The 72,089-nt window shown below is 39.2% G+C and overlaps 1 protein-coding gene across 1 annotated transcript; it reads right to left on the bottom strand.

Moving 5' to 3' along the window:
• Positions 1–16,009: 16,009 nt before the first annotated feature.
• DLX4 (distal-less homeobox 4) lies at positions 16,010–39,190 on the bottom strand. Its single transcript, XM_032234587.1, has 3 exons — positions 38,797–39,190; positions 23,006–23,199; positions 16,010–16,261 (listed from the first exon to the last, which is right to left on the bottom strand). The coding sequence occupies exons 1-3, from the start codon at positions 39,188–39,190 to the stop codon at positions 16,010–16,012; spliced, it is 840 nt and encodes a 279-aa protein (XP_032090478.1).
• Positions 39,191–72,089: the final 32,899 nt, after the last annotated feature.

The following is a 72,089-nucleotide window of genomic DNA, read 5'->3' as shown; positions in this document are numbered from 1 at the left end:
TTCTCAGCATAACTCAAAAGTGTCCGTTATGAACTGGACAAGGAGAAACCACAACTTTAACCTTGTGCGTGAAGAATGTGAATATTCAATTCAGAGATTTGGCCTGGAACAAATTGGGGCCCTGCCAGTGATGGGTTGCAGGAAGTACGTTCCGGTACGGGCGTACTGGAGCCTGCCCAGAGCACCGGGTACCGTTCCGGTATGGTGCTCTGGAGGACCACCTGCCCGCCCAAGCTCCTTACCTGTCCTTTAAACCTTTGGCACTTCCGCACATGCGCATGGCATGTATTGCACCTGCATGACACTCCGCCGAGCAGCTGGAGCATCATGGAGGCTTGCGGACGCATCACAGGCAGGTTTGACGCATGCATGCACCACACACATGTGTGCGTGCACTGCATGTGTCCTTGTGGTGACACCAGGCCCGTTCCAACCGTACCAGTTGGAATGGGATCCAGAACCCACCACTGGGCCCTGCTTACAGGTTAATTCAAAAAGTTAAATTGAATTAGATGCTTCTGGATTGATCTGAATATTCTGAATGACTTCTGTGCATATATAGAAAATGTGCATCATTTTTTCCTGAATTATTGTAGAAGTAGAAATCAAATCTACCAAGCAAAAGCTGAATTTACTAGAATATCTGTACATCTATATCTTTCTATATATGGATATATATATACAGACACACATAAATAACCCCTAAACCTCATATATCTGTATCTAGATGAAGTTCAATTCAATAATTCAGTTTTCTTATAAATGAGCATCATAATTAAATTATAGTATTTATACTATGGTAGTAATATGTACAGTACATTTAAGTATACATTATCCATAAGCTAATTGTTTTTGACACAAGCTAAATCTGAAAAGGATCAAACATCTATCAACAGTTATTAAAATTGCAGCTATAATAATATATTACTGTTAAGTGTGCAAGTATACATATGCAATACCGGATTATGTTGATGTCTTGCAAGAATATTACTACTTAATTCAGAAAATATTCTATTTACCCAAAAATGTTTATATAGCATTTAATATTGTGCATATCAGATATGATACTTAAGATGCAGGTAGGATTTTTTTATTATTACATTATTTCCTCCCATCTACCCCAAGATCATTTGCAAAGATCACTGATTTGCAAATCAAGCTTGAAAAACAGTTTATGAGACAAAATCAAGTATGAAAATTTTTAAGCAACATTTTATGGCTTATGGTGTCTTTCCACCAGTAGGCACCATTTTAAAAATGGGTGAGCAAGTTAAGCAACAGAACAGGAAACCTTCATTGTAATTGCAAAGGCCCTTTGAATGCAATAACTTCATCTTTGGAAGAATGGTCCTCTAGTTAGAGAGAGGGGAGCGATCATGGAAGAGAGCACAGGAGGGGGTCTGCAAAGTACGTCAAAAAATTCAAAATGACGCACACCATAGCATGCTAAAGCTCTATCCCAGGGCTGTCAAACTCATAACCCACCAGATGCATCACACCTTGGCCATGCCCACTTTAGCAAAGGGGGAAAAAAACCTTGGTATGCCACGCGACGACATGACACTCCTGTTCTAGAAACTCTAAGAAGAGAAGAGACAAAGTCAGAAGAAGTGAGACCAGAAAGCCATTGCTTATTGTTAATGTTCTTATATCAATGTTTACACTGACGGTTACATCTGTACACCCTGCCCAGCAGGGGTGGGTTGCTAATCCCGTTCCAACCGGTTTGGTTGGAACGGGGCCGGCGGCGTCCTCATGCATGCGCGCAGTTCATGCATGCGTCTTAGAGCCTGCGTGATGCTCCAGCTGCTCGCGGAGACTCGCGCAGGCGCTGTATGTGCCATCCAGCTGCTCGCGGAGAATTGCGCAGGCGCTGTATGTGCCATGCACCTGCGTGGAAGTGCAGAAGCCTTCAAAGACTGGTAAGGAGCGCAAGCGGGCGGGTGGGCCCTTCGCCATTCCCGGAAGTTACTTACTTCAGGGTTCGCCGACCAACCGGTTCGCGGGGACCGCCGTGAACTGGTTGAAACCCACCCCTGCTGCCCAGCCAAACAATAATAATAAATCACATCAAACAACAAGAACTGCCTATCCAAGATCCTGGGGAAGGATTCAATAGGTTGATAAAATCGCCAGATCCAGTCTAGACATTTGACTGTAAGAAGCCAAAATAATAATAATAGTAGTAATAATAATAATAATACATCATCACCTCAATCTTGAACAAAACAATAGTTGAACCAAAAGGAGGAATTAGATGTTTTCAGTTGCATTGCACTTCCTTGGCAGAAACAGGTCTGTATTAATCTCTGTGGCAGAGGCACAACTGTTTAACATCTACAGCTGCTGGCTAATTATTTTCAAGTTCACCACCTGATATAATTATAATTTGCATTCAATTCTATATTTGGTTACTCAATCGGATAATTTTCTTTTTTAAATAATCCAGTCAGAGATAGGATACATCAGAACGTAACAGCTAAATACTGATCTCTATCTCAGGTAATATTCCCTCCAACAAAAAGACAAATTGATATTACAATAAACTACTGACGGCTGGGTTTTTTTAAATGTTGCAAGTATATTTTGATAGCTTGTCATACAAAGGAAACAAAAGGCTGTTCCTTTAATCACACAGAAGGATTGCTGAAACATGTAATGTTTAACACAGAGAGATGGCATGTCTCTATTTTGGTTATCCTCATGTGATTTCAAAGCATACAAAAAACACTGATGATTGAGTTCCTCCATGGGGTGCTCAGGAGCCCCTATTGTGTTTCCAGGAACTTCTGTCATAATTCAAACCAGAAATTATGTTTTACAAACCATGTTGTGCTAATTCAAAACTGATTAGTGAGCCCATGTTTCATGACAGCCAGTTCTTGGAATCCTGTCAATAAAGTCCCCTATGGTTTGAGCAAAACTGACCAATTAGTATACAAAATGAAAATAAAATGAGAGAAGAATTGTCCTACCTGTCAATGATTACTTCAGCTTCAATTGCAAGGGCAAACAATAGATACAAACTCAAGGTAAATCGCTCCAAAATCGATTGAAGAAAATATGAGTGGCCAACAAAGTGGTCAATGCCTCGAATGCACTACCTGACTGTTGTTACATCCCCAAACCCACAGAATTTTAACCTTCTACCATGGACCTCACTCCATTCCTAAGATGTCTGTAAAGGGATGTGCATAAGTGCACCAGCATGCCTACCGTCCCTGTCCTATTGTCCTCATTTATTTGTACCCTTTTCCTGTGTTCATGTCCAGGTTTATACTTATACCTGTTATCTTGTACATGTTTGACAAATTAAATAAAGCAATAAAGAAATATGTATTTGTGACAGCAGCAAAGGCCACATTTACTAGAATGTGCAAAGCCGCTACTTCTTTCCAGGCAATTTTCAGACATTTATAATCAGTGTAAGATGTTATTCTGAACTTTGAAAGCACACTACCAGAAGTAAGCCGATTCCCCTATACCTGTCTTTAAGAGAGGGGAGAAGTTGAAGAATTAACCATTAGGAATCATTAAAAATGTGGAGGAAATTAACAGCAAAGAAAATTGGCAAAGATTTCATATGCAGTGTAGTTATCAAGCTATTTAGGAGTGTTTCTTGCTGGTTAGCAGCACTTCAAAAAAAGTGGTATCTTTCAGAGATGGAGGAAAAATAACTTCCTAACACTATTTCCCATACACTAGTATATGGGAAGGACCACATTTATTTAGGCCAATGTTCCATTTCAGGACAGAGACTTACTTCAGACTGTAGTAGGGTAACTTGGAATCATTATAACTATCTTGAGGCAGGACAGATGTTTCTCAACCTGCTTTGTCCTCAATTCTGAAGCCTCTGCAAAGCTCAAACTCTGGGTGGTAGTTTTGCCATTCTACTGTAGGTAAAGAGCAGGGTGACATCACAACCTAAGGAGTGGAGGAGGGAAATAAGTAGAACTAACTTATAAGGCAATGGTAGGAAAGGGAGGGAGGGAGTGGGACTATTGCAGAGGTGGGTTGCTCTCGGTTTGGCCCGGTTCAGCCGAACCAATAGTAGTATTTTGGCCTGGGTTGCAGAACTGGAAGCGACCCAGGCTGGCCACACTCCCAAACTAGTTCCCTAGTTGCCGCTGCCATTGCCGGCATGTTGTTTAGTAGTGCGCACATGTGTGCAGTTCATTGTAAATTGTTCTGCGCATGCACGAAGAACGATTTACATTGTTCTGCAAAGCACACAATAAGCGAACCAGTAGTAAAACCAGGAGCAACCCACCTCTGGATTGCTGATTTGGTAATTCTTGGATCTGTCCTTAAATTAAAGTGGATCTTGAAGTGATTCTACCATTGGTTTTGTGGATGGGTAGGGAGAATTGTGGAAAGTTAGAGGGACAGATGGATATTTATTTCAATCAACAGTCTTGCTTCAATGTTGCCCATATTCTCTTTTTGATTTTTTTTGTGTGTGTGTGGGGGGGGGAGAGGTTGGACAAATTTCAATTTCAGCCAAGCCAACTGTCATTGTCTTCAGTCTCATGATCTGACTCTCTCTTTCACTTAGTGTTTTCTAACCAATTTTCCATCTCATTCTCCTCTTTCCCAGCTTTGTTGCTATGAGCTTTGTGAATGCTGCAGAAATGATTTGAACATTTTTGTCAACGCAATGATGCTCAATTTTTTTTCTCTGTTTATACTCTTGAGCCAAGAAGAGATTGGAATAATGGATGGCACAATTTCTCTAGATTCACTGACTTTAGTGCAGATGATGTCAAAATTTCCTTACAAAAGGAAAAAAAAATCCCAACAATATTTATAATCTTCAAAATACTAACTTCAATCTACCTGTGAATTATAGAAGAATCTGGATAATATTTTGCATAATTTCTTGGAGCAAAACAAAATTAGGAGAAATGATCCTTTGGAATAGCCTAGTAAATTACATAAATATGTGCTTCTGCAAAGCAATGGGGGCATCCAGAATTTGAATGGACACTTTTTTTTTTTATAACTGCAGCAATTGGTAGTTAATTTTTACAATAGTGGAGTTATTTTTTAATCCACAATTCCTCTAGTTAATCCAGATCCTAATCCTTTCTTGCTTTTTTAATGACCGATAAGAATAAATCAACCAGAATAAACCCTGGCAGAAGGTTGCAGGAGGCCGTTGCAGCAAAAAATGGAGTTCGGGCACCCGTCTTTGTTGGCAGAGTGCTTGAACCACCACAGGCGCCCCAAACATGAGTGATGCTGAGGTAGCCACACCCATCCTGGCCATGTCCACCCCATCCCCCCCCGAGGTGAAACACAACCTTGATGTGGCCCTTAATGAAATTGAGTTTGACACCCCTGTCCTAGTGCAACCACATAGTAAATACAGTCACATAGTAGATCGCAGTTGTTCATAAATAATTTCAATGATTCTTTATTTTCCTCTGAAGTTTATTTTAAACTTGGATTAGGATTGGGGATGATCCATATTCTGGGCTATCTTTACTCTTGGAATAATTCCCAATTTAGAGTTCAAAAGTCTGAGCTCACAAAAAAAACATTTGAGCAAATCAGAAAAAAAAATTGTAAATGCTTCATTCACTAAGCTTCAGCCTTAGTTTGCTTATGGCATAGTATACTGTATAAACAGTGGCGAATTAAGGCTCACTGGTGCTCTAATCACTGACAAATCTTGGTGCCCCCTCCTTTGAACATACTGCACAAATATTCATTGGGTTCTTTTCTTTCTCAACTTTGTGGTGCCCCCTTGGGCCTGGTGCTCTAAATCCGTGCTTAGTCTGGTTAATGGTTAATATACCACCCTGTATAAAAAACCAGCTGTGATCTATAATTCCAGGAGTTGTAAAAACCCAGTACCTAGGTTAAGTCACATTTACAAGAAAAAAGTAATTACAACTGTTAATTGTAAATTTACTATTTTTCCAGTCTACCTTAAATTATCATTGTCATGGGGGAATTCAAATGAATATCTTTAAACTTTGCAGACTTTTTCCTGAATGAAGACCTAAAAAAACTCACTAAAGACCTGAATAACATAATTCATGTGAAATAAATTAAGAGTTAATTGTTGTTTTAGATCTATGTGGGGAAAGGCCAAGGTACTCCATGTATAATTGGTGCTAAAGATAGAGATCCATCCCTTCTTACCCAAATCCTAATTTAACAGCTCACCATTTTCCATAATGCTTGAATTACAATGGTTGCTTTAAATCTGAATGTATTTTTCTATGACTTTGAAGTTGAATTGGAGAGAAAGGAGGGCATAGGTTGACTCTTTCTTTGGTTCTCAATTATTATTGTTATTATTTTGGTCTGAATGTCTGCTTGCCTTCAACTCCAGTCTTGAAGTAATTAACTTTTCAATGTTGAACTATCAAAGAAAGAGAAGAAAAGAGCTCACATGAAATAAAAAGCCAGATTAAAATAAGTGTCTCCCTTCTTTCTAACCAGCTTTAAATCCCTGCATATAATATATATTCTCATTTGGGTAATTATAGAGGCCAAGGTGGAGGTGAAGAGAAAGAACCTAAATGCATGTGGAAAGATAAAGATTTTACTTATTCCAGAAGGATAGTTAGAAAGAAAGAGAAAAAATAGCTCCAGTGACCTGGTGGAGTTCAATGGGGGTTAATTACATGGCAGACATAATTTAGTTGACTCTGACCTGTGAATTATGAAAAAGCCAACAGAGTTCCTTGCAAAGGCAGCCAATGCATGAAAGCTTGTCCATTTCATCAGCACCTTTTCTGATCTGATGTCTCCAAATTGGACTATGACTCCCATCATCCCCAGACAGTACATTGAGTAGAGGTGGTGGGAGATGCAGACTATCATATCTGGAGAATGCCAAATTAGGGAAATCTGTCCTCTTTGATTCATTCTCTTTTATAATCCCTGTGTTTTTACAATACACATTATTTTGTTTAATTAGGCCACATTTCTAAGTTTGCAGGACACATTAATACGATCAAAAAGAAATTAATCTTGTAGATGGATTTAGATTGGCTAATTTATACTTCAGGGTGTTACATGAACACAACTGGTATTTAGTTCTGGAGAAAGCAAGATGATAAGGCAATCGGTAGAAAGACGTAAGTGATCACATGAGATTCCGGAAGTTTGTAACAAAGATGCCTTAGTGAGTCAATCTTCCCATCTTTCACCATCACTCCCGCCTTTAAGAGTGAGGCAAGGAAGCTCTGCTTGCACCCTGGGATATTTTCAGATTATATTGGACAGCTTTTTTAATGATCAGACTTATCCTTCCCAGCTCAGTTTAATCTTTCTCAATGCAGTTTGAAATGTAACACACATTTATTGGAGAGGGAAGGAAGAGTCCTATTTGCAAACTATTTGGGCATCAAGCCTCATGAGCAAAAAGGGTGATGTGCTGGTAGGTCTAAAAATGAAAAATCAACTTCCAATTAATACTTTATTTGGTCTATAGTTAGCACAAACAATAGTCGATTATTTTTTTCCTTGTTATCCTTTTAAGGAGGCCAATAATTGGGCCTTACTGAGGAAGCTTGCTGAGGAAAATGTAGTAATATATTGGCAATAGCAATAGCACTTAGACTTATACACCCACCGCTCCACAGTGTTTTAAAGCCCTCTCTAAGCCAGGGCTCACCAACCTTTCAGATCTCAGGGACCACGAAATTCATAATTTTAAATCCTGTGGGCCACTAATATGAATCCAGCACACACTCGCTGAAGCACCTGGACACCCAGTAACAGGATGGGATCCTTCAGGCACTTAAATTGGCTGCCCGTTTCTGCAACCTTAAACATTCAAAGTGCCATTTGGACCCTTTTCCCACAGAAAACAAAATACCAGAATCTCCTCTCTCTCTCTATCTGTCTCTGTCTCTCTCTCTCTCTCTCTTCTCTCTCCTTTTCATCTCTCTCTCTCTCTCTCTCTCTCTCTCTCTCTCTCTCTCTCTCTCTCTCTCTTTCTCTCTCTCTCTCTTTCTCTTTTATTTCATGGCCAGCCAGTGTCTTGGGGTGGAGAGGAAGTCATGCGTCTCCCAGTCACACAGCACCAACAAGGGCCGGAAGAATCACCCGCGAGATCCAGCAAGAGATGAAGCTTTACTCCCGCTCTGGAATATGGAGTGATTCTCTATCCCCCAATCTTCCTTTCGCAGGCCAGGAATGAGTGGGAGGGGAGGATGAGGAGCAGGGCTCAGCTGACAGGAAGCCACAGCAGTGGAACAAAAGATACCCATTGCTTTGGCCTGTCTGTGCCACCTGCCTGCAACCCCCCAAACTGCAACAGCAACATTACCTCATTACAGCAAGCGAGAGCTGCACTACTCCTTACACGTTGCACCTCCTGCAAAGTTGCAAGTTGCACATACCTCTTTCTATGGTGGAGATTTCCAGGCCCACCACGAATTGTCTGGCCGGTCCAATATTTCAGAGAGAGAAAATGAGAGTCATCCCGGAGCAGCTTCTCCACCCAGGTGCGCCGTGGACCATCAAAAATTTTCATCAACCAACAGTGCTCCACAGGCCACCAATTGGTGACCTCTGCTCTAAGCAGTTTACAGAGTCAGCATATTGTCCCCAACAATTTTACCCATCTCAGAAGGATGGGAGGCTTAGTCAATCTTGAGCCTAATGAGATTTGAACTGCCAAATTTCAGACAGCAAGCAATCAGCAGAAGTAGCCTGCAGTACTGGACTCTAACTACTGTGCCACTGTGGTTCATTCTTAAATAAATGAGAATATAACTAAATAGAAAGAATATAACTAAATAGAGAGAAACTCAAAAAGTTTCCTTAGTGGGTCAGTCAATTTTATTCAATTTTTTTCATTAGAATGGTTATTACCATTATTTTTCATATAGATCGATCATAACTTGGTTCTCAGGCAAAGTTCATTGGCTGAGACTACAAGCTATCATTTTAATTTCTCACTCTGCCTCTCCTGTTCCAGGATTATCTTTTATAAGAAACTTAAAGAGCTGCCCTCAACTCTTGGTATCGGGTAAATAGGTCTCTGAGATCTGGGCTGCAAAGAACTGGATAACTATAAGAGATGTAGTTACCATTTTGTGTTTTTGCTATCTAGTAGTCACCCAGATTAGAGGGTCAGGTTTCAATGTTCTAGGAAATGATCATGATGACTAGGAATTTTAGGAGTTCAAAGCTATTTTGGGTGCTACAAGATTCCCTGTTATTTTGGAGGCTTTGCGTTACCAAACTGGGAATTGTTTTATCAGGCTACTATAAACATGGATGAAAGAGTGGATTGTATTGAGGAATATAAGATTATTAACTTTGGAAGGACATGATTTAAAATTGGAGTGGCATGCCTTTTTGTGGTATGGGAAAAACAAGATACATGGATATTTTCAGAGACACTATATAAGGAATGCACTAATGTTAGCATGGGAGAAAATTAAAGAACAACACTATTTGAGGATACCAATCTGGTGTTCAACAATGGAAGCACTAATTCACCCAAATGTTATTAACATGGGAAATATTGTTAAATACAAAGATATTTTGAATGAAAAGAGGGAACTTAAAGAAGAAATGAGGGAACAAGGCAGAGGTGGGTTGCTCCCAGTTTGGCCCAGATTGGGCAAACCGGTAGTGATGGTGGTGGGAGGCATGTGCAGAAGAGTCAAGCACGAGCACAAGTGAACTGATAGCGCCAGGATTTGGAACCCACCTCTGGAACAAGGGATAGATGTAGCATGGTACTCACAAGTGCAGATACATTATATATATGAGAAAGATGCTAAATTACAGGGTTTTTATAAAGAACCAATAGAATTAGATAAAATCCTAATAGGAACAGAAGAAAGATTAATAAATAAATTGTAGTTACAATATTTACTTGTTGGGTATAAAGTTGGAAGAGGAACAATTAAAGGAAACAATGATAACATGAGCAAAAAACTTCGGTTTTTTAGAATTAGATAAATGGCAGAAATTGTGGGACAGGAATTATAAATTAACGATGTCAACTGAATACAAAGATAATTTGTACAAGACATTTTATAGATGGCACCTTCTGCCAGCGAGGTTGGCAAAGATGTTTAAAAATAAATCAGCTAAATGTTGGAAGTGCCACCAAATACCGAGATCTTATTATCATATATTGTGGACATGTGGAGAAGCAAAGAAGTATTGGATAAAAATAAAGACATGGTTGGGGGAAAAAAAGGTTAAAATAACGTATTGGGTTTAAACTAGTAATATTTCTGTTCGGAATATTACCTGAAACTTCAAATAAAGAAAATACATGTTTAATTACTCATGTATTAACTGCAGCTAGAGTTACATTTGCACAACATTGGAAAAGCGAAGAAATTCCTATGGATGAGAAAGTGATTAGGAAAATATTAGAATTTGCAGAAATGAATAGATTAGCATTAGCAATTAAGGAAAAAGAACAAACTGATTATTACTTGATATAGGAAGTATTTTACCAAAAGAGAATAAAAAAGAAAATTGGAAATAAAAGGAAAGGTAAAAAAAAAATTAAAAGAAGAACAGAAAATACATTAAGATAAAAAGGAGAATAAAATGACAATTGTTAGTATTACTATGATGAGAATAATTATGTTTAATGTTACTATGGTATTTTTATTGGAAAATATGTTAATGAAGGAAAGGAAAAGCATTATAATGTTTAATTGTTCAATGTGTTATAATTTGTGGAAGGATGTTGTACAGAAATATTTGTACTCAGACAACACACTGCTTAAGGAAAGATGGAATGTTTATATTTAAAATTTGAAAAAGTAAATAAAAAAACTTTTATAAAAACAGATTCTCTGTTATCTTTACCAAAACATTCATATCTGTTTTTTGAATACAGGTAGTCCTTGACTTACAAGTTTGTTTAGTGACTGTTCAAGGCTACATCATCATTGAAAAAAGTGATTTATGACCGGTTTTCACACTTATGATCATTGCAGCATCCTCATGGTCACACGATCAAAACTCAGAGGCTCGGTAACTGATTCATATTTATGACACTTGCAGTGTCCTGGGATCATGTGATTCCCTTTTGTGACTTCCCAATAAGCAAAGTCAATGGGGAAGCTAGATTCACAACTATATTACTAACAACTGCAGTGGTTCACTTCACAGTTATGGCAAGAAAGATTCTAAAATGGGCCCAACTGACTTATCAAATTTGTCACTTAGCAATAGAAATTTTGAGCTTAAATGTTGTCTTAAGGTGAGGTCTACCTGTATGGGAAAAGACTTACCAATTTATGAGGCTCTGGAGGAAGACCTCTTTCCTTCCTTCCTTCCTTCCTTTCTTCCTTTCTTCCTTCCTTCCTTCCTCCCTCCCTCCTTCCCTCCCTTCCTATCTCTGTCCCTCCCCCTTTCTCCCTTCCTTCCTTCCTTCTCCCTCCCTCCCTCCCTCCCTCCCTCCCTTCTTTCCTTCTCCTTCCCTTCCTCAACTGCAGTTGTGGGCTGTCAACATAATTGATAACAACTACAAGAAATTGCCTTTGAAGAAGAGGAGGAAGGAGGACAATAATATTGACAAAAGATGTGCAGACATTTCTGAAAATAAATGTATTGTCAAGGTAGAGCAGCTCCTCCACTTTGTGGCAGTAAGTATTTCCAGAGTTTTCTTTCTGGCCAGGTCTCTCATCCCACACTTACCCAGCACCTGACCTGAGGTATATGTCCAGGTAAAAGAACCCCTTGTGCAACACTGACTTCTGCTGAGCCAGGAACAACCACTACAGGCTGGGGTGGGTCCACTGTTTTTGTTTGTAATCTAGTTCTCTTGTTTTTCATCTGGTTGTCCCATTTTGTAGCTTGTATGTCTGAATTCGATATGTTAGAATGCTGTTTCCCATGAACTTCATTTCCTGATCATAATGTGCATGTGCAAGATTTGACATGTAGATGTCTGGAGCCCGCTTGTATTTCTGGAGGCAAATCACAGATTTTCCCTCCTCAGCAGCAGAGTCAAAAACAGCCCTTGCTTGAAAGTCTTCTTCCCCCTATTGTTGAGTTCATATATACTAATCCGTATATCTTTGAATCAGCATGAAAGAGAAGTCCCTATTGTAAATCCCTACTCTTATGCCATTCAGTGATTAAAATAAATATTTGAAGTGATTTGATGCCTATCCTGCCTCAGTTGCCTCTATTCCTAGTCACTAGAGTTAATTAACTTTCCTTCAAAGGAGAGAATGGCATCATAGGACACTTCTAAATAAAAGGATACTTAAAAAATGTTGCAAGGACAGTTTGAATTCTATTTATTTATTTACCACCTCACCATCCAATAGTTTCTGCTAGGTACAAGTGTAGAATGGCCATTAGTTTCAGAAGCTTCCATCTGTAAAATGGGTGGATGTGTGCTAGATGTGTTAATTCCTTGACATTATACTATTGGATCACTATAAATTGTTATTTTCAAGAGGGAATATTTGTCAGTGTCTGGTTATGATACTGATGATCTCAGTTTGAATTGTGAGCTCCAAATAATATCTTCCTCTGAATAATGTCAAAAACTGACAATGTACATGGAGCTATATATTTTTGACTATGGTTCTCCAATCTCTTGAAGCTTACAGAAGAATCTAGAAATCTGGGGAAAAATATCATCAGCAATGAAAAATAACTGCCACTTAACATCATCAGTAGGCAAATTTTGATAAGCAGGAGAGAATTGATGATGTAAAATGGCATGGACAAATTGTTTTCTTTTTCTTGGGGAGGAACAGGGAAATCAAAGAACGCAAAAAAAACCCCCACTTTTTTTTAACACAGATCATATATATAATATGTAAAGGAGGTGGAGCTTTAAATTCACAGGTGCCATCTTGATTTTTTTTTTTATTTGAAACACCACCACCACCCCCAATTCTACCCCATGGACACCCCAAATTTTCAAAATTTTCCACCTCAGGCAGGGTTGGCAGTTTCCAAATGGGGAGATGTTTTATTGTTGATTGACTGTTGCCCGTATTGTTTCCAATATTCCAGTAAAAACATTTCCCCCTCATAACAAATATTTCAGTCTCTTTGAATGTACCAGTGAAACATCATAAAATAGGCTAGATTTATTTCTCATATCAGATAACCTAGCCAAAATATATGTGCAGACTATGAATACTGCAAAGATAGGCTCAGCAGAATCATACTCATTTGCATAGGAAACTTTCTGGTTCCTAATTTTCTAGAAACCTGGATCTCTGATTTTAAGGTTTCTTAAAATAGTGAGAAATTGTGTGGCTTGTTTTCAGTAACTATGGGTGAAAGTCTAGAGACCTAAAACAAAGGAGTTAAGAGTAGCCATCCTATAATGAGATCCAGAAAAGTCTATCAAAAGGCAATTATATAAAAGAAACAGCTTCCTATTTTGACCCCTTTTCAATAGGAACACTTGCTTCCTTAAAGCACCTTGTTTGTGAGAAGTGATAGGAAGATCCACCAAACCCAGGCAAATAAACACTCAAGTATCCTAAGACAGAAGTGATCTTAGTGCTAATGAGATGGAATGGGAGTGATGGGGTAATTTTGTGGATTGTGTTGCTTGTCCTGCAAATTTCTAGGCTAAAAGAAAATGCAACTTACAAATTTGGCTAACTTTTCAACATGAAGAATGGAGTGGAGATGTGGTATCTTATTCATATCCTACAGTAGAAGATTTGGAAATGGCAGTTTATTGCTCTTCCATCAGCCTTGTTATTCATTTGGAGAAAGGTGGATCAGTAGGCAGAAAAATTAAAAGGAAAAAGAAACCGTGCTGCAGGAATTAATGTTAAACTCTGAACTGAATTTTTTGGCATCTGCCCAATTATGATAAGCCTGGATACCTACCCTGGAGAGTAGTGGTCAACTGCCATACAGGGAGAGAGCAAGACAGTTAATAGATATTTACTTTTTAACTTTCCCATTAGAGATGAAAAGATGAGCTTGTGAGATTCTCTTCTCCACGTTCCCAAATAATTTGGTTGACTTTGGATATTCATGCTCTTTGGCTTAGATGTGTATGTGGGGGGGAATAACTCTCCTTAAGGAACAGTAAATATTGGGCATTTGTTGCCTGCAACAATGATACCTCTCCTAAGACAAAACACAAAGTGAAGTAATCCAATTCATTTTTGATTCCCAACAGAAAATATCAGAAGCTGTCTCTGTGTCCTTTGAAGGCAACAAAAATAGCACAAATTACATTACTAATGTTTTGCTTCCCTTTCATGATTAATTAAATCATTCTGCCTCAGAAGAGGGATGATCCTGGAATGGGAAGGAATGGATTTCATTGTCTCAGACAACTCATCCCATTCAATCCCAGAGTGAATCTTGAATTGTTAAGGAAGGGATGTAGAGCTACAGGAAAGCCAACGGATTCTGAATAGTTGAATCCTAGTCTAAATCAGTTTGTTCTCTTGTAATGTTTTAGGCATTCACTCTAGTCCAGCAAAAATTCTGGATCAAGCAAGCAAACAAGAATGGTTGCATATGTGTGAACGAACTTCCACAGAGTTTTTTGTTACCAAATTCTTGTATGTTCTGCTAGAGACCAATGCTTCTCAAGGTGTTATTTGCACCCATGAATTAAGTTTGCAGGAATTAGAATGAAGATCCTTTATCACTATCTCTGGTTTAACCTAAGCTTCACACTTTGCAAGCCAAATAAAGAAAAGGCATAACAAATTTATGTGTACAAAAAAAAAGGAAAATATTTATAGTTTTACATTCTGTTTATAAAGAGAAACCAATACAATATACCAAAGGTTTTGTTTCAATAAATAAAACATTTGTCATTCTGCTTGGCAAAGCATTGGGGAGGATACCTAAAATTAAAATTATTCAGGTAAAGTTATTCAAATGGGGAGGACTTCATACAGTGGTTGAAACAAATATGTTTTCCCCCCCAAAAAACTTCATTAGGCAACTATGGGGATTACATTCCATAAACCTTTTGTCAATTGTAAACACAATTCTTGGTTTCTTAAAACATAATCTTTAAGAAATTGGCTTTATGATGTTTTGAGTATTTTCAAAACCTACTTACTGATGTTTGTAAGTTGGGGAATATTTATAGTCATTCACTACCTACAACTGTAATTTATTTTGTAGGTGGGAAAATATTGAACACAATTTGATGGGTTATACTATATTTCTTGCCAATTTAATCCCATGAGAAGAAATCTCCAGAATAACCAGCATTTTACTTCCCAAATCATGTGCCACTGTTCAAAAGGGTATGGAGCTGTACCATAAGCTGTTGGACTTCAAAACCCATCCTCTTTTATCATCAGACATGCTGATAGGAGATGGAGTCCAGTGGGGACAGAAAAACTCAGATTCCTTGCCCCTTGCATAGACTTTCATTTGTGAATTTTTACCCAATTCAGTAGTCCATTTTTCTAATACCTTTCTGAAATAGAATTCTGTTCTTCTATACTAAGATTGCCATAAAAATAGAATAAATGCTTCTATGCCTTTATCTAGCTGCATAATGGACAGAGATACAAAAGATGAAATCTTTTCACCCCTGCCTGAAGCTCTACATTAGGGAAAAAAGCTTACACCAATTTCATTTATATCTGTTATCAAAACTGTTTTAAGGCACAGAAATCTTGACAGAAGTAAACAAAACTCATGGCAAAAAAAATATTCCTAATACAACTATACAATATGCTATGTAGGGCCACATTACTCATGAGCTTATCTTTGGAACCATAACACAGGCACTGTTTTCATAAATTTCCACTGAAGAGGTTCTTCTCAGCGGCTCCTGACTTGCAATCAAGGGGATCTGGGGCACTTTCCCAATCTCTACATCACATATTCTGTCTCCATTGTTAGATATGGCCCTGGATCAGAGAAGGGAAGTCTATATTGGCAGTCATCTCCAGCTAGAGGGCTTCTTGTCAAGGGAAAAGGTCTGGAAATTCCTTCAAAGAAGCCATTAACTCCACCCTATACCAGGAAAGCTGGTCAGAGGTTTACAGAAAAGGGCACATGAGATGGTCTGACATTCCAATTTTTGTCTTTGTCATATGACTGGAGGCCTTCCCATGGCATCTTGGTGTTGTGGCTGTTGGTACCAAGGTCCAAAGCTGTTGATGTAGGTGTTAGAAGGCAGAGGAGGTCCTTTGCATGCCATGGGGATGTCCCAAAGAGGAGGTATGTTGGGTGAACATGGGGACAAAGATGAAGAGCTATGTAAATTATCTTCTTGGATGCTGGAGCCCTGCTTCATAATCTTTTTGAATTTGGAACGTTTGTTCTGGAACCAAATCTTGACCTGGGTTAAGAGAAAATGGGTGCAAGCAGAGAATGTATGAACAGCTACAGTAAAATTTGGAGGAGTTTAATCCAGAACTTCTTGCATCTACATTTTTCTACTTTTAATGGCTTTTATTTTCTCCCTACCTAATGTTTCTACTCATAGTTATTTGAGCAGAATAACAATCTAAATAACAATCTAAATTTGTTATTTAGATTGAAGAATTCTATATTTTTTCCTCATTGGTTCTTGTAAGATGATCCTTGTTCCAAGATCCTTAAAATTCATGAATACTGAGGCATTTGAAAATAACAAATGAATGCTGTTGGATAATTTGGAAATACTAAAAGGAAGAAAATTTCATGTTCTTAGATTAAAGAGATACTTTTTAAAAAGTTTCTGAAGAGTGATTTTAATTCTGTTAGTTCTGTTTCTAATAAAAGTTTGAAGTCATTGAACTTTCATCTTTTCAAGATTTTGTTCATCTAAATTTCAGGCAACCTTGGAACTAGGCCTACATAGATGTCTTTATAAAGTGATGGTCACTGTTAAATCTGACATGAATTTGTCAAGTGTTGCCAAAATGCAAAGTACAGAGGAAATCAGCTCACGCAGTGGAGCTGCATTACATACTGTATAATACAGGCCTTTGGATATACAGTTCCAGCCTTTTCCCGAAGTAATAGCTTTTATATATAAAATAATACAAAATATTGGTATCACATAGTGCCTATATTGGAAAAGGCACTAAATTGCTTAAATTCAGATTGTCTGAATGCCCATTGCTTTTGCTACAAACCTGTTTGGGCATTACAAAGAGTAGACATGCCCCCTTTGACAATGTCTACACTGGAAGATGAAATCCCTATGGCACAAAGTAGAAACACCTTCGCCTGCATCATTCCCAAAGTATGTAATACAGTCCCATAGGAGTTGCATTTATCACCCACTGCTCTTTCCTTTGGAAATGTGGCCAAAACACGTATTTTTGCCTGACTTGTAATTAATAATTAAGGCTCGCACTGATTTTCATTACTGCCTCTGAATTATTTTTGTACTCTGCATTTTATTGTTTGCTACCATCCTTGAATGCTGGAATTAAAAGATGGCATGTCTGTATACACATACATACAAATATAAATCACCCTTATGGCAAAAAGTTGACTGTTGAGTAGCTCCTGCTACTTTCAAGTAGTGGTCTTATCTCTTTCCTTCTTCCTTAATTCCCCTCATCTGTAAAATGGAAAACAAGCAAACACCCCCACCCCCGTTTCCCAGGGATCTTGCCAAGAGCAGCACGATTTTAAACGTTTCTCAGGCAGCCTGCTCTCACATGTCTTTCTCGGGCTCCCTGTTGAAGCCTAACCCTGGGCCTAGCTGGTTGCTTCAAGCAGGGCTCCTCCCCTCCCCATCTTCCCTCCACCTCCAAAGCCGATTGCACAAAGGCACTTGTGGAAAGCTTGAAGGAGGGCAAAGTGTAAAGTCTGGTCTTCAGGGCATGTTGAGGAAAAGGAAAACTACAGGCGTCTGAAGCAAGAGATCCCACCCACTCACCGCAGCCCTCGTTGGTACGGGGACGCTACCTTTTTTGATTAGTTTGCAGATTTGGCTCGAGTGCCATGCATTGCATCAGATAAGAACTTAAAATGCAGAAAGAAAATACAGAAGAAGACTTTAGAATCAAGATAGCAAGTCTACAACTTTCTGAAAAAAGAGAGCAAGAAAAATATCTTTTGGGCTGGACCCTGCTGAAAATTAAGCATTCTGGAGAAGGGGTCAAAAGCAAGGACTGAGTTTTTAGGGAAAGGGATACAATGTCAATTTTTTATCATTTTTTATGTGCTTTCTTCCTTCAGCTTACCCTGCATTTTCCTCTCTGGGATTTTGCCTATTTCTTTCTTTAACGTGTCTGTTCCCTGTATGATCATGCTTCCTTCACCTATGAACCAGCAAAAGGGAAAGGCTGCCTCCTAAACAAAATTATCACTGAAGGTTGGAGTGGGGGAGAGAAGCTAGAGTTACAAGGAAGGGAATATTCTTAAAATGTATTAAATTGTGATCTGATAGATCAGCTTTAATCTAAAAAAAAAAAAAAAGCTCTGCTTGATATTCAGCCAGAGACTAGTGATAAAGAGCATGTGCTTTGCCAACAGAAGATCCTAGGTTCAAGTCTCAGCATTTCTAGCTAAAGCTACCTGAGCAATTCCCAATAATTTGAAAGACTGGTATTAAAAAGGCCAGGAGTTGTTTCCGCCATCACAGCAAATCATTATTCAATAAGTGGTGTGTAGCTAAACCAAGGTCCAGCCTATTATTAGCATAAGAATCCTTGGTATGTTCAATCTTACAATGCTGTTTTCAAAATTGGCCAGATTAAGATGTGTGAACTTCAACTCCCAGAATTCCCCAACCAGGATTCTGACTGTGGAATTCTGGCAATTGAAGTCCATAAAACATACAATGGCCAAGTTTGAAAAAACACTGACCCACACTAATAGTGTTATAGAATGTTTAGATATGCTTTTAGTTAGAACCAATGGGGCTAAAGCATAATGTTGCAGATCCTAGTGCAACCAATCAGAATTTTGATAATTCAATCTCCCTCATAGTTTTCTGTCCCCCATCCCCCCAAGAAAGATCAAACTAGGCTATGGCTATTGAGCATGCTCAAACAGCATTCATTGGCCTCTTAGATTCCCTCCTGTTTGTTTGTTTGTTTGTTTGTTTGTTTATTACATTTACTGCCTATCTTGCTGTTAGGCCACTCTAGATGGCTTGCAATAATAGGAAGAAAAATGAAAAGACATGCAAACAAAAGTAAAATAGAATAAAATGAACAATGACAAAGAAACACAATGAGAATAAACACATCAATATATATATGTGAGCAAATCCCGTTTGAACTACCCAAGCAACAACCCTGCACACTTCAGCAATAGAAGAAAGTCTAACATCATCAAAAATATGTTCGCTGTGATACAGATTTCCTTCATTCACACTCCAAAAAAGGTAGTCTAAACAAGGATTTGCTGCTTACAGTGTAAACACATCCCATTTTTGTCCCCAGAAAACAGGTTTTGAAAGCTTTTGTACTGCTTCAGAAACCAGCAAAGCCTGTGTGCCCAGAAGGAAATTTTCCGGACAAAGAAGATATGCATTCAGCCCAGGAGAAGAGAAACCTCCCTGAAACCACCTCCAGCTCTCATTTTTTTAAAAAAGTTTATCCCGGACTTTTATTGAACAAGTGCACTGAGCTGACAAGTCACAATTTCTAAAAAAAAACCAAGTGTGTTAGTGTGATCAAGTAATCATTACTCACATAGCTCCTTAAAAGCAGAAAAGAGAAACTTATTTGCCTTAAACTGCATTTAACCTACATCTTAACCAAAATATTGGGAATCCTTTTAAGAATAGGCAAATATACTATATGGGCCAGAATACACATTTTAAAAATAAGCTTGTGTCTCAATCTTAGCTTCAATTCTCAAAATTCTCCAGCCAGCTTCAGGGAAACAGTTGAGAAACACTGCATCCAGGAGCTGGATTCCCCATAAACTCTAATCAAATTGAGAGTTTGATTTCAGTGAAGATTCGGAGAGGAGTAGAAGGTTGCTTAACAGTGGTGCACCTAGAAACGATAGTTAATCTACTAAAAACATTACTTTAAGCCTTTCACGTAGAAAAATATCCTCAAAATAATTAGCAAAGTTTAAAAAGCAATTTTATATATAATTATACATAATTAAACAATTAAACTGGAATTAATCCCAGAATATTAAGACGTGCTGACTTTAACTCCCAGCGTGTTGTTTGAGGAATTCTGGGAGTTGAAGTCCACACATCTTAAAAGTTGTCAACTTCTGAACTAACTAAATAAAAACTAGATTAGAAATAGGCATTACCCATAATGTATTAATGAGATATGGCAAGGCTTGCTTATTTAGAGAAAACAAGTACCTATCGTTTGTGGCTCAAAAAGAGAAATTTCATGCAAGTGCAAGTTTTAAACTGCTGATATATACACACATCTTTTGTTGGCCCTAAACTATAGGGAAGTAAAATTTGCTATCCCCTCTGTTGATCTCTAGCTAGTTTTGTTTCAAGTTCAACTTATAAACAAAGTCTAACAAATTTTAATTTACCTGACATTGATCTTGGCAGTGTTGTGGTTTGAAGGGGGGGTATTGTGGTTTGGAGGGAGGGTATTTCTTTAGTGTGAGAGTGTAACTAACTGTAGTTTAAGCCTCATTCACATATGTTCTGGCAGTGAGAAGAAAGCATTGGAATATGACAAAAAAAATGATTATGATCCCATGCTGGTACTCCATTTAGGAACAAATCAAGAATGGTCTTAATGTCCATGCAACTATTTGATGGATTTAAAAAATGTAAATGTACAGCAGAATAATCTATTTCTGTAGGTGCACAACATTGTTTCACATGAAAGTGAGACAGAGCCTTGCTTTGTGTGGCACCATTTCTAAAAACTAGTACTGCATTGTGAAATATCTATCACACACCCATCCAGAAGCTAAGATGATCTCTTCGAGAACACTCATAACCCGAGGAGTCTCTTGGGAAAAGATGATTGGCTGTTCGGTTTCTTTCTGCATTCCAAGGGACAAATAAGTAGAAGAAGACCAAGCAAGTTCCACTTTTTGATATATCAATAGTAGATTTGTAAATGCTCTATCTGGAAAAAGAACATTTATTTATAACAATTCACAGCTTTAGCTTTGTGCCATCCTGCCTTCCAAAAGCACATAGATTCTACCATTTTCCTTGAATGGTATGCTTTAAAAAGTTTTTAAGTTCCTCTGGCTAGGATCTCATCTGTGCCATTCATCTGTCTCAAATTATCTCTTTAAGTGGCTTAGCCATCTGTCAAAGAGGCAGTTGTGTGTGAGGGACTTTTGACAGGACTGAATCTTGGAAGATTTTCAGGTCTTTCCAAGCCATGTCTTCAGTGACAACCTCCCCTATTCTCATAACTCATATGTCCATCCTTACATATCACCTATCTTATTAAGACAGAATGCAGCATCCTCTGGGAATTGATTCTAACACATTAAATGCTGCAATTATTATCAACTTATTACTTTGTATCCATAGAATCTGCTATGAAATGTTGATGTCTATATGAAATATTGTAATGACTCCATTTCCATCTATCTCTGGTACCTAACATCTCCTATAATGCCATATTTCTTTATTTTATCAATCAGTCCATATTTTATATCCACCATGCCCAGATGATTGGAAGTTTCCTTCCCCCACATTTAAACTTATTTCCTAAGGTGTTTTTTTTAGGGGGTGTACATCTGAGTTTCCCAAAATTTGCTGATTGCAACTTATCCACTATCCAAGCAATGTTATCAGCAGAAATGATAAGTTATTGCAGTGTTTCAATTTGATGCAAACACACTGTTCTATGTATTACTTATTGTGATACTTATTTCATTACTTATTTTGTCTTTGTAGTGTCCCAAGAAAGTAGACTTTCTTTCCTCAAAGATCATACTTTAAAAGCCATGGTGCAACAATTAAGTCACCAGGGAAGGGATCAGAGATTTAAAATCTTGCTCAGTTGACAAGGTTACTGGTTGATTTGGGGCCATCTTAATCTATCTCCCAGGTCAGTTGTGAAGACATAAAATAGTTGGGAAGAACAAAAGAAGTCTGGAGAAAGTATACAATACCCTTGGAAAGCCAGAATTTCTGAAATTGATATACAAGAGTCCTTCTGCAACATCAGGTTAATTAATGATGTTAATATGGTACAGCTCAGTAAGAAATAGGGGGGCTGTAAGGTACTCAACACAATAATAGCATTAGTACTTGGCTTTAAAGTGGGGAAAGAAAGATTGCAACCACAATTATAATAATACATTGTTCTGAATGTGAAAAACATTAGCCATAATCCCTTTATAGGTCAATTACTCATGAGGGTTAACATGCAAGCAGATTGAGAAAAGTACAATTCTCAGAAGGCCTAGTAGAGTGTTTCATTCGCTGGCTGGGGAATTCTGGGAGTTGAAGTCCAGACATCTTCAAGTTGCCAAGGTTGAGAAACACTGGCCGAGTAGCATGGCCAACAGGGACATGGGCCATTGGGAGCTGAAGTTCAGTTAGAACACTACAAATCAGGTTCTTCAGCCTTATTTTATAATTCTTTTTTTGCCCTACTCCAGTGGTTGTTTTATTTTTAATATCTAGAACAGATATCCAGACTGCACCTTTCAGAAGACAATACAGGATAAAAATCTCTTTCCTATCCACCAGTTTTTCAATATTAAATATACCTCCCAGTGGCTTCTAGATTGATGTTTCTCAACCTTGAGAACTTTAAAATATGTGGACTTTAATTCCCAGAATTCCCCAGCCAGCATAAAATTTTCCAGTATATCTGGGCTGGGGAATTCTAAGAGTTGAAGTCTACACATCTTAAAAAATGCCAAGGTTGAAAACCACTTGGCAACTTAGTTTCATCTGCTGGATCAGGGGTGTCAAACTCATTATGACATGTCATTATATGATGTATTGCAACTTTCCCCACCCCCTTGCTAAAAGGGGTGTGTGTGACGCATCCAGCCTGCAGGTCATGAGTTTGATACCCTTGTACAAGATGGAAAGAGCTAGATTTAAGCAATTCATCATCTTTATTCTAATCAATTTTACAGGGCTGTTGTGGAGATTATCGCTCTCAGAAAGCAGGGATTGATGGGTAAGAAGTGGAAGGTATAAATCAATAGAGAATCTCACCTGTGTTTGGGTCAGGCCCAGCTGTGCTGCTAATTCTGCCCGTTCAGGTAATGCCAGATATTGGGTTTGTTGGAATCGCTGGTTGAGGGCCTGGAGCTGAAGGCTAGAATAAATGGTGCGTGGTTTCCGTATTTTCTTCCCTTTTCCATTGATACGGATTTCTCCATTCTCTATGATGGTTGATTTCTCCAGTTCTTTTGGGGAAAAAAACAGAATTAAAGAGAAAAAGTAAGATTCAATGTGTAGCTGAAGCCAACATCAGTGGCTGCTGAACTGCTTGGTTTTAAGCAGACTTGAGATTCATATTTGTGTCAATACTTATTTGCAATTTTTAAATTAGTGTTTCAACATGGGGCTACTGAAAAAATGCTGGACAAGAAAACCCCTAGTTTCACCTCCGCTCCACTATGAAGGTCAATAAGCACCTTTGTGCCTTGTTTATCCCTCAGTGTAATCCTCCTCATAAGGTTGTTGTGAGGATAACGTTGGAGAGGAAAGCACCATGTATACTGCTTTGCCTCCCAGGTTATAAAGATAATAGTGAATTCCTTGGATTTCTAACTTTGCAACTGCTTTGGCACTTTTCAGCAACAACAAAGCAATAAATTTCAATGAAACATGATGCAATTGCCCATGTCAGATTTCTGAGGTAATAACCACAAATGCTGTTGGCAACTTACTGTTATGATATAATTGTGTATCCAGAAAGCATAATATGTCCATCTGTTAATTTTGTAGATGTAAAACAAATTCTAAGTTGAAAGGTATCAAGAATATCATGATATCTGACCCGAATACTCACCACTCATAATGGATATGATAAATGGTGGAAATTTACTCTATGTATGCTCAAAGGCTCCTTGTTCCAAATTTACCAGTCTGAAAATTAAATCTATGTAAAGGAAAAATATAAGCCTAAACCTCATGGTATATGTACTTCTAGAGTAATGAATTCCAGAAACTTGACAGCTCTCAGTAATTGATAATTCCAATGAAAAAACTAAACTTATAGACAATTTAGATATGGATGAAGTTACAATGGAAGTGTTTCCTTTATCAAGAATGGGTATTATTTATCTTTATGGGCTCCTTCAATAAGTCACTGTTTGATCTTGGCACAATTAAATAATGGGAATTATAGATCCCAACAAGAATACATTGACAGGAACCCAAGATACAGTCAACCAGAAAACAAGTCTGCTCCTAAATTCTGAATGGTGATAATTACTTTTTGCCATTAAAGAACTCAGGAAAAACCATTGAATCATATGAAGAGCTGGAAAGATGGGCTTAGTCCACGGATATAGCATTGTCTCCCTATGTATTTAAGCCCTCATTGGTAGCCTTTTGCATCAGCTGGAATTTACAAGCCTTCTTTAAGGGCAGCTGCATCTAAACTGTAATACAATAGAGATCGCTCTGACTCCCAGGGTCCCCAAGGTATTTTCACCCATTTAGGGGTGCGGATGGGGAGGACACTGGAGATAAGTGCCAAATGTGGATCCAATATCCCACAAATGTGCATGTATTGTCTTGGAGAAAATATTATTTCCAGAATGAGCCACCACAAACTATTGTCATGTCAATCAAGGATGTTTCTTGAATCATTATCTAAACTAAATTCATTAGAAAGGGACTGTTAATTAGTGGATTTGGATTTAAATTAGGTAAGGATGTACCCTGAATAAATGGTGAAGATAGGAATTTGGGGGAGAAATTTGAGCTCCAGTAGATTTCCAGCACAAATAAAGAGTATCGTCAGGAAGATTATTTAACAGAAAAAACAAACAAATGACTTTGAAATACTTGTGATCTGAATAAAGAAATTTGGCAATTAAGCTGTCGTGCACTCTTTGTTCACTGACATTCTGCTCAAACAAAACGTTTTTCAGAAAAGTGTTTGACAGACTGAAAACACTTTAATACAGGAATCCCCAACCCACAATCCATGGACTGGCACCAGTCAGCAGCATGCCAGAAACTGGGCTGCCCAAATAAGTGAAGCCACATCTGTGGGATGCAGGCAGCACACAAAACCATGCCTCCTCCAGTCCGCAGAAAAACCTCTCTCCACAGAACCAGTACCCAAAAGGTTGGGCCCCACTGCTTAGTTGATTGGCCTACCTAAATACGCCAGATGAAAAGCATAGCCATTAAGAATGAAGAGAAGCAGGAGTGCCATCATCCTGAACTGGCTTTGTGATATTATAACTTGATCTGATTGGTTAATTAACAATATTCTTTCAGTATGGAATTATCAAATTGCCCAAGTCATTTTTGATTGATTGAGATAACATGGGCAAGAAGGAGTTTAAATAACAAGAACAGGCTACTGAAGCAGCTGTCGATCAGGCTGCAAACGATATGGATGAACCCATAGAAAGTGTTTATTCAGGTCATATGATGCAGCACGATTAAATTCAATCTATTACAAAAAGCTTATCTTCTCTCCAAAGGAGCAAAGTTTGGGGCGGGGATTAACCTGACATCTGTTTATATTTCAAGCTCAAAGATTCATTTTTTTTCCCTGGATTAAAAAGGGAGGAAAGAGCTGCAGAGAGAGGGGCATGGAATGAGAGATACAACGTCAAATTGCAAGATATGTTTGATCAATGGCATTTTTTCTGTGCATTTTGATATAGTTTGCTAAAAACAACAAAGACAACAACAATGTACAAAGAATCTAGCTTGTGTACCCAGTTCTTCCCGGCCTATTAGACTTGATGAGCATTCCAAGCTTACTGCATTGTGGCAAGAATTCCTCATTATCCTCTGTGTTTTTAAAAACCTGCCCTCTCCCCGGGAGAAAATAATTGAGCAGAAGAAAGCAACCCTGCAAAATGCAAACAGTTTCAGAGAGCAGTTGTGGCCCAATCAGAGGCCTTGTTTTCCCTCATCTCTGTTTGAAACTGTGTCAGGGGAAGAAGAAGAGATCCCTCTACAGGGCTGCCTTTAATTCTCACCAGTGCAGATTTAATTAAGAAGCTTAGTTCATGTGCAAAGAGCAAGCCAAACTCTTCAGCTTAAGGAAGAATACTCCCTAGACGCCTCAGTAAACCACATCCATGTGCTACTGGAGAACCCACAATAGAAGAGATAACCCAAGACACAAAGTTTTGACAAGCTGAAAAATAAAATACAGAGACAGTGGGAGGGAATTATAAGATGCTGCTCCCTTACAGATAATAACATCTTTTTTTAAAAAAGAATTGTTTTCTAAAGTTTGCTACTCTGTTTTTTTTAAAGACTTCCTACATTGCCTTAGCTTAGAAAGAAAAAAATCCTGTTCCTTAAAGTGTACCTTTTTTCCTTTATTTTTTTTTCTTTGCTACATTTTAGTTCAACATGGACTTTTAAGGAGGAAAGCAACACACAAAGAAAATGCACGCGAAAGAAACCAAAACAAGAATTTAATCCATGCATAATCATTATTTCAACCCTGACCACCACGTATCCTTTGCAAACCTGATCAAATATAGACTTCAATAGCAAAACGTAGCTCAGTCCTGGGATTGGTGCTGCCGCATTGCTGGAATATTGGTGAGATCACAGCCCTACAAATGAATATCAATCCTGGTAAATTCTTCTATTGGTGGCGTAATCAAACAGATCTGAATAAGTGGCTATATGCACACAGAGACACAAAGTCTCACCTGGAATATAATTCATTCTTTAACATGGCTTTCCACATTTGGGGGGACAGCAGTAGATTTGAATTATCATGATCCCCTAAGTACCACCAGTTGGGGATGTCTGGGAGTTGAAGTCCGTGTATCTTAAAGTTGCCAAGATTGAGAAACTCTGCCCTAAAGAAATCCAATAAATTTGGAGAACTCCAGATTGAACAGGCTGGTCTATAATCGTGGATGTTCTTGACAGGTTTATTACCTACCATGGAGACCAACTGAATAGTTCTAAAAAACAGATATGATTGCAGAGGAATGGAAGGCAGCATTTTAAGATACCTCTTCTCAAGCTTCTGTCCTGAAAGAAAGGTGCAATGCAGAACTAAAGAAACTCACTCAGGCTGCCAGAGGATTTGCTGTACTGCAGCACTTAAGGAAGAAAATAAACTACCAGTACATTTATAATTACCCTTCTAATTTAATATAAGTATTATTTTCCTTTAAAATTTCATCCCATGTATTAAACTAGTAGATTGGTTTTCTCCCTTCTCTTTCTCAGCAACTCTTTGATTGAAAACCTTGATGATTCAGTTTTTCAGAGCATTCTGCATTTCCAGGCATCCTTCCTCAAAATTAAAAGACCTCAATGCACTTCACATCCATATAAGCATAAATCTAACTCTGCAAAATGCATAGAACAAATCAGATTCAATGCATTTTTAAATAACCATGCATAAGATGAAAATCAACAAAGAGTACAATTCCTGATAAAACAATGGTTGCAAACCCACAGGAGAGCTACACATTTACTGTATTTCAATACCATGGAAACAAAACTAGTTTTGCTTACTAAGCTGAGGTTAATTGAACCACAGTTTATGAAACTGACTTTTTTTGGTATTGTCCAACTCACTGAACCATGGATGAACCAAAACACTGGCTGGATTCTTGTAGCATCATTTACTGAATTAACACTCTTGCCTAAATTTGTCCAGCACATTGAATTGCAAGCTAAACTCACAGAAGAGCCATTGCCACAAATAAAATGGTGCATTAAAGTTCAAGGGAGGAATGAATCCTGACATCCCATTTATATGACTGCATATGACTGTCCTTCCTCGCTGGGATGTTGGAGAGCCTGTGGCCCACATATTGCTGAACTATAGTTCATAGCAGCCTACCTAGTATGATCAACAATAAGAATGTTGGAAATAGTAATTCAGCAATGCCTTATGGGAAGTAGGCTGTTCTTCCCTAGGGTAATTGGATAAAACTATCACTAACATAAAATTATAAGATGTATTATGCTAAGTACTCTAAACATGATTCTTATCTCACTCAATAGAAAGGTAGCAAATACAGCCAATAGTATTAATAATGCAGCTTATTCAAATTTAGTAATCATATTGACTCAGACAGCTTGCATTGGACCAGATTCATACAATCTACGCCAGCTAACATTCCTACAGAGTGTGCCTAATTTCCTAATCTTGTTTGGATTTTTATCTGAATCATTTTAATTGGCTCATCTTCTGATCTTTCCCCAACCTGATGACCTCCAAATGAGGATTTGACAAAAAAAGGACCCCTTGTCCTCAATCATTATGACTATGGTGGTTTTCCTTGGAGCTTGATATTATGACTTAATATACTAGAGTTTTCTGTAAACCAGAAGTGCCCAACTTTCCTGGGCCAAGGATGGACATGGTGTTGCATGTACAACTGTTAGCAACTGCGGCTGTGTTCTCAAAAATCATGGAAGGAGCAATCAAAATTGACATTGACATTATAATAAAAAGATATGCATATAATCTCTACTTTCATATTTAGTTGTTTTTTTTTTAATTCAGTCAGATAATAAAGGAATGCCTTTGGAGGCATATGGGTGCCCCATGTGGCCCTGGGACTTAGGTTGTAAACCTCTGCTTCTCATATAGGTCAAGCAGAAAGCACCCTCAAGTTTAAGTAATGGAGTGTAGATTTCAGCAACTGAAGGTTTAGTTGATTGAAAGGACAACTTCTACAACTATGAAGGTCAGAACCACTGCCGAGAGGATAAAAGCTGTGCAAACTACAGAATGACATACTGATTATTTGCTAAATCCCAATAAGGACCCAGCACAGTGGAGTTTAGGACCAGAATTCATAATTATCCTAAGATGACTGTTCTGCAAGCTTTACCCAAAAGTAAGTTTGTACACTGATATCAAGTTCCAGAAGGGTGTAGAATTGGGGACTTAGTGGGTGTCATAAGAATATGCTCGGCACTACAAAGTTGATTCATGTTCCAGCCAAAGCGAATGATTCAGGTTTAAAGCAAGAGGCATTACTGGAAAGGATTAGGACGCAGCCACAAACAAAATCAACTTTTCACTTAAGAAAAAGAAGGTGCAGATAAAGATATTGGGGGAGGGGGAGAAAGTCCATGTCACTTTTATGATGTGTTTCAATATTAAGGAGAGGGAAAGGAGGGAGAAATAGCTACAGACCTCTGGTGATCTTACTTCTGAGTAAGCACTTCGATTAAGGTGACAACTGCTATGTGCACATTTACTTCCCCAAACAAATCAATTGAGTAAAGTTGTTTAGATTGCATTAAGTGCTACAATCCTGGGCAAAAATGAAGTACGCCATAGAAAACAGCAAGGCAGAAACCAGAAATCCATCTACAGCCTTTCTTCCTGCCTCCCAACACGGACAAGAATACAAAGAAAATATTGTTTTTGTAAGTTTGTTTAAAGTGTAATTACACGCTTTTGAACGTTATTGTCTACCTCTTTGGAAGAGGTTACTTTCAAAGGCAGATTATGTCGTATTTAAATAAAATCCCGTTTACTACACTCTGAACACAGAAGAGAAAGTCAATATGGACCAGATTATAACTGAGATGAAAGCCGACAGGTGAATCTCCTGGGGAATATTATGTACAGGAGTGCTTATTTGCAGCCAATAAGTATCAACCTATATATCTTTATAGCATCTCAACGATGGTTGGGTGATGTTATTAATCTGCCTTGTAGAAGAGATGGAGTGGAAATATTGGAAGTCGACTGAGCTATGAAGAAAGTAAAAACCCTTCCCTCGTTTTCAGACAGCTATCTTGAATCGACTCAAATCCAATAACTGGATTTGAGTTTGGTCAGTTTAATGGGTTAAACTCTTTGTCTTTGCCTTTTTTTTAACTGTATCTTTCTGCCTAATCATCATCATCATCATCATCATCATCATCATCATCATCATATTCAAAACGAATATGGCGGCACACGTATCAAGTGATCAAGTGATGATTTCAGCCGGTTTGATCTTCCCAAAAGATCTACTCCTTTAAAAAATCGGTTTATTAAGTGAGGAATTAAATGATTCGATTCTGATGAGCAGCGAATCGATTTAAACCAACTAAAGAATTTTCCGAGATGATTAAAACTGGATTTCAGTAGTTCTGGCTGCTGGAGAAAATAGTGGGAGGGAAAATGAGTTTTCTGGCATTGATCTAAACTATAAAGAAGCGGAAGAAGTTTCAATTTGTTCCCCAAATCACTTTCCCCTGAAGTTCGGCCTTATTTTCGCCCCTACCACCACTTTAATCGCTAAAGCAAGCTGTCTTTACTCAAAAACACTCTCGCCCCTATTTAAGCAGGGCTGCCATCTGAAATCCAGCTGTAGCTTTGCAACTTCGCTCGCATTTGCCTCAATCGGACGGTCTTCTTATTGTTGAACAAAACCGACGACGCACGAGACCGCCGTACAAAATCCCTACAACTCAAGAGCAGCGTCGAGAGGTCTGGGATTCCATGAAAAAGCAAAAAATAAAAATAAAAAAAAGCTTCGGGTTGTGTTGATTTGGCAAATCAACTTGAGGTGTGTGTGTGTGAGAGAGAGAGAGAGTGAGCTGAACAGGCGTCAACCGCTTCCACGCAGCCCGCGGAGAACAGAGTTTAAAAAGACACATCCGAAACCCTAAAGGAATAATTTAATTTAAAAATCAACCCAAGACCAAACTCCAAGACGCCTGGCCCATGTCTGCCCTAATTAAAAAGATAAAATGTAATAGCAGAAAGAGAAAAAAGAAAAAAAGAAAAGAAAAGGGAGAGCCACACCTCAAACTTGTTCTCTCTCGAAGAAAAGAGGGAGAGAGGGAAGGGGGGGGGGAGAGATGCTTCGAATATCCGCCGGCCTGGAGCCGGACCTGCAAACCCCAGAGATTGAATTGCAAGCAGGACGAGACACGCCCTACCAAGTTCAACGGGACTCCCCTTTAGCTAGACCCAAATTTCTCCTTCCAAAATTTAAGTATTTATTAACCAGCGTGTTTGTATCCGTCTGCTACGCCACTACATTTAGGGGTGGCTGGTGAGCTTGTGTTTCGGAATGGAGTGTGCTTTTCTCCAAACTGAAGCAGCTTGAGAGGCCCCCAGAAAGGTGAGAAGCGAAAAGGACGAGGAGGGGCAGAGTGAAGGGGAAATCCATCGAATCGTGCATTTATTCCCTTTTCTCCTTTCAAGTACACCCCGTCTTTGTAATTAGGCATACGGTGCGGTACTTTCTTGTTTGCATAGAACAGGGTTGTGTGTATAAAGGCAAATTGTGAAAAATTGTGTCTGAGATGGTGCACCAGCATCATACAATCTCCAAAAAGGGGTTTCCTTCTGCAGTTATTCCGCCCCTCCCCACTTCGATTGGGGAACTCGGATTGGAACGCAGATCCAATCCGAAATCTCCAATGCCTGGAGATACCAATGCAAATTGGTTGTTTTTGTCTGTGTTGCCCATCCATGGATTGGGAGGAAATCATATTGGCCAAAACCCTTCTTAATAAACCACGCAATGGTTAGATACTAGGTTTTCCTAAGGCAACCTGATTAGAAAATCAGAGGGAGGACGGTAAAGGTTTAAACGCCACCCCTCCCCCTTTCGTCTAGAAATAATCTATGTAATAAAGAATTCTTGGAAACTTGAATGGTTTCTCTCTATTTTGTAAACCGTCCGTTAAGTTAATAACTGTATTTTCTTAATGTGGATTTTTTTTCTCACACAAAATACCTCTGGTATTTTTTCATTGTATTATATAAACTATTTCTTAAACTCTGGGGTTTCCCCTAGTTATTGTTTTTTTAAGGAACTCTATTGTGTGTTAGCAGGCTTCTTGGAATAATAAGAACAAGAATATGCCCGAGACAGATAATAGGAACCTTGTGAATGCGTGGGAAGGAGAAATTTACAAGAACACTAAGTGAAACTGGCACGTTTGCCCCTATTATCTAATAACTGTTAATTACTCTAAAACTAGGGTCAGATACAGTAAACTAATATGCATTTAAATAAATTACCAGTCACTTAGCTTCTACCAGCTCCACTATCTTAAATTATACATCCCTTTACAAATAAGTAAAGTAAAATTTGTTTGACAGAGACAAGGCGAATCTAATGGTTTGTACCTTTAATTGCTAAATAAAACTGATTTTGGTTTCCTTTAAAAGATGAATCAAAGAGCCCTTAAGTTTTTGGCTGATCTACTTGAAAAGTTGGTTTGTAATTCAGCTTTTGATTAGAGAAGATGGAAGATTTAGCACTAACCTGGTAAGAATTAATGGGGAATTAAGGTTTTCCACTACATCAGGCAGGAGAATGACAGGATAGAAACGAGGCAGATTGCAACAGAGAAACTAGTATTTTACTCAGGGCGGTGGGACATGGGAAATCCGCTTGAATATTGGCTTCGCGTAAAAAGAAAGGTCAGTCCAGGTTCCAAAACACATGAACTGTTAAGACTGTTTTAAGCTTACCAAAGTGAGCTTTTTCTTTGTCTTTGACTCACACAACGCGTCCATTTCATGACCCAGGCACTGTTACTTCTTTGAGGAGGGGGGAGATTTTAAACAACTATTTTGAACACCTCCCGACCGGCATCACTTTTGAGTTGTATGAGTCACCTCAAACGACCCTCAAGCGCTCATGGGCCGTGAGTGAGTTTCAAGGAAGAGTCCAAAAGCTCGCAGTCCACCTGTTGCGCGAAGGGTGTGGTTGGGGGAAAGAGTAGGGCGCAGGCTCCCCTGTTTCCTCCAGCAGCTCGGTATTCAGCCTCATATTCTTTTCCCCATCTCGGAGCAATGCCTGAATGAAGGAAGTCCCCCACCCCCTATATAAAGTAAAAAAAATCGAAAAATCCGCACAAGACCGCATCTTCACACAGCGCAATCCCCGGATAGGTTTGTTGAGTTCCCCGATGAAATTCAATTTCGCGGTGCAATTCTACACAAGCCGGTTCACTACCAAAAATTTAAAATATATGTATTAAAAATCGGTAAGGATTGCAACGATAGGTTTGCACGCACTGAGAAAGGCCTGTGAAATGAATGTGGGCTTGTTTCTGAGTAAACAGGAATTGGACATCGCCATTCATTCGCCTCGAAGATGCACCTATTTATAGAATAATATGCTGGTTTGCATTTATGAACCCTTCTAGCCCGAACAAACAACTCCCATGAAGACTCAGTCTATTGTATGAACGAGGTCATCGTTTCAATCGCTCAAGTTATTGCTAGATTCCCAGCCAGCCAGCCTCAAATCCTGCCGACCTCCTTGACTTAAGATCGGCAACGGTAGTGTCCTTGGCCTGTCCAACCTATGTTTGTAAACCGCCCTTTGGAAGATATTTGAAAGGAGGGTAGGAAAATGCTTATGAAGACTCTCACGAAGGAAGAAATGATATACGACTCCAAAGAAAAAGCCACAGAAATAGGCAATCACCTGGTACCTTCCCGTTGTGTTTGATTTAAACCCCCATCATGTCCAACCAGAATGATCAATGGCAAAAGATGATGGGAAATGTAGCCCCAGCCATTTCGAGTGTACCAGGTAGGTTACCCATGTCTGGTGGAAAAACCACCTCCTCGGACAATAGAAGGGGATCGTCACTTCCTTCTGATCTTCCCATAAACTTCAAGCAAAAAACTGCGCTGAGATGCAGTTCAGGCGAAGCCCATTTAACTGGAAGGGAGCGACTTTTTATTCAGCAGAATAAACTAACTTGCTGGGAAATACTCTTAGGAGCGCAAGCTAGGGCTGGGCTCCTACTCGAATTAAACCATAATAGATTTGTTAGGCATTGTGCGAACCCAGCCAGGCGTGTTTTGTTCTATAAAACACGGTCGCTCTGAGCGAATGAATCTGGCCTAAAAATAATAACTTCTGTGGATTTTGGCACGTTTTGTTATATTGCTGGGCCGATGTAACTCAGTCGTGAAGATCGGCTTTCCACCGCAGTGGTGGTTGACGCTAGAATAAACCACGTCGGAGAAAGTTCCCGTGGCTGATACATTGTCCCCAGCAACAACAGCTGGATGATACAGCGAACCGCGATGGGGAACAGACCCTCCGCGGCGACCTGCTTCTGAACAAACCTGGAAAACGTTGCAACTAAAAACGAAGCGCTTTGCGTAGTCCACAAATCGGAGTGAAAATTAACACAATTCCGAAACGGAGATCGCTCAATCCTTCAGTGGGGGGGGGGGGGGGGCGCACTACAGCCGCGGTTCCTTGCTGCCCGATTTGGAATATTTGCTGTGGCTCCCCCTTCCCCACTCTTCGGGTTCATAACAATTAGTAACTGCTAATTAATTAGCTGCCGGTGGGATCCACTGTCTCGCCTTAAGATCGCATAGAGCGGGCCTCCTCCGTATTCCATCCGCCAGTCAGTGCCGACTGGCGACTACCCGGAGGAGAGCCTTCTCAGTTGCTGCTCCGACGCTATGGAACAATCTCCCCGTGGAGATTCGTACCCTGACCACAGTCCAGGCCTTCCGTACAGCCCTCAAGATCTGGCTAGCCCGTCAGGCCTGGGGATAAACTCTTCCGCCCCTCCCGAATGCTGAGAGAATGTTGTGTTTTTAGTATTTTTCAGTTATTGCACATTTCTTTTTATGTTCTGTCTTCACTCCCCTTCCTTGTTATTGTAAGCCGCCCTGAGTCCCCTCAGGGAAAAGGGCGGCCTATAAATGCTATTAAAATCTAAATCTAAATCTAAAATCTAAATAGTTTTAGTTCTTCAGCCAAAGGGCCAGCGAGGGACCCCTTTCGCTGGCTGCTGCATTTAGTTTCAAACGGTAGCAAGACGCTTTCTCTTTCACGTATTCATTTGACAGGTACCAATTAAAATTAAAAAAATATATATAGTACAAGTAAATAAGGGACATTTAATAAACACCTAACTTCAGTAGGGAGCACGCACTAGCATTACTAACCCAGGGATTCTTTTCTTTGCAGAAACAGGCAAGGGGCGAGGCGAGGCTATTTCTCCAAAAAATGAAGAGCGTCTCTTTGCTTTTCACCAACTGTAGAAGCATTTTGCTTCCAGTATTGCCATCACTGCAAGTAATTCGCTACTAATATGCTTAAATTAAAACCTCCTGTTTTATTTTGGCAGGGAAAGATATCTCTCTCTGAATCTCTAATGTCCATGTTTCCTTTATCTTTCTGACAGCTGTTGATCACCAAACAATTCTGGAAATTGTCCACTTTCAACTTGTGTACCTGTGTAATCAAGGCATTGTTTAAAGCAAACTAATGTGAGCTTCCCTTAAATTTAGCAAACTGGTCTCATGGAATTCTGGGAAAGGTTTCTATGAAGTTTGGACAGATGGGGGTTGAGGGGTGTGTGTGAGACACATAGCCTAGGGGTTATGGATTAACCTTAAAGTCAGAATACCTTTACAATTAGAAAGGAACACTGCTCCAAGTTTTAAAAATAGTATTAGATACTATAGTTGAATAAGGTAACCTTTTAAAAACTTCACTAGTGCATTCTAAAACATAAATAATGTTATAGTCCTTATTTTCTCTTCTCCAAAGCATTTCATTGCTAGATAAGAAAAAAAAATCACACAATAAAAGCATAAATTAATACTTAAATTACAACCTTTGATTTTTACATTTAAAAACCATGGATGATTTTTTAAAGTGCTGTTGCTTCTTTTAAATTATATATATATTAAAAAACCTCAGCGGGCTCCAAAAGAAATAACTCAGTTTATGTAAATTCACAGTTCAGAAGATAATTTCATTTTTAAACAATATGTTTCTTGTGATCTTAGTTTGAAGCCAAGTTGTATGACTTCAAGGGACATTTTCCTGGGTTGTAAATTAACAAGAATGTTATTCATATTTTTATATGCAATATACATTTTTAAAAGTCAATCAGTATTATATTAAAGGATTCTACTAACATCAAGTTTCTTAAATATTTAGAAATCCCATGAACATGGACTAAAATGGCATCCTTTAGTGGAAGAAGGGATTGGAAAGAAAGAATTCCTATATTGTTAGACTAAGTGTCCTTGAACATAGGCCTGGAAGAAAGTTCTTAATAAAGATGGTAGAAAATCAAAAGCAAAACAGTACATTTTCTGTGCCAAAAGATAATGAGTAGTAATCTCCAATTCAAAGTGATAGATAATTAGATAAATGTTTCTAGGAACATCCTGGAAATGGAAAGTTTATTTTTCTTTGAAGAGGAATTTGGACTAGAAAGCTAGTGAAAAAGCACACATATGTGGAGGGAGTAAAACAATATAAATTGTCAGGTGAGGAGCAACATGGCATATCTGACTCAATTTATTGAATGCAGGAACTTTTAGAGGATGAAGTCTAAAACCTGAAGATGAGACCAGATTTAGGGGTAAAACTTAATCCAGGGGAAAAAAAACAGGTCTTAATTCCTGTTCCTTCTAGAAGCACTATATCAAGAGGGTGGAAAATATCCAAGCAGTAGGGGTAAAAAGAGTCACTCTGCACATCAACAAAAGCTTCATTCTATATCATCTACCTTTGAGCTGCTATTGGATTTTTCCAGGTGGCTTCCTGAACAATTTCTACCTCCTGTAGTAAGTTATTTATAGAGCACTTCAGTGTACCTGGTTGTTTGACATAGCAATGAAAACCAGCAAAACAACAGAGCTGTGCCCAGAGGCATGTTCAATCTAGATGGGCTGGGGAGGAAAGGGACGTTTCCAGGAAAGATATAAACAAATGCAGTTAGCAAAAAGAAAGTTTCATTCCAGCAGGGTGAAATGACTTTGGTCAGAAATAAGTGAGATGTCACATTTAAATTGCTTGCATCATCATTTGTCTGGATTGCTCTTAGCAAAACAAAATATATTAAAGATGTCCATGGTCTCTTATGCAACCTTGAAAGAGTACCACAGGCATGCAAGTCAACTGAACACTAAGTCTCAAAGCAGAATAGCATCCAGGAACCAAAAGTTACTAGAGCAAAGTTTTTTCAACCTTGGCAACTTTAAGATGTGTGATTTCCAGTTCCTAGAACTCTCCAGCCTGCTTGCTGACTGGTGGCAGCAAGGGGAATTCTGGGAGTTGCAAAAAACACTGACCTGCAGGCATTCCCCCTTCTCATTTGGTATTGTTCAGACAAGTTTGCAATGCCTATTATCTCCAGCCGGCTAGGTCAATTTGGCCCGTTCCTCAATCTGATCCTTTCCATCAAGATTGGAGTAGTTATTTTTACTTTCAACATTATTAATTTTACTGTTTTTCTTGCATCTTTGCACCAATTCTTCTATTAAGAGTCTTGAAAGCTTGCACATCATTTCATCACTGCTCAACTATTCATTAAAATACAAACCCTAACTAGTAACCTTTTCCAACCTAGTATTCTCTGGTTTAATTTGACCTCAGCACTCATTGTGATCACACAATCTGAAAAGCAATATCCCAGTTTCTAAAGGTCTTGAGGAGAGAAACTAATGAGATTTCCTCCTCTGGCTGCTTGGGCATCAGAGGTGCATTACTCAAGAGCTGCCTGTTTGCCCCCAAGAGGACTGCCTTCCTCCTCCTTAGATCCATGTGCCAGAGCTTCAGTCGTGGCCCTGTGAAGTTTTGATGCTTATCAAATGGACTCCAGGAACAAGAGGTTCAGGAGAAGCAGACCCTTTCCACCTGGTAATGGGGATGAGGGGGGAGAAAAGCAGAGAAGAGAAACTGGTGCCGTTTCTTTGGGAAAAAAACTGGTGGGGGACGAGGAAGAAAAGAAATAAATGTTCACCAAAATACTTTTTTTAATCATGTGCAAGCTATTCCATCTGATACTTCATTCAAGTTAAGATCTGTCTCTCTAATTGTACGATCTAAGGGTGGCATAACACAATGGGTTGTAATTTATTTCATCGCAAAAGCATTTTTTTTTTCATTTTCTAAAAGGTAGCCTTTCTGAATAAAGTGTTGGGCTCTATTTCTTTTGTCATTTTTATCTTAGTTTAGATTTCCAGAGATTGCCAGTAAGGATGCAGGGACGAGAAATCTCATATAAGTAGACCGCCGTCCCATAGACTCCTTACTTGTAAATAATTGTGCAGTAATTGAAATGCTTGCCTCAACTCAGATCTAAGAGTGTGCTGCAAACGAAACGGCAGGCAATGCAGATTTTATACTGGGCAAATGCAAAAAAAAAAAAAAAACCCACCAAAAACATTTCACTGACACTTGTTGGAGTGGCCTCAAATTTTCGATCCATTTTTGATTCACATTCTCCAGGAGGAATTGAGGACTCTTTCATCCCACGGAGGAGAGGCCAATGTGGCTCAACCCTCTTTGCGTGCAATGGAACAGGGAAGTCTCGTCTAAATTTGCGACCTCAGCTTTATTTTTGAACGAACAAATTCAGGATAACTTTTAATTTAGAAAAGGGCAATTCATATCTCTCTCTCATTAATTCTTAATCTGCGTGTCAACCCATCCCCCCACCCCCAATAAAGGAAAGGGTAACATTCTTCGTTAGTGACGGATACTAATACTGATTTGTTCCATTCCTATACCTCCCATTTCTCCCCAATTCCCTCGTAAGGCTTCGAAAACAGCACATTTCTGTCCACATTCCTTCAGCCCCCTTCCTTCCAGATGTGCTGCACTATAACTCTCATTATTCCGGAGGCCGTGGACCTGTTCTCTCGGACAGCGGGAGCTGTAGCCCAATCTTTTGGTGGCTCCAAGAAGGGGCTGTTCTCGACTGGTGTTCAAGGGTGACCGTGTCGAAATCCTATCATCCGGATAAAATAACGGAGATTGCACCCCCCCCCCGAATTAGGTGGGAGGGGGTTCCAGCCGCCCCGGGCTTGCCTCCCGCCCCTTCGCCCAAACTAACCAGCCTCCCCTTACCCGTCTCCTCCAGCCTCGTCCCGTGGCCCAGGGTGCTCGAGGTCTGCTGGTATGTCGAGAAGGAGGTGCCGTGGTGGTGGTGGTGGTAGAAGGCGTGAGGACTGCCACCGGCCGCCCCGGGGTAAGGGGGATAGGCCAGGGGTCTGCTGCCGTAGGAGGCGGCAGGAGAAGGAAAGACGCCGCCGTCGTGCGGGGTCTGCTGCGGAGGCGGCGGCAGCGGGTGCAAGGCTTGGAGCGAGTAAGGGGCCGCCAAGGTGGTCGGATGCTGCTGCGGCTGCGAGGTCTGAGGCTGCTGGTGAGGAGAAGTCGGGGCGCCCAGCCCGAAGTCCAGAAAAGCCGCTTTAGACGGGTCCGGCGGTCCCAGCAGGCTCTCGGCCAGAGAATTCATCGTCATCATCAAAAGATCTGCGGGACTTTCCGCGGCAGGACGAGGAGAAAGGCCAGGCGCCTCCGCCGCAGCATCCACGGCTCCAGCCACTACCGCGATTCGAGAGACCGGCGGCGGCGACCACTATCTATGTTGCCGCTGTCAGACAGCTTCATGCTCAAGCAGCGCCGCCTCCTTAGCCCGTGTCAAGCCAAAGGGAAGCTCCGACGTCTCTACTGCCACCTGCAGCGTCTGCAGTTGTTCTGCCGCCTCCTCGGGCCCTTCAGTCGCTCGCGTCCAAGCAACGGCGCCCGCTCCTCGCCTTCTCCCCCAAGCTCCCCCCGAGCGCCCTCTTTTCTCCACGCCTGGTCCCACAAGAGAGGAGGAAAACCACCGAGGGGACGTTTCTCCCCCCACCCTCTTTCCCCCCCGCCTCGCCCCTTCTCCTTTCATCCCCGAGCCCGCCCCTTGCCGCCTCCAATTGGCCCGCCCGCGGCATGATGTCACGGAGCCCCTGGGGACCTCCCTTCCAAAGCTTCAGCGTCGCCAGCCGGGCGAAAAAGCCGCTGCTTTCCCTCTAAAGTTCCGCCCACCAAGCCGGCTAAGCAACTCCCTCGGCTGCTCCCCCACCCCAGGGGGGAAGACAGAGGGAGAATAAGAGGATAGATTGGATGGAGCACAACAGGTCCGGGCACGTCTATTTTTCTCACCTATATTAGAGGGAAAGGAGAGGAGGAAGTCCAACTTCAAATGTTTGTCAACCCTTGGACTAGGCGGAGGACTAGCTAAAATTCAGGGGAAAACGATACAGTTGTTAATTAATACCGATGGGGGAGGCGGAGGAAGCGAGTGTCTAAATATGAAACGACTTCATCAACAGGTCTAGACAAGTTCTCCCCTCTCCCCTGGCCAATTCCCTCTACAAATTTGAAAAGGAATCTAGATGGAATGTTTGTCAACACATTTAAGATAGGATAGGGTTTCCCCCCCCCCTCGTTAAGAGTCGGTTATGATGGAATAAATTTAAGAAAAAAGGGAAGGGGATTGAAATAATCAAGTTCTTTTATCAACTACTTACCCAATTGGAACCTGGTCATGGCCATTTAAAAAAAAAAGATTTAATCTGAATATCTATAGTACTGTTCATGGTCACTATGTGGTCTCTCTTCCTCTTACTCCTCCTTCTCCCTCTCAAGGAGTGGTGTTGACTCTTCTGTTGGATTGCTGGAAGAGGATAGAGGGCCATCAAATTAAGGGTTGCACCAAAGCAAAATTCTTCATGATCAACTGAAAAATCTGGATAGGGTTTCCACGACTAAACAAACTTTGACCCAGGTAGTAAGAGAGTATGCACGTGTGATATTAAAACATCTACCATATTTTTACAGAATCCTTGGAGAACAGGTGAAGTACTGGATGATAAATCCATTTTCAAAAAGAGAAAAAGTTTAGACTGCTAATGAACCATCAGCTTGAAAGTTCTAATACAGATCAGTATAGTCTATGAGCATCAGAGGAAAAATGCTGTTGCTACAGAGAATTTTTAGTGAGAATAGTGACATGACAACTGGGTTAAAGAATTAAATAAAAAACAGTACATCAGAGGAATGCTATGGATGTGGTATATCTTATTTTCAACAAGTTCACCAATAAGATTCCCATTAGCAAGCTGTAAAACAATACCCCTGCCCGCATGAATTTGTAACTGCCCAGAGAAAAGTTGCCACAAAGTTGGGTATGGAGCAGCGTGAGGAAGAGAAGAATGAAAAAAAATGGGAGGAAACAATGTCATCCTCAAGGAAAAGATTTTCCTAATGGTGAATGTTGATTGTCAAGTATACAAGTTTCCACGTGGAGAGGTGGACTATTCTTCATTGTACATGTTTATGCAGTATCTGGATAACCACCTGTCAAGGTTATTGCAATAATTAATCTTTCATATGAATTGAACCACATGAATTTTGAAATGTGGTTCTCTATACCAACACCATCAGAGGTGGGTTCCTACCAGTTCGCACCTATTCGGTAGAACCGGTTCGTCAAATCTACTGAACCAGTTAGAAGAGGTTCCACCAGTGGACCCCGAAAGCAGGCCACACCTACAGAAGAGGTTCCAAATTTTTTTGAAACCCACCACTGCTACGCGCGCACGCACCCACATGCACACACACACACACACACACACACACAGACTGACACACACACAGAGAGACAGACAGAGAGAGAAAGGAAGAAATAAAGAAATAAAGAAAAAAGAAAGGAAAAGAGTGAGAGAGGTGAAAGAAAAAAAGAAAAAAGGGACAGAGAGACAAAAGGAAGGAAGGAAAGAGAGAGAGAGAGAGAGAGAGAGAGAGAGAGAGAGAGAGAGCACATGGCCAGCAAGCCACTCCCACCAGGTCACATGGCTGTCAAGCCACTCCCACAAAGGAGGCCACACCCACAGAGTAGGTTCCAAAAAAATTTGAAACCCACTACTGATATTATTCCAATTGTTTTAAATATCTTTCCCAAACCAAATCAAAACATAATCCAGAATTTGTAGCCTTACTTTTGAATCTCTAACATTAGCCTGGCATACAGCAAAATATTCTTGGTAATGAAACACTTAGTGGAGACTTCTTCGGAAAGTGCTGGTTCTTCGGCTTTGAAATGGAGTTGAGCACCGTTCCCTAGAGTTGGGAACAACTAGTACATATGTGCGAGGAGGAACTTTTTCCTTTACCTTATTATGTGCAATGCAGACTATAGCTGTAATATGTTTTCTGTCCCACAGATAGAAGAATTCGAATGAAATAAAATTGTTGCAAACTGGTATATTTTGAAAGTATCAGACTGTCCATCTCCAACATTCATTTTAAGCACAATTATCTCTCTGCAATAGCAAAGGAATCCTCCAAAATATGGGCTTGGTTCCCAGCCACTGTGCTGTCAGACACATTATTTTAAATAAAAATGCAATCATTCTAATCTGAAACAGGTACAGTAGCTGTCTGACACTCTTGGCTGCTGAGCTTTAGATGAATCCTGCATGTAAAGGGAAGATAGTGAGATCATACAAAGACAGCTTCTCAAAGCATACCTGTTATTATTCATATCACTGACTCAAAGCCAAAATCAACAATGGGATAGGAAGAGATTATAATTGTCTTAGTTGTTTAAATGAACTCCAAGGGAAGTTTGTTTAGTCCTGAATGAACTTTATCCTCTCAGTCTTATTCCTATTTCTTTTCATTGATCAAACTTTTAATCTTTGGGTTGGTTATCTTGCAAGCTTAAATAATATAATAAACATATGTTTGGATTCAAGATTACTTATACATCTTTCTTCTGAATCCCAGACATGAAGAGAATTCCAGGTAGGTCTGTGCTTAAAGGTGCTGAAATTGCTTTTACGCTGCTGCTGCTGTTTTTACTGTTTGTTCAAATGACAGCCTGTGCATTGGGTTTTGAAACAAGTCCTGAGATTTAGTACTGGTTTTAATGAAATCTTGATTAATCCACCTACACCTCGAGTGATGGAATGATGCTACTTGGCTTCTTTTGGTATCATCTCAATTTACGAGATTTCTTCGAAAACGCTTGACACAAATAGTTTACTAAGGTGTACTATAAACACATTAAAATATTGTTCCCTGGGAGTAAACTATAATTTCATGTGTTTGTATCCATTTGAATTATATGATCTGTATCTGGGAGTTTCTTGGAAATTCAAATTGACCCAGCCCCATGAAAAGCACTCAGGATAAATGAGGATCCAGGTCTAGATTAGCACCCACAATCCATAGTACAGTGTTAGAAAGGACAGCCAAGAATACTAAACTGCTGATATAGAGACAATATAAGTTTGTTATCTCATGATCCTGAAATAGTGAAGGAGGGTCTACTGGGTAAACTGATAAAATTGCTAAACTGATAAAAAAAAAATACCTGGTTATATTCCAGTTTGGACTTTGAACTAAGAGACAAGATCTGGAATAGTTATTGAGAAGCTGGTTGTTCAATATTAATAGTTGTATATAATTTAGTTCATCCACAATGTATGTAAAAGCTGCTTGGAAGAAGACAAACGACTGGGCTTCTGGATTCTTGTCCATCTATGAAAACTGGTCAAGGGAAGTGAGCCAATAGGCATTTGTTTGTCAGTGGGAAGTGCTTCAAAGGGGGAAAAATTGTGCCCGGGAGTGTTTGCAGGGATGTTTGCACAAGTCAAGATGGTGCCCACTTTTAAGCATATGATAGATATAAAAAGATGTGGGGCTGCAGATATGTAGGTACTTTCTGATCTATGGAAACTCTGGATTGTTCCTTGATTTTTTTAAAAACTGGAGTGTATAATCCAAGGGTTTAGGACCCCTAAAATCATTGAGTTTTATCTCTATAGAAGGAGAAAATGATTAAATATGACTTAGAATAATCATATGAACTACATTTAATTAATGGAATGCTTATAGAATTCAGATTTAGATTTTGTCTTGGCTCTTGGCTTGCTTATATTTTAAAGTGTGCTTATCACTGAAAGCTGAGTGCATCCATTTGTCTGCAAAAAAAAATGCATTATAGTCTGAGCACTCTGGAATATAACCAGCCCCAAACTCAAACTTCTCTTTAAAAAACAAACAAACAAAAAGCTCTAGAATGAATGGGAACTCACTGCATGACTTTCTCAGGTAGAATTGAATTTTCGGATGTTTTCCAATCAAGTCAAAATCAAGTTTGTGGGCAGAATCAACACTGGTTGCCTTGGAGAACAAATGGCCATTAGATAATTGAGTGAGTCTTCACCAGGATAATTTAATGAGCATTTCTATGAAAACTTCAATGGTTAATTACTCCACATTTAGCTGCTTCCCTATGTGACATCAGCCTCCATTTTTAAAATTAGTTAGTGTAATTTAGAACCGAGATATTGTCTTGCAAATATTATTCTCTCTTTCTCAGTTATACAGCATTCAGTGACTCTTTAGGCTACATAAATAGCTATTTATAATTCCATTTGCCTACTTTATTCTAATTTGAATCCTCCAAAATATGGGCTTAGTTCCCAGCCACTGTGCTGTCAGAAACATTATTTTAAATAAAAATACAATCATTCTAATCTGAAACAGGTACAGTAGCTGTCTGTCACTCTTGGCTGCTGAGCATTAGATGAATCCTGCATGTAAAGGGAAGATAGTAAGGAGATCATACATTTAGCTACTTCCCTGTGTGACATCAGCCTCCATTTTTAAAATTAGTTGGTGTAATTTAGAACCTAGATATTGTCTTGCAAATATTATTCTCTCTTTCTCAGTTATACAGCATTCAGTGACTCTTTAGGCTACATAAATAGCTACTTATAATTCAATTTGCCTACTTTATTCTAATTTGTTCAATTGTCTGTTTTAAAGTTTGGTTTTTGATGGGAGGACAGAAAATTTATGGTAATGCATAAAACACATTAACTCTCCCAAATTAAACCATTGAAGCTTTTCTGTTGTGAAACCTAAGAAGTGAAATAGACTTACAAATTGGTTTCCTGTGTCGGAGAAATGAGAACAATTCTGTTGTAGTGTTCTGTTAATGCTCAATTGATTAAGAATACAATTATATCATCTCTACTGATTAGTGAAGTAATGATAAAGATATTTCATTGTGGCAGATAAGAATGACATACCCTCCCTTAGGTAGTTCTGCTTTTTCCAAATATTCTTTAATTTCTCTTCTGAAACTTTCTATTACTCATACAACTTCTCATAATAATTTTGAATTATTATTTTTTTATCATCATTTTGGTAGTGTAAAGTTCCTTTCTCGTCTACCAACCTATGTAACAATTTATTCTCTTTCTCTGTTTTTAGTTTGTATGCCAACCATCTTCCTGGTTTATTTGCATTTTTAAAAAATGCAAATGCTGTTTAGCATTTTTTATTTTTTTGTGCCAATTCTTCTTTCTCTAGTAAATTTATTTTATGTTTTACTAGTTCTATTTGATTTTTAAAAATCTTTTTGATTGGTTCTTTCTGTCATTCTAGTTCCAGTCTCTTATGTTCTTCTGCTAATTTCTTTGAGTTTTGTTTTGTTTTCTTGTTTTTGTCCCCTGTGTATGTTATAGGTAGTATAACATACTAGCCTTAGCAGTGTCCCATACATTTTGTAATGAAGTTTCTTATTTCTTATTTTCTTCTTTTTAAAGTCAATTTCTTTTTCCATACTTTGTATAAATTCCTTGTCTTTTAGTATTGATTGAACTCCAGCTGGATTATGATCTGCCCAGGTTTTTGCTTCTATTTCTATTTTTTGCATATTTGACTTTAACTCAAGTGACATCCATGTTGTATCTATTCTTGACCAGGTCATATGTCTGTTTGAATAAAATAAGTATTTATTTCTTTTAGGATTTATTTCTCTCCATACATCTTGAATACCTATTTCTTCTGCCATTAAAAAAAACATTTTTGAAAGTGTTTTTCTGGTTTTTTTACTTACTTTACCGCTTTGATAGTCCAATTCTGCATCTTTAATAGTGTTGAAATCTCCAGCACACAAATATTTTCTTATTCCAATTCAGTAATTTTCTTATGTAATTTTTTATTAAAAAATTCTTGTTTGTAATTTGGTGTATATATTGCTACTAAAAGTATTTGTTTATAATACATTGTTACCTCCACCATCAATATTCTTCCCTCTTCATCTGCAAACTTTTGTCTTGCTTTTATTGTTTGTTCAATATATAAAACTACACCTCTTTTCTTTTGTTGTGCTAATGAGTATAGTTTCCCAATTTTAGAATATTCCAATAACGTATTGTGTTGTTTTTTGATGTGGACCTCTTGGAGACAAATAACATCTAATTTTAACTTTCCTAGTTTATTGTAAGTCCTTTTCCTTTTCGTAGGAGAAATCAGTCCATTTGTATTAATCTGCAAAAGTTTAATTTCCTCTTCCATAATTTTACTTGTAGATAGGTCTTGTTGTTCTAGTCACTTTTATTTCTCTCTGTTCTTTTCTCCTTGCACATTCCCATTCTGCTCTCTCCTTTAATTCTGTTTCATCTTCTTTTTGTTGTACATTTCCTCCTCCTGATGCTTCTTCTTATTTTTTATCCTCTATCTCCTCTCTCTTTTTCTTTTCCTCATATGATTCAAATTGCTCATCATAAAAATGCTCTACTTTCTCTATAGAATCTTCTAATATTTCCTCAATCCCCCACCTCTTTCCACTTGAACTACTTAAGTACCACAAAAAGTAAACGCTATGTTAAATGAATGAGTATCAATGATTTAATTGTCAGAAGCGATTAAGAGACAAAAGAGCAATAAAGCACCAGGACCAGATGGGCTGCTGGCAGAATTCTATAGATGCCTACAAGATACTCTAGGCACATCAATGTTGGAAGTTTATAATGAAGTATTGATTGATGAGAAGGTCCCAAATTCATGGATGGAAGCAAATGTTACTTTAATTTTGAAAGAAGACTTAGATTTAATGCAGATAAAAAAAACTACAGGCCCATATCTTTACTGACTGCTGACTACAAAATATATGCTTCTATAATGGCAAAGAGACTGAAAAGGTTTCTAAATGAATTTATACATCCAGACCAAAATGGCTTCTTGCCTAAGAGACAGATTAAAAACAATATGAGAATGATTTTAAATACATTGGAATATTATGAAGCACATCTTGGAAAACAAATGGCATTGATCTTCCTAGATGTGCAGAAAGTATTTGATAATGTAAATTGGCAATTTATGTTGTTACAACTAAAATTTATCAACTTTATTGACTTTGGTGAGAGATTTATTAATATGATAAAAGTAATATACCATAAACAAACTGCAAAGGTGATGATAAATGGAGATACGAAAGAGAATTTTAATATTAAAAAGGCACAAGACAAGGATGTCCACTTTCTCCTTTACTATTTATATTTACATTGGAAGTTTTAAATAGAAATATTAGACAAGATATAGAAATTAAAGGTATGTAAATAAAAAGGAACAATATAAATTATAGGCACTTGCAGACAATTTGGTCTTTATCTTGGAAGACCTGCAAGAAAATGGACTTAAACTAATTAGAAAAATAGAAGAATATGGTGAAGTTCCAGGACTGGGGGGAAAAAACCAAAATAATAGTTTAAAATGTCACCGACATATAAGAAAAAGAACTAACAAGGAAAATAGGTATAAAGAGAGTCAAGAAAGTTAAATATTTAGGAATTCAACTAATGATAAGGTGTGTAATGATTGAAGATAATTATTATAAACTGGTGCAATCAATTAAAACGGATTTAGAGAAGTGGAAAAATCTACAACTATCATTGATGGGAAGAGTAGCCACTATAAAATAAATATTTTTCCAATATTATTATACTTATTTCAAACAATACCAATAAAACTAAGGAAATATTTTGAAGAATTAAATAAAAGAATATTAAAATATATTTTACAAGGGAAAAAAAGCAAGTATAAGTTTGGAAATGTTGTAAGATTCTAAAAATAGAGGTTGTTTTGGGCTACCAGATTGGGAATTATCAGGCTTCGATACTTACTTGGATGAAATAATGGATTGGTATGAGGAACAAAAAATTATTGACATTGGAGGAACATGATTTTGAACTAGTCAGTTCAAAGAACATTATTATTTGAAAATAGTGGTGTGGCTTTCAATAATTGAGGAACTGATTTATCCAAATGTTATTGAATGTTACCAGATATAAAGATATTTTAAATGAAAAAGGAGAACTGAAAACTAAACAAGAATTGAGTGATCAAGTGATTAAGATAACATGGTGTTCCTATGTGCAGATACAATGCAGATACGAGAAGGGTGTTAAAATGTATGATTTTAAAAAAGAGTTAACAGAATTAGATCAGACATTAACAGGGAAAGATGAAAAATTAATAAAGAAAATATATACCCTGTTTCCCTGAAAATAAGACCTCCCTTGATAATAAGCCCACTCAGGCTTTTGAGCGCATGTACTAAACTAAGCCCTTCCCTGAAAATAAGCCTTCCCTGAAAATATTGCGACACAGCAGCGGCAATGTGGTGACTACGCTCACCGCCTCCTGCATCTCAAAAATAATACCTCCCTGAAAATAAGTGCTTATTTCAGGGGTCAAAAGAAAATTAGACCCTGTCTTATTTTTGGGGAAACACGATAGCTATGTGTTAAATATTAAGATTGAAGATGAACGAGTAAAAGAGACAATGATAGTATGGGCTAAAATTTTTGACCATTTGATTGAGTTAGATCAATGGCAGAAATTATGGGATAGAAATGATAAACTAACAATGTCTACTGCATACAAAGAAAATCTTTTTAAAATGTTTTATAGGTGGCATTATCCGCACACAAGTTTAGCAAAGATGTTTAAGGATAATTCTGCAAAATGTTGGAAATGCCACCAGACACCTGGTTCATACTATCATATGTGGTAGACATGTCAAAAAGTAAAAAAAATATTGGACAAAAATACATACATGGCTGTAAAAAATGATAAAAAAACATATAGATTTGAAACCAGAGACATTTTTGTTGGGTATTTTACCAGATAATTATAACAAAGGGAATGTATATGTGATTTTAGATATATTAACAGCAGTGAGAATAGTATTTACACAATGGAAAAGTGAAGAGATCCAACAGAGGAAGATTTTGATTAGGAAAATATTAGAACGCACAGAAATGGACAAGCTAACACTTACAATTAAGGAAAAGAAAGAAACTAAATATTTTTTGGCTTGGGCCTTATTTTATCAATGGCCAGCTGACAAAAACAGGAGCTAGAAATAGGGAAATATATGAAAGGATCAGTGATACAAGGAAGACATGTTAAATTGGTTAAACAAATAGTATGAGTATTACTCTTATTAATATGAGTATAATTGATATTAATGAAATGAATATTGTTGTAAACACTTTGATTATTACTTCCTAAAATGATTTGTACCCAGACAATACACTGTTCAATTTAAGTTGGAATTTTTATATGCTATAAAATAAAATAAAAACTTAGTACAAAAAGTACTAAGTACCCTCCCACCAACATACTAATTAAAGATCCACTCATCCAAAATCAGGTGTAAAGGTGCCCATGTTTTACATGCTTGATATTTTGTGTATTAGTATATCTAGGGCCCATCTGCCCTAGTGCGCCTAAAAGCAGCAATTTGGTATTTGTTTTTTTATTAAAGGTATATTCTTCCCCTTTCACTATCAAGCAACTCTGAGCGGCTTACAACAAGATAACATTAAAATGATAAATATTAACAAAAAATCAGCTAAGGAAGAACCAATATACAACAGGGAAGAAATGGCATCTTTAATCCACAAACCAGCTCTAGTATATGAGGCCTTTCCTATAATGCCCACGTTGTCCCTGATGCTTTACAGTTCTGGAAGTTGAAATAATTCTTTTTTTAAAGGATGGCAGATAGAAGAATGTGAGTTGTTTGATTTGATTCGCAATGTTTTTACACTGTATTTCATTCAAAAGGTGTCATTGTGCTCAGTAACTTAGGACATTATAGGTAGTCCTTGACTTACAACCATTCATTTAGTGACTGTTAAAAATTATAACAACACTGGGAAAAAATGACATATGACTGTGAGAGGTCCTTGATGCTCTCTGCGCTTGCTTGGTTCTTGCAGACATTTCATTACCCAAACTAGATAACATTACCCTCTGATGATGTTACCTAATTTGAGTAATGAAACATCTGTAAGAAAACAAGCACACTCAGAGAGCATCAAGGACCCCTCATGTTAGCGCTGAGCCACAAATAGTCTCTTTTTATTAGTATTTATGACTGTTTTTCATGCTTATGACCATTGCAGCATACCCATGGTCACATGATCAATATTCAGTTGCTTGGCAACTGATTCATATTTATGACGTCATTGTCCCTGGGTCACCTACTGCAGCCTTCTGACAAGCAAAGTCAGTGGGGACTCCAGATTTACTTAACAATCATGTTGCCAACTTGATAATTGTAATACAACAATTGCGGCAAGAAAAGTTGTAAAGTGACGCAAAAAAATCACTTAAGAATTGTCTCGCTTAGCAGCAGAAATTTTGAGCTCAACTGTGTTCAAAAGTCAAGGACTATCTGTATAGTGATCAAGCCACACATATTTGCATCTGCACTCCAGAATATAGCAGAAAAACTGTTGTCTACTCATGGTAAGTCCACAGTTTGCAATCCATGATCCAGAATGCATTTGAAAAACAGTCTTGCTATCCGAAGTGGGGAATTGTGTTAATAAGATATCCTTTCTATGAAAATGAAAGAACAACCCAGCTTTGCCTCAGTCTGCTGTTGCCAGAGCAATTAAATCTTTTACGGTGTTGAATTTCTTTGTGGACTGCAGGCACCACATTCAACAAGGGAAGGCAGGGCCATGGCTCCAAGATTTGATGTGATAATTGCCCAGAAAAGCAACCTAGAAATAGAAATCCAAAACTCCAACCTCGTTTTGTAGGAGAAGAAACCAGCTGCCACCTGGATTTATTGCAGCCTGTCTAGGAGAAGACCTTGGGTTGCCAAGTTTTTTTTTTTTTTTTGCCCTGGGCAATGTGAATTTATGAGTTTGGAAGCTGAGCAGCCAGAAGCTACTAGCACAGAGTGTAGGCAAGAGAAAATTTAGTTTAGTTCACTTTTGAAGGCAGACTGATCTTCCCCAAATTTTGCAATGCCATCTTTCACCGATACACATATATAGAGTTGAGATTCCTCCTGGACTTTTAACTGAAAGAGAAAGTGGCAGCAATGGCCAGCAGGACCTTTGCACAGGTTCCTTTGTGCACCAGTTGCATTCTTTCTTTGACAAGGAGATCTTTCAGACAGTCAGTCTTACTCTAGTCACTTCACAATTGGACAATTGCAATGTACTCTATTAGGGCCATCCTGGTTAGGAATTGAGCAAAAAGGATTAAAATTAGGCATCCTCTGGAAATGATCAGTTGCATGGATTTTGGCTCAAATATCTGACTAGCTTACATCCAATTATGAAGCTTAATGAAGCATAAAGAAGACATCAGCAACTGTTAAGAATTGGTTCAAAAAGACCTAGCAAAAGGGACAATACCAGGGAACTCATAGGCCTCATAACATGTTTGCCTACACAGTTTACTGACTAAATTATTAATTACTCATAGGATAATAGTGGACAACATACAAGATTATTTCTAAGAAAATAACATCCTTCCCGGTAAGCACAATAAAATAAAGGAAAAGCAGAGGTAGAAAGATAAACTTCTGATTGGTAAAATAGTTTTGGAGAATTGCAAAGCTGGAAAGCCAATTTGCACAAAGGCTGGTTGGTTATGAAAGGCATTTGATTCAATATCACATACTTGTATCATCGAATATCTGAAAACAACATATGTAAAAAAAAACATTAGAATGTTTATAGAAAAAAAAAACACCAAAGTAGCAGAACATGGAATTAATGGTTGGAAATGAAAAATGTGGGCTTAGGAGAGGTATCTTCCAGGATGACTCATTATCATCTTATCATTTGTCATTGCTATAATTTTCCTTTCAGTTATCTTGAATAAAACAAGTCTTTAACAACAAAAATTCACAGTTGATTTATAAGGATGATCTGAAGTTTTATAGAAAGTCAGAAACTGAAATCCAGTCATTGACAAATACTGGAAGAATTTTTAGCACAAATATAGCAGTAGAATTCGACCTAGAGATATCGAGGCAAAATCACAATCAGTAATAAGATTGAAATAACAAATGGCCACACCAATAGGAAAATGAGAACAAAACTACAAGGACCTGGGCATTTTACAATTGGATAACATTAAACACGGACAATTTAAAAATGTGATTAATAAAGGGCACATCCAAAGGGTAAGAAAACTGCTAAAGACAAAATTGAATGGCAGACGCACCATCAAACTCCCCAATATCCAGGCCATACCTGTGGTACAAGGAACTGGTGGAATGATTAACTGGACATTAAGCTGAACTGGAAAGTTTGTATTGAAAAACAAGAAAGTTAATGACTATTCACTATTTGTTACATCTTGTGTTGATATTGCTAGTTAGGAGGTTACTTCAAGTCAAGCAAACCATTGAAGAAGGAAAGTAAGCATTGGCTGATTACTTAAAAGAACAAGCAATGATTAAAGTTAAAAATTGGAACTTTCTGAATGTGCAGGAAACAGAAACATGAATATTGAAATAAAATAATAAAAACAGGAACAGAGTGCCAGCAAGGAAAATCATTTTACGCAGTAAAATGTTTCTACAAGACTGAGGGGAAAGTGGATAATGATAAAATCTGGGAATGATTTTACATCTGGAACATTTAAAAAAAGAAACCAAAAGGCATGATATGGGCCGCTCAAGAGCAAGTCATTTGAATTAATGTAATCAAGTCAAGAATTAAAACATGAAATTGTTTAAAGTGGAGATTGTGTGAAGAAGCAAAAGAGACAGTAGATCAAATATGTTTTAAAGATTGCATGAACTGATTATAAACAATAACACAGCAGCCAAAATGATTTACTGGAACACCTGTAAAAATAATCATGTGCCAGTAATGAAAAATTGATGGGAACAAAGCATTGAACAAGTAGTCAAGTTTTTCTCCGAACTACTCAAAATTTCCATTTCCAGTTCTCCAGAACTCGTCAGAACCTGCTGAATAACACCTCTGCTTCAAATGACATTCATTAGAAAGAAATTAAAAATGGATACAAAATGCTTCTAGAGGGAGAAAATTGTCTCTCTGTATCAGGGGTGGGTTCCTACCAGTTCTAACCTCTTCTATAGAAGAGGTTCCACCTACAGTGCCACTTAGAACCGATTCTCTCCCCACGCCCGTCCGCACATCATCAAGATGAAGAGCAAGAGGAGGAATTCTGGAGTTGAAGTCCACCAGACTTAAAGCTGTCAAGTTTGAACATCCCTTGGTTTTTTTTCTAAAGGGTTAGGGATGCAAAGGTCTTGTAACTTGACAGCTTTAAGACTTGTGTGCTTCAATGCCAGAGTTTCTGAGGCAACATTTTGGTTGCTAAGCAAGAGTGTTCTTAAGTGAATTTCACCACATTTTACAAGTTGGTCACGCCTACCCAGTCGCATGTCTGGCAAGCCACTCCCACAAAGCAGGCCATACCTACAGAAGAGGTTCTAAAATATTTGAAACCCACCACTGCTCTCTCTGTGTATATAAATATATTAACTCAAACTGATTGAACAGTTAACTTACAAATGAAAAAAGAAAAGAAAAGCTAAACAAAGCAAAATGGACACTTTCCTCTTCTTCTCACTTGAGATCCTGAGCAAACTTTACCAAGGGCACAGATACTGTATTCAGCACTCTGCAGATAATTCTCTGCTTTGGGGCGGGGGGGCGGTCTGGCATTTAAAAGTTATTTCCTCCCAGGATAAATGGATTGTGTGAAAAATAAACTTCAGAGTTTCATAAATTACAGATTGTACAGGAAATAGATATATGAATTCTGAATAATAAAAATTAGAAAACACAGAAATGTTTTTACCTGAAAGCACATTCTTCCTCATAGGTAGGTTGGTTTTTGATTAATTGATTGACAGATAGATTATAATGCTTTGTAAGAGGTAATAATCCCCAGCTCTTGAATTGATGGCAATGTGGTACTAATAAAATCCACCTGAGCCTGTGTTGAAAGCTATGCTTTCATTTCTAAATGAGAACAATTAACTCTTAGGCATCTTGGATTAGTCTCGTAGTATAAATCATTAATTTAAATATTTACTTAAGAGAGTGCATACTCTGAGTGTGTACTTTCAATTAGGATTTACGGAGGGACCCTTTCTTTAATTTTATTTATTAAATGGCTAACATCTTCAAAATGGCTAGAAATTTTTTAAAAAATGATCAAAACAAATTTATATTTTAAAAAATTCAAAATAAAGAACAAATAAGGACAAATGAATAAATTAGTAACAACCCATCTTGAATCTAAATTTTATCAAAAAGGAAGGGAGGGAGGGAGATTATAAACAAATATAGAACATTAGTAAATAAGAGAAAATCCAATTTCATGTGTAAGCAGTTGAACATGCTGGAAGTCAGGAGAAAGCATCTTAAAATGCTGATTCTAATGCTGATTGAAAGACAGCAGCAAAATATCATCAACTTAATTCTGAGGATCAATATACCAATACTAGATAAGAGATTTATATCAGTCTCATATCAGAAATGGCTGGGTTCCAGGAAGTAATTTAGCACTTAATATGGTTAATTATTCTGATAATTGGAATTGTTCATTTTCTGCAAAACCATAGAAGTACAATCAAGTCACACCTATACAGGAGTCGAGCTTTGTGAGCGACAACAGCAGCAGTAATTGTATTCTAAACAGAGGTTTAAGAAAACAAGGCAAATGGTGCAATTATGTGGCTTCTAAGTTTTTTCCCCCTGAATATCTGCCATGCTAGTCCCACTTGCTGGAATTGCTTTCTGTGTCCCATTTTGCAGATATATATATATACATACATACATACATACATACATACATACATACATACATACATTGGAAAGGTTCGATGACATTTGATCTCATTCTTAGTGAACATCTAGAAGTAAACAAAGCAATAGCCAAAAGCCAACATGGGTTTGTCAAAAACAGATCATGCCAGACTAATCTTATTGCCGAGGTGGCGCAGTGGTTAGGGTGCAGTACTGCAGGCCACTTTAGCTGACTGTGATCTGCAGTTCAGCGGTTCAAATCTCACCGGCTCAAGGTCGACTCAGCCTTCCATCCTTCCGAGTTGGGTGAAATGAGGACCTGGACTGTGGGGGCAAGTTGTTGACTCAATTTGCTAAAAATTTTTGTAAAACCGCTTAGAGAGGGCTGAAAGCCCTATGAAGCGGTACATAAGTCTAATAAATAAATTGCATTATTTGATAATGTGACAAAATCAGTGGACCAGAGGAATGCCGTTGATATAGTTTATTTGGACTTCACTAAGGCATTTGATAAAGTAGACCATAACCTACTACTAGATAAAGTAGAAGAATGTGGGTTGGATAGCATCACCACCAGATGGATTCGTAACTGACTGACCAACCGCACTCAACATGTAGTCCTCAATGGAACTGTATCTACATAGAGGGAAGTATGAAGTGGAGTACCCCAAGGTTTTTTTGGGGGCTCAGTACTCTTCAACATCTTCATCAATGATTTGGATGAGAGAATAAATGGGGAACTCATCAAATTTGCAGATGACACCAACCTGGCAGGAACAGCCAACACTCCAGAAGATAGGCTAAAGATACAGAAGAATCTTGACAAACTTGAACATTGGACACTATCTAATAAAATGAAATTCAATGGTGAAAAGAGTAAGGTCCTACATTTAGACAACAAAAATGAAATGCACAGGTACAGTATAGGTGGTGCCTTGCTCAAAATAGTAACTGTGAACGGGATCTTGGAGTCCTAGTGGACAACCATTAAATATGAGCCACATTGTGCAGCAGCTGCCAAAAAAGCCAACACAGTTCTAGGCTGCACAAACAGAGGGACAGAATTAAGATCACGTGAAGTGTTAATACCACTTTATAATGTCTTGGTAAGGCCACACTTGGAATACTGCATCCAGTTTTGGTCACCACAATATTAAAAAAGATGTGGAGACTCTAGAAAGAGTGCAGAGAAGAGCAACAAAGATGATTAGGGAACTGGAGACCAAAACATATGAGGAACGATTGCAGGAACTGGGTATGTCTAGTTTAATGAAAAGAAGGACTAGGGCAGACATGATAGCAGTGTTCCAATATCTCAGGGATTGCCACAAAGAAGAGGGAGTCAAACTATTCTCCAAGGCACCTGAGAGTAGAACAAGAAACAATGGGTGGAAACTAATCAAGGAGAGAAGCAACTTAGGAGAAATTTCCTGACAGTTAGAACAATTAATCAGTGGAACGATTTGCCTCCAGAAGTTGTGAATGCTCCAACACTGGAAGTCTTTAAAAAGATGTTGGATAGCCATTTGTCTGAAATGGTATAGGGTTTCCTGTCTAGGCAGGGGGTTGGACTAGAAGACCTTCAAGGTCCCTTCCAACTCTGCTATTGTATTGTATTATTCTTACTGACATATACGATGATTTCAGGTTACAAATTGAGATTCATATTTTGAAATATTCCCTTGTGCAACCCACTCCACTTTCACTACAACTGAAAAACTAACGTCACGGAAATCGCCAAGTTAAAAAAACTAACATGTCAAGAGATGACTAGACTAGGTTTCTCTCAGGAGGTTTTTGTTTTAAGGAAATGCATGCTGCCAGGTGCATTGCCTAATTCAGCTCAATTGAAATTTATAATCTCAGAAGTGCCAACTCTAAAATCAATGAAGAGGTTTTAGTTGGTCAGGGGGGGTCTCTGAAGGGACCTATTTTCTGAGAAAGGCTTTGTTTGTCTGTCCTCATAGTGACTACCAGCAACAGTGACTTAGTAACTGCATCTGCCATTTTACTTTCAGACAAAGTCCCAGGCCTGAAAACCTGAAGCAACGCATTGTAAGAAGTTAAATATATCTTTGCATGTTCAGAAAGATCCCATTTTTATTATTACATGTACTCTACAATGTTATAAAGCCCTTTTACAGCTTGTGCCTGGTTATCTACAAGGACATATCTTCCCACTAGTGTCACCTTAACCGTAATGATCATGCCACAAGAAGATTTTGTCCTCTATTCTGGGAAATCATGGGATGAAGATGCAAACAAAGCCGGGATGTACTGCTTTAAGGTCATTGGGGATGGATTGTAGAATGACCTTCCACTGGAGACTTATTTTCCTTCAACATTATCTACTTTGAAAAAAAGCTGAAGACAAGAGCTTTTCTGAAGGACTAACACCATATGTTTCGGTTTTGAGTTTCCTAGTATGTACTGCTTTTACAAAGGGCAATAGGAAAGAACCTTCCAATATCTATCCATTCAATTTTCTTTAAGTTCAGTGTCTTCTGAATAAACTGAAAGATTGGGAGGAAACAACAAACATTTTACATTTAGAACAGGCAGGATTTCATAAAGGCTATATAAAAATCAAGGGCTATGTTATTCTGAAGGTCTTAATTCAAAAGTACACCAATGGATTAAAAAGAAACTTTTATTGATTTTGCTTCTCCCTTTGATTCCCTTTGATATTCCCCAATTATGGAAGAAAGGTCAAGGGATAGATATTGATAGATTTGTGTATCTGTGTGTGTATGTGCTGCATGCTTTTGAGTCAATGTTGGAGTAATCCCTATAGTTTTCTTAGCAAGATTTTCAGAAGTGGTTTGTCCTTGCCTTCTTCCTATGGAAGAAAATAACTGGGACAAAGTCACCCAGCTGGCTTCATGTCTTAGGAGAGAAGAGAACTTATGGTCTCCTAGATCCATCCTTATATCTTAACCACTTATCAAGTTGGCTCTCACTGATAACTTCCTCTCACTCAGGCCAATAATCAAGCTGCATGCTGATATTACAATCAAACTGAGACTGAGTCCCCAAGAATTTTTACCAGATCCTGTGTCAGTGGAGAGAGGTATTAAAAAGGATTGTTCACTCAGCTCTTTTTAATTTAATATTTATTTTGACATTGAAGTGGCTAAAAAATTACCATACTTTTTCTCCCCCTCCCTGAATGGACATAAGATCTCAATCCTAATGTATGCCACTGATATGGATCTTATATTCTACATTGAGATATTTTTTTAATAAAATGACCAACTATTGTAAAAGTGACAAATTAAGGATGAACCATGACAAAACAAAGGCAGTAGCCTTTGACAGAAGAAACATTAAAATAGGAACTCAGTTAATGTCCATGACATAGAACAATGGCTTTCCTTTAAAAAGTAGCTTTTTTCATCAGTCCCTAAGTTGGCATTTTAACAAGCAACCAACACTCAGTGTGGTTTATCTGAAGTTCTGCTGTACAGGATGACAGTTATTAATACTTGTAGTCACTTATTTCATAGCTCAGATATTATATGAGGTTCAGATCTCAGGATGGGATGGGTGCTCAGTTGGAATTGATCATAATAATTTCTTAAGGGGACATGGTGGCTCAGTGGCTAAGACACTGAGCTTGTCAATTAGAAAGGTCAGCAGTTTGGCGGTTCGAATCCCTAGTGCAGTGCAATGTTACTTGTCCCAGCTTCTGCCAAACTAGCAGTTCAAAAGCATGTAAAAATGCAAGTAGAAAAATAGGGACCATCTTGGTGGGAAGGTAACAGTGTTCCATGCGCCTTCAGTGTTTAGTCATGCCAGCCACATGATCAAGGTATTGTCATCAGACAGTGCTGGCTCTTCGGCTTATAAACAGAGATGAACACTGCCCCCTAGAGTCAGGAACAACTAGCATATATGTGCGAGGGGAAACTTTACCTTCAATTTCTTAAAGAAGATTCAGGGTTAGGGTTACTTTTGCTGCTCTCCTTAGGATGGAAAAAAGTTTTCCTTAGTCGTGGTTAGATTTCCCCGCTAAGGCTATAGTAACAATTCAAAATTTGAAAGCTTTTATTTAGTTTTATTAAATCTTGTGTTTAATCTTATCTTAAATGGGTATAAACCAGTGGACCAAATATCTTAAATTGGTATTGCCTGTCTCCTCAGGAGAACTTAGTTCAGGAACAGTGACAAGAGATGCACTTTTCGAATGAGATGTTTGTGGAATAAATTTCAAAGTTTTCCTCTTAGTAATTCCATGATAAAAAACATAGAAGTTCTCCCATTATTTGGTCAATATCATTAATGCTTCATGGAGGCAGGCTTTTAGACTGCTTCACTTTCAGACCATATCCATTGAAGGAAGGTTGTGCAAATGCTCAGGGCAACAGTGCCTCTGGTCCCGTTATGTCAGTCAAGTGGAGATTATCATTCATTAAATCCTCCACACATCATATTTATTGATGAAAACAGAGGAAAAAATATTGATCGTAAACACATCTAAGGGATCAGATGCTGAACTGCTAAACTAACCTCCTTGTGAATATGACTCCAACTGTTAGCAATCAAATTGCTATCTTTGTCACGCTCTACTTTAAACTTAGAATATTTTCAATTCTAAATTTTAGTACTTATTCATATTGACTCATTTTTTTTTGCATGGCTTTTCTTAATTGTTGTTGCTTACCTTTCTCTTTTTCCTAATATTTCTAATTTCATTCTCGTTTATCTTATGTAATGTTAGAAATATCCTGTTAACTGTTGGAACAAATAAATGTTATGGGTTTTTTAAGTTAATAATTTTTGAGCATGACAATTATAAATAAAAAGGCAAAATGCAGGTAGTTGTAGACTTACAACGGTTCATTCAGTGACTGTTCAAAATTACAATAGCATTGAAAAAAGTGACTTCTGACCACTTTTTACATTTATGACTATTGCAGCATTCCCATGGTTATGTCATCAATATTTGAATGCTTGGCAACTGGTTTATCTTTATGACGATTGCCGTGTCCTGGGGATCATGCAGAGGTGGGTTCCTACCAGTTCAGTCCAGTTCGCCCGAATAGGTCATAAAAATCTGGTGTACCTTTCCGAACCGCTAGTAAGGGCAGCCTAGCCAAGTCCCCGAACTGGTTCCCTCAGTCGCCACTGCTGTTGCCACCATGTTTTTTGGCTGGAAAAGGAGGCAGAGAGAAACAGTCCTGTTGCCAAGGGGGGGAAAAGAAATTCCAACTTCGGCCTCCTGGTGCAGCACGACGCTTTGTGTGAAGACAGGAGGGAGGTTGAGTGAGGGGTAGGTGGCAGCATTTATTCCTTTTCCCAGCCTCCAGAAGCACTCTGCGGGCTTCAGCAGGGCTGGGGGAAGAGAAAATGCCCCCATTTTAATGAAAAATGGGTGAAAAACAGGCAATTTTTCATAAAAATGGAGGCATTTTCCCTTCTCCTGAGGGCCGGGAAGGACAAAAACTTTTTTTTCTTACTGGGTAGTTTGTAGACGCTCCCTTAGCTCTAGTGAGGCTGGAGCCCCCCCCCTCCCGCCAAAACTTTTTGCCTCCATTTTGGTGGGCATGGCTTGGTGAGGGGGCTATGTGATGGAGTGTGCATGAGTGATGTCCAGTTGGCCACACCCACTCAGTTACATGTCCCCAACTAGCCACGCCCATTGAACTGGTAGTAAAAACCCCACCCGTGTCATGTGATCAACTTTTGTGGCCTTTTGACAAGCAAGTCAATGAGGAAGCCAGATTCACGTAATAACTGTGTTATTAACTTAACAATTCAAATGATTCACTTAACAACTGTGGCAAGAAAGGTTTTTAAAATGGGGCCAAATTCATATAACAATTGACTCACTTAGCAACAGAAATTTTGGGTTCCGTTATGTTTGTAAGTCAAGGACTACCGGTATTCAAATATTAAATAGATTTTTGCAAAAAGTTGGAGAAGTGATGAAACACGTATAGTGGAAAATTGGACGTAAAATTAACCAAGCTTGCAGACATGGCAAAGCTGATCAAAACTGACAAAAAAGATACAGGCATTTCTGAAATACTTGAAATGTTATATGGACTTTTTGTTGAAAAAGAAAAGATTGAACATGATCTATGGATTTGAAACATTTAAAAAAGCATAGATGGCAATTACTTGATAGAAAGGAGGTGGAAGGTGTAACTGTTTTTTAATTTCATTCTTTTTTTTTCTTACTTTCCCTCTGTACATATTTGATATATTGAAAATTTCTAATTAAAACCAAACAGTTAAACATCTGATCTCTCCTACCATGACAGAATGAAGGTGGGAAATATACCATAGTTTTGGCGGCAGGAAGAAGGAAAAGCAGGTTCCAGGTAATAAACCTGCACAGACCTTCAAAGATAACAAAAGTCCAGACAGCTATAATTATGCATTAGCAGTAGAACCGGAAAAAAAAAAAAGGACGAAGGAAAGAAAGAGAGGAGGAAAAGAGCAAATGAAAAAACCACAATAGCAATTGCAAAGGCCCGAAGCCAAGTACAGAAGCTTCAGTTTAATGGAAGCCCAAGGAGGAGTTAATAACAAGACAAGAGAAGACGTAACAGACAGCTTGGCGTCTGGCCTCCCACACACAGCTGAAGTCCTGTTCACTTCTCTAAGCAGCAGCTCTGGCAGCAGCAGCACTTCATGAACAAAAAGACCAAGGACAAAAATGCAGACGGTGGAGGAGGACAACTGTTTCATCCAGGGGATTACCTGTCAATATTTCCTACTTAAAAAAAAAAAATGGGGGGTGACCAAGCAATCTGGATCTACTTGAACCTGATCTTCATGCAGATATTGCTTGGGCTTCAGCAACAGTGCATGTGACTGCACCTCTGGTTTGAAGGACAAAAATATGCACACTTAGCCAAGTCAGTGGAAGAGCTAGCGCAGGGGTGTCAAACTCAAGGCCCGCGGCCCACAGGGTGCTTAAACCTGGCCCACAGAGCCAGCCTGGAAATAGCAAAGGACCGGCCGGTGGTGCCACTGGCAGCCAAATCAGTGAGGGAGAGGCAGGGGTGAAATCCTCCTGATTTGGCCTGGTTTGGCTGAACTGGTAGGGACTATTGTCCTTGGTTCTGCGAACTGATAGTAAAAAAAAAAAAAAAAAAAGCTTCCAAACATCATGCGGCTCAATTTTGAGCCACACTATCGTAGGAAGCTTTTCTCCCACTTTTTAAAGCATTTTTTTCCCTGCCGGTTTGGGCGAAAAGGCAGGGAAAAAATATTTTACAAAGCGGTGGGGTGGGGGGTGCTGCAAAAGAGAGAGAGATAGAGAGGGGGGAGGGAGGGAGGGAAAAAGGAGAATAAGGAAGGACTACAAATCTGGCACTAGACACAGCTTCAGAGGATGCCTTAAAAGAGCATAACAATCCAGGGCTGGAAGAGACCTGGAGGTCATCTAGTCCACCCCCCTGCTGTAGCAGGACATTGTTAAAGTGAGTTTCTGTCTTTTGACCCCCAAGTCACATGACTACATAGCCACGCCCACCCAGTCACATGACTCCCCCACCAAGCCATGCCCACAGAACTGGTAAGATTTTTTTTTACATTTCACTACTGCTGCGGGGGCGCACAACCTGTTTTAATCCTGGACAGCCTCCTGCAGGCCAAAACAGGGTGAGGAGGGCCACATGCAGCCCCTTGCATCCTGGTTTGGCCAGCATGGTGCTGCAGGAGGCATCAGTCCTGTCTCCCCCCAGCTGGCTCACGGAGGAGAACTACAATGCTGATCTGGCCCTCGAGGAAATCCAATTTGATTGGATCAAGTGGGTTCATCTCAGGGGTGGGTTCCTGCCAGTTCTAATCTCTTCTATAGAAGAGGTTCCACAAATCTACAGTGCCATTTAGAACCGGTTCCAGCTCCCTCCCGCTGCCTGTTCGCACATCATCAAGATGAAGAGTGAGAGGAGGAATTCTGGGAGTTGAAGTCCACAAGTCTTAAAGCTATCAAGTTTGAACACCCTGGGTTTTTTTTTTCTAAAGGGTTAGGGATGCAATGGTCTTGTAACTTGACAGCTTTAAGACTTGCATGCTTCAAATGCCAGTTTCTGAGCCAACATTTTGGTTGCTAAGCAAGAGCGTTGTTAAGTGAGTTTCACCACATTTTACAAGTTGATCACGCCCATCCAATCACATGGCTGGCAAGCCACTCCCACCCAGTCACATGGCCAGCAAGCCACTCCCACAAATCAGGCCACACCTACAGAAGAGGTTCTAAAAAATTTGAAACTCACCACTGGTGCATCTGCTCAACATACGAAACCCCAGGGATTTCACTTTGATTAGGCTTTTCTTGGCTTCTTCTGCCTGTGCCATCTTAATCTAGCCTGATTGTTTATTTATTTATTAAATTTATGTGTTACCCATCTGACTGTTGAGTGATTCTAAGCCCTATTTACTTAATTGGTGGTTCAATTTATGGCCCAAAGGCAGAAAAATGGATTAATTTGATATTCAAATTAAAGGAACTAAGTCAACACAGGCAAGATGAGCTTTCCAATGTTTTTCTTTCTTAACACAGGGTGACTAAGAAAATTCAATTGCTGCGATGGTTTGATGAAAGATTGCAACCTGAACACAGAGCAAAATTGGAGTGGGAAGATGCTTGCTGAACCCCGAAGGTAGAAGATTCATAGGAAGAGTGTCAAAGACCATCACTTCAATACTTGCCTAGGTGTCAGCTGGATGCTTGCTGCTATAAAATGGGGATGGGGTGGGAGAACTGTGGAGAAGTTTACATTGCAGCTTTGCAACTGTGGTTACTTTCAAGCAGGGGTGGGCTGCTGCAGGTTCACACGGGTCAGGCAATCCTCTAGCTAATGATCTGCCAAGTTTGGTGAATCCCCAAATCCCACCCCTTGCTAGCCCTGCCAATCTTGCTCTGCCCCACCCACCTCTCCCTTCCCAGGAGTCTCCACATAGCACATTTGCACAGGGCTCGCTCGGAGGCTTAGGGTGGGCAAAAAATGGCCTTGTGGAAGCTCTGGAAGTCCAAATTCCAAAGGGCCTCCCAAAACAGGCCTCCGGAGCCTGGGGAGGGTGAAAAATGGGCCTCCTGGAAGTTCCAGAAGTCCAAAAACAGGCCTGTTTCTAACCTCTAGAGGGCCTCCAGAGCACAGGGGAGCTGTTTTCACCATCCCGAAGGCTCAAAGAAATCCTCCGGAGGGTGAAACCCTCCCCCCCCATACTGTGGTGCAAGCAGCTGACTAGGCCCTCACACACACTGGCCACACCCACCTGCAATTGGGCAGAGAACCCATTGCTAAAAATTTTTTGAAGCCCACCCCTGTGTTCAAGACCATATCAGTTTGCTCTGGTATGTAGTAACCTCCGGTTGCCTAGCTACAAGGGGACTGGGCTGTATACTCTGCCTGTATCTGTGCTGATCCCACCAGGTGAAATTGGGCAGTCCTAAAAAGGCTCTGAGTTGCTGAGCTGTATGCAAAACTTTCAAAGTGTGAATTTCACCAAGATAAGATTGATTACCTGGGTTATCGTATCTCAAATGAAGGAGTGGAAATGGACCCAGAAAAGGTAAAGGGCAGTGTTACAATGGGACAATTGCAAAGCTGGGGTTTCGCCAATTTGTACCGACAGTTCATCCCCTCCTTTGCAAATATCACGTTTCCAACCACCAACCTTTTAAAACTAAGGGTGAGGGGAAGCAGAAAACTGGTTAGTCACTTAGGTGGACCATGGAGTGCCAGCAGCATTTGAAAAGCCCAAACAACTGTTCACAGCAGAACCCATGCTGAAGCACCCAGATGCCCCATTGTTAATTCAGGCTGACACAAGTGATGTAGCTGTTGGGGTGGTGTTATTGCAGAGGAATGCCTGGGGGGTGCTACAGCCATGCGCATACACTTCTAAGAAACTCACCGAGACTCAACAGAGGTAGGTGATATGGGAGAAGGAGGCGTATGCAGTGCGATGGGCCCTATTCACTTGGCAGCACTAATTGGAAACATCCAAGGATGCTGTTTAAGGTATGGACTGACCGTGAAAATTTGGTAGCCCTGAAAACTCCGTGCAGGCTATCCCCTAAACAAATCCATTGGGCTCAACACTTTAATAATTTCAACTTCACTCTGAGCCGAGGTGGCGCAGTGGTTAAATGCAGCACTGCAGGCTACTTCAGCTGACTGCAGTTCAGCAGTTTGGCTGTTCAAATCCCACCAGGCTCAAGGTTGACTCAGCCTTCCATCCTTCCGAGGTGGGTAAAATGAGGACCCAGATTGTTGTTGGGGGCAATATGCTGATTCTGTAAACCGCTTAGAGAGGGCTGAAAGCCCTATGAAGCGATATATAAGTCTAACTATTGCTATTGCTATTGCTATTGCTACTCTGCATTATGTCCCGGGGGGAAGAATTTTATGGTGGATGCTTGGTCTAGATTGCCCCAATTCAACGGCGTTAAAGCTTGAAGCAACTAGCAGCCCCGGTAACTACTAGAGCTCAAGGGAAGGAGGAGTCTGAGATTCCAAATGAACTATGTGAAAAGCTCAAAAAAGCACTAAAAGCTGATGAATGGCTTACTACTCACAACAATGACTATACCATGCGTGATGAACTTGTTTGGGTTGGGGCCAAATTATATGTACCCCCAAGCTTTAGAGGACACTGTATTAAAGGGAGCCCATGACTCTAAGTCAGCATTTTGGATTTGTAAAAACTTAAAAACTTACACTTGGTTAAGAGACAGTTTTGGTGGCCTTCCTTGAAGAAAGACATTGTAAGCTATGTGGCCAGCCTGTCCAGTTTGGCTGCAGAAAAGAGGCCTCCGGGGAAACCCACAGGGTTTTTATAGACTGTGGCTAATCCCCAAGCCCAGTGGAAAGAAATGTGTATGGACTTTATTGTGGCATTGCCTGAAAGTGGGGGGGGGGGGGAAACACTGTGATTTGGGTTCTTACAGATCTTTTTTCAAACAGATGCACTTTGTTCCTTGCCCCCAAATTCCCTAAATTCTTTGTAGAACACATGTATAGGTTGCAACCATGCAAACATGGTGCTTCTGAGCGCATTGTTTCTGATAAAGGAGTGCAATTTACATTGCTATTTTGGCAGGAATTCTTAAAGCTGTTGGTAACCACCCAGGGCTTAAGCTCCTCCCATCACACCCAAACTAATGGGCTTGTGAGAGAACTAACACAGTCCTGGAATAGTACCTCAGGTGATACATTAATCACCAATAGGACAATTGGGATGACCTTTTGCCTTTTTCAGAGGTAGCGTATAGCAATTCTGTGCATAGTAGCATGGGGTTCACCCATTTAAGGTTGCTAAAGTCATTAAAGTAATTAACCCAGTCACTGTGAAATTGGAGTTGCCCAAGAAGCTAAAGCATATTCACCCTGTATTTCATTGCAGTTTGTTGAAACCTGCAGCTGTATCACCCCTTTGCCCTACACCTAATATTCCTCTTGTACCCATTCTGATTGAAGGGGAGCAACATTTCAAAGTTAAAGAAATTCTAGATTCCAGAAAACATAGAGGGAGGGTCCAATATCTCATTTCTTGGAAAAAGTTGCCCTGTGCAGGTCTGAATGTGTAGATGCTAAACATTGTCAGTGTGCCTAAACCCATCCAGATTTTCCATAGAAATACCACAACAAACTCTAAAGAATCGCTGGTTTTGGTGTGATATATTGTATGTTGTAACTGTATACATTTATATGGCTAATGCCTCTGTTACCGGGGCTGAATGTCAGTTAGCTAGATGCTTGCTGCCATAAAATAGGGCAGATGCCAAAAGCGGGGGAGTGCAGGGGGGATCATGCATGGGTGTACTACACCCATGCTATGTGCGCAATCTAGCATGCATGTGCATGTGCTCCCACACAAACCTGCATATGTGACTAGCATCCCTCACTTTTGGCACAGGTTTTTTTGCCCTCCCCAGGCTCCAGAGGCTTTCTAGGAGACTGGGGAGGGCAAAAACAGCCCCCCTGGGCCTCCCTGAGGCCCTCCGGAAACTTCAGGAACTTCCCTGAAGCCTCCGGAGGGCAAAAAAGGGCCCTACAGAGAAACTGGAAGTCACTTCTGGTTTGCTCATAGGGATGGCTTTTTGCACTCCGGAGCTTTCAGGAAAGTCTGTTCCCAAACTTCAGGTTTCTCCTTAGGGCCGTTTTTTTTTCCACTCCCGAGGGCAAAAAACAGCCTCAAAAGAAGGCTGAAGTCAGCTTGCCAGAGCATACATGTACATTGGAGCTGACAGGGCAACGCCTCGCATGCCCTAACAAATGGCTTCATGTGCTATCTGTGGCATGCGTGCCATAGGTTCGCCATCACAGAAACAGGGTGTGGGGGAATTTACATTTACTTTCAATGCCATGTCAATTTGCTCTGGTATGCAGTGGCCTCTAGTTGCCTAGCTACAAAGGGGCTGGGCTGTATAGTGTATCTGTGCTGAACCCGCTCTGTGCCTCAGAGCTTGCTTGAAACCGTTTGCATTCAGTTTGTTCCTGGTAAAAGTACTTTTCTCTAAATCTATGGGGCCAAAGATTTTTCTTTCCTAGGAATAGAATAGAGGCAGCCCTGACACTAGTAATCAACTCTCAGTAGTTATGCAGTGAGGATCCCCTCCAAAGGTCTTAAACACTGGTTATAATATTTCAAATACATAATTAAAAACACACTTAAAAGCATAAGTCCCCCGACAAAACAATAACAATTGCATTTAAAATGATTTGACAGGATCTCCGTTGCACTCTTAAGTGTAGACCTGGGAACAAAGCTGCCACTTCACCATGCTACCAGTTTGGACTGGTTTGCTCAAACTGGTAGTAAAAAATGCTAACGGTTCAGGCAAACTGGTATTTCCAATGATCAGCTGGATGATGATCAGCTGTGACGCATGATTGATATTAGCTAGAATCATCAGATTTTCTGCTTTCTAGATAATTTAAATCATGTGGCACAGTGGATTCCTCCCCCCCACATTGTTCTATTTATTTTTGCAGACTCAGAAGGCTTCCGCAGACACGCCTCAAGCATGTGTGCAAGCAAAGCGCATGTGTGCATGTATGTGCAGTTGCTCTTCAAACAACAGTTGTAAATCCAGGAATTCTCCCAACTGGCACCATAATCTCAAATGGTGAAGTCCAACCCTACAAGACCAAAGGGAAGAAACCCACAATCTAGGGGCCAAACAGTTGCATCTACTCTGTCTTGTTAGGATTAGTCCCAAATCTGATCCTCCCCATCCATATCTGGAAAGTCTTTAGATACGGAGTCAGTTGACAGCATCACCTGCACAGAGTTGTATAATTTTGTTTCATCTGCATACTGATCAATCCCAAATTACAGATGACACTCCCCCATGTGGTTCCTGTAGATCTTAAACAAGAGGTGTTACAGTATCAATGCCCCACAAGGGGAGACCCGGAGTGTGATCTCTCTCCTAACAGCACTGATTGAGATTGGCCTATGAGAAAAGAGACAAACATGGAAGCACAATGCTTCCGTCCCATGGTTGTCATAAAGGATACCATGGGTTGACGCGATTAAAAAATCACTGAGAGATCAAAAAGCACCTCTATCTGGTTTGACCAAATGCCATCAATAAATGCAACCAGTTCTGTCTCTGTATTATATCTTGGCCTTCAAACCTATCTGGAATGGTCCACCTCCTCCAAAATTCTCTTCAACTTCTACCCAGCCACCTTCTCAACAATCTTTCCCTTAAAGGGAAGGTTGGAAATTGTATAACTCTCCAGAACGAAGATGTTCAGAAAGTTCTTGAAAAGGGGCACATCACAACCTCCTTCAAAGCCACAAGAACACCCCGCATACCACACACCCAGAGCACCTCCTGGACCATTTTCACAACCCCCCAAAAATCCAGGGTCTAGCTAACATGAAGGTAAACTTTAGAAGACCATATAATTTCTGGACACTGACTATGGAAATCAGTAAAATTGGTACTATAATACTAAGGAGATATACAAGAAGATACGCAGAAGGAAATGGGTGAGCAACCTTTCTCAAGCAGTGAATTTTAGAATTACTGGGCTTCAGTTCCAATGATTCCCAGCCATGCTGGCCACAGATGATGGGAATTGAGTTCCATCAGGCTGGGGAAGCTTCAGATTTTGTTTTCAAGTTTTTCTTCACCTCCTATTTCTCCTTCTAATCTTTCTTTGATACTGCCTGGCAGTAATTGGGGGCCAGTGATTTTCTGCTGGAAGCATTTTTTTATTGTTATTATTCCCTGGACCTCCTTCTGTTCTTGGCCCGACGTGTTAAGCTGACTTGGGTAAGTGGGAGTGGGTGTAATTATACCCCACATCTGGACACTTTTGAGAAGGTGTGGATGTGTCAACAAGAAATGTGACATATTTAATCAATTATTCCAATAATTAACTCCAGCCTTCTATGGCCATTATGACATGTAAGAGCAGTTCAAAGGGATTTTATTTACTATGGATGCTATTAAGGGTGCTAGAAAAGTACAAAAAATGAGAAGCTGAAATTTTTATTTTGTTAATACGGAGCTATTGAACCCATTGCTATTTTTCTTCTTCTATTGCTAATCAACACCACCAGCTATGCCCTTTTATTTACTCTATTGCTGTCAATTATCATTATCAGTCTTCATTTCAATAATAAATTAAAGCAGTGTTATCATTCCCATTTTACAGTAGGGAACATTAAGATGGAGATAGAGGCTTACCTAAGACTATCACACAAGTTCATGCTGAAGTAAGAATGTGTTCAGTGTCCTGACTTGCAAACCTTGTGACCACAATATAGCAGTGTAGGTGGTATTCAGCAAGTTCTGACCAGTTCTGGAGAACCAGCAGCAGAAATTTTGAGTAGTTCGGAGAACCAGTAAATACCACCTCTGACTGGTCCCACCCCCATCTATTCTCTCCCCCCCCCCCGCCGGAGTCCCAGCTGATCAGTAGGGAATGTGGATTTTGCAGTAACCTTCCCCTGCCATGCCCACCAAGCCATGCCCACAGAACCGGTAGTAAAAAAAATTGAATCCCACCACTGCAATGTAGCATCAATCTTGGTGGAGTTTTCTGCTAGAGCCTTTATTTTTGCAAAGACTGACATTCTTACATGCCCACTTTCTTCAAGGATTCATTGCAGATCAAAGCTTCTAGCAGTGGGAAAAATAATAATAAATTGTACATATGGGAACTGCCTACTTTCTTCAAGGACTCATATTCGCTGTAGATCAAAGCTTCTAGCAGTGGGAATAATAATAATAAATTGTACATATGGGAACTGGATGTTTTATTGTATTTTCTACCATTAGTGTAGAAATGTCTATCCCTTCTGGAATATGTTGAGGCAAATAATTTACAACCTTAGTGGATAAGTGTGAAGGAAGGTGTGGACATCAGCCAGTTTGCAGCTTGAAATACAAACTCTTGATACAGTTTCAGCCCAAATACTAATTTTGGGGTGTTAATTTATAGTTACAAATAGGAGGCACTTGGAACAGCAATACAGTTCCTTGGCAAAATTATAAATGGAAGTGATTTGGGAGCAAGATTTCTATTTGTGCTCCAAATGGAGATGAAATATATCAAAGAAACTACAGTATAATGAGGATACGTGAAGAAAAATGAACCCCTTTTCCCAATAATTCATTTACTTGTCTCTAGGTCATTAGAAATAGCATATTTTTCACCAATGTGGAGATACCACAGGTAATCATTGACTCTAAGTGGGTCTCAATAGGGTGAGCTCCTGTTACTCACACCAGCGCCTGTCAACCTAGCATTTCAAAAACATGCAAATGTGAGTAGATAAATGGGTATCACATTGGCCGGAAGGTTACTGTAATCTATATTTTCATGCTGGCCACATGATGACAGAAGTGTCTCTCAGATAAACCTGGCTCCCTCAGCTGAGAATCGGAGATGAACACTGATGCCTTGGGTCAGTCATGACTGGCCAGGGGAAACTTTAAACTTTAATCACATTAGATAACTCAAGAAAATTAGCCAAATGACTGACTGCAAGTTAAGCAGTTGAATTACGTACATCTCAGGGAATTCAGCAGCAAACTATTGGAAATCTTTAAAACTATATTTATGAATGCACTTTATATATTCTTCAGAGTTAGAAACTGACCATCTACTTATACCTGGATATTGGAAGTAACTTCCTCGTATCTTTTTTTTCTTTTCTATTTTTCTTTAACCTTTTTTCTTTAATTCCTTAAAAAATGCTTAGATTTCACAAAAGTTAAAGAAACTAATCACAGGACTAATAAAAAAAGAAATTCAGTGAGAGATAAACTCATTCTCCACCCCCCTCTTTTTTTGTCCCCAACTGTGAGAGGAAGTATTTCTTAGCCCTGGAGAAGGGAAAAGAGCTAATTTCCAATAAGTTTGTAGATTGGAAAGACTCGCTTTCTTCTTTTGCAGGTCTTGTGCAAGGGGCAAATGTGAAGCCTAGGATAGGGAAGAGGGCCTGGGAAAGACCCATTGCTTGCAGATCCAACCATGGACCATGTTAGACCAGAGATTTCTGATACCTTATTTAAAAATAAATACAATCTCTTACATCTGAACAAGCAAGAGAGTGGTCAAGTGATCTATGTGTTTACACATTCAGCTGTGGCTCATGCACTAAGTGTTGACAGGTAATTGCAAGGCCACGTCTTGACCTTCTTGGAAGTCTTTCATTTGAGCTTCATTTGGTTTGGATATCTTTCAAAGAGAACTGTTAATAAGGACAGTTTAATATTGAGCTTTGAGTCCTATGTCATAATTCCAAAATATGCATGAAGCTTGCTATTGCTTTCACACCAGTAACTGCTTTTGATGCTCACATATTTGAGGCTTGAGGGATGGGGGCTTCCATGTCAACAGGTATAGGTTGCTAAGCAGATGCAACCTCTCAAAATTTATCTTGCAGTAATGTCCTACAGCCAACATCTTCTGGATATGTCAAAAGAGACAATTTTATGGGAGAGTTATGCAAAATATAAGAGTTTATGCAGGAAACGGTAACCCCATCTCTGACAGCATTCCCAGTCCTTACTTGTGACAGCCTATCTTGCTTAATGTCAGAAAATTGCTTTGTTGCCCAGGTTTCCAAAGAGTGCTGCTTAACAAGAGAATAATAAAGTCCTTTCCATAGCAGACCTACTGTAGGCTGTGCTAGGGGAAGGCTGCAGGAGCCAACACAAATCATATTTAGAGTATTCTGCTGGAAAATAAAAAAGCTGCTGGAATGGTTTCCCTTCCCTATCTTTTTAACTGAGCCTGAGCAAGGCAGACAGCACTCCCAAATCTGAGTGGCATACAGTTTTGTGCATCTGTATAAACAGTGAAGTATCCTTGGAGCACACACTCACTCCACAAGAATCCCAGTTTCTTTAACTTTTGTGAAATGTAAGCATTTTTTAAAGAATAAATTTGTCACTGCTCAGGCATGCAATTTTTCATCCTTATGGACATATAGTAGAAAATCATGTTTATTTATTAGCAAAGTTACATTTCC

This window comes from Thamnophis elegans, chromosome Z, assembly GCF_009769535.1.
Source record: "Thamnophis elegans isolate rThaEle1 chromosome Z, rThaEle1.pri, whole genome shotgun sequence".
In the NCBI taxonomy this organism is placed as follows: Eukaryota; Metazoa; Chordata; class Lepidosauria; order Squamata; family Colubridae; genus Thamnophis; species Thamnophis elegans.
This window is presented reverse-complemented; position numbering and strand designations above follow the sequence as displayed.

Excerpts from the sequence above, each read along its gene's own strand:
- DLX4 (XM_032234587.1), bottom strand. The coding sequence starts at position 39,190 with ATGACGATGAATTCTCTGGCCGAGAGCCTGCTGGGACCGCCGGACCCG. Across the intron at positions 23,200-38,796 it reads GACGAGGCTGGAGGAGACGG|AACTGGAGAAATCAACCATC; the intron begins GTAAGGGGAGGC and ends TTTCCCCAAAAG. Across the intron at positions 16,262-23,005 it reads TGGGCCTGACCCAAACACAG|GTCAAGATTTGGTTCCAGAA; the intron begins GTGAGATTCTCT and ends CTCTTAACCCAG.